Genomic DNA, 72,089 nt, shown 5'->3' with positions numbered 1-72,089 from the left:
ATTAATTAGGAATTAATTTGGTGACTAAAAGAGATTAATTAAATAAAGGGGTATAAACTGTCAAATGTGTGATAGTTGAGTTTTGGGCTAGGAAACCTAATGGACTAAGGGGGAACGAAATTATGATGAAGGATCATCATATTTTCGTTCAAAGGCCTCATTCCATAAGGCTCCTTGGGCTGCTTGGTGGCTAGGCTGTCCATTAGGGTTTTGACTGAAACCCTAGCACCCTATAGTATAAATACATGCCCTATGCTTCAATTTAAGGCCACTTGATTCCAAGGAAACCCTAGGGCCGAAATTAGCATCATTCCTTCTCTCTCTTAGTTGCCTTCTTGCTTCAAGGTGTTTGTGAGCCATTAGAGGCACTACAATTGTGGTGCTTGCTTTCAAGAGTTCAAGAGAGTTCAAGAGATCAAGGAAACTAGTTGTTATTGCTATATAACAACAAAGGTATGTTTACTACACTTCTATGTAATTTTCGAAAATTATAGAAGCATGCCAGGGTTTATTTTGTGTTCATAAAGTTGTATGTCTCATAGTGAAAACATAGATCCAACTAGGGTTGCATGCACACATAGGATTGTTTGTATAAAACCTAACAGTGGTATCAGAGCCATTGGTTTTTTGTTTTCAATTGGATTTGATGCATATTATGAATTTGACAAATTAGGGTTTATGGCAAGTAAACCCTAAGGCTTGGTGATTTTCGCAAATTAGGGTTGCAAAACCCTAGTTGGCGATTTTTTTTTGATAGGGTTCTTAAACTCTTTTTGCCTAGCCTCCAAATTTCGAAATTAGGGTTAAGAAACCCTAGGGATTTCGAAATTCCCTTGCCCCCCAAGATAAGATCCCAAGATTTTAGGGATTTGGATATTGCTATCTTTATGATTATCCATTTAATTGTTTAAACTAGATAATTGAAGATCTTGTATTATCCTTTCCATATATTTAAAAATCTAGGGGATAAAAGGATTAATTAAATTAATAATTTAATTTTATGATAAACCTTAAAGATTTAATAGTTCAAATTAATTGTTTAATTTTGATAATTATTAAATCAAAGTTTTCTTGGTGTTTAAAATTTTAAATTAAATAGCCTTAATATTCGAAAATTTTTAAATACACATTAAGATACTAGTATTTTGAAATGCTTTAAAATACACCCTTATACAATTATGATATTATAAGATTAATTATTATATATGTATAAGAATAAGCTAGTCTTATCGCTAGTAGGCCTCATTCACGAAGCCGGTCTATAAGGTGGGTATAAGGTTGCTGCCTATAAAATGGCGCTTAATGGATGTACACTCACATCTACCGCTTGCTTGACTGGTGGAGGGTCGTTAGCCGAACGGATAGGATAGGGCACTTAATTCCTCATTAAAAGTATAATGGAAATATTAAAGTAACTACATTGTTTTACAAATTCCCACTCTTAGTTACTTTAGGGTAAAATGTGAAAATGATGCTAATCCATGGAATTACACTTCGTACCCTTGTCAAACGTTGATGGAGCGCGTGTGGTTAACCGGCACATCAATTTGGGGATGACATAGGTAGCGAAGGGTGACTCGATGTTTGTCATAGATCAATGGAGCGTGTGTGGTTTACCGGCACATTGATTAGGTGATAGTGACTTTGAGTGCACCACGTTAATTCGCATGGTTATTCACAAATTTGTTTGCGATCCTCGGCATCCCAGTCGCAAATGTGAAATGCATATCGAGATTTAAACATGCCATTGAAAAGTTCAATGAATCTCAAAGATCTAGGAGTTTTCAATACATTTAAAACCTAAATTGCTTTTTCGTTTTTCATGGTGAGAATTAGTGAATCGTCATTCACTTACCTTCAAGTTATTTACTTTTGGAGTACGGCATCCCTTTCTAAGTTGTAAATAATGTTGTTGGATCCTAGCCCTAATTTCTCATTTGGGTGTTTAATTAGGGATTCATTTCTAATCAAGCTTTGTCCCTTTCTTTTTCAGATGTCTGCTAACAACAACAACAACAACGCTTCTGGGTCATTCTCGTTGATGAACTTGTGTCAGAAAGTGACATTTGATGGTTCAAACTTCAACGAGTGGATGAGATACATTCGCATGATCACACGCTACGAGGACAAAGAATATGTCCTCGATGAAAAGCTTGAGAAGATCATCCCAGATGTTGCTACTCCTGAGGAACTGGCCGCATTTGAGGCCCACGAGCGTGATGCCACGAAAGTTCACTGCATCATGCTGGCCACCATGAACCTCGAACTCCAAAAGTCCTATGAGGACATGTATCCATATGAAATGCATCAGGATTTGCTGGACAGGTATCACCAGAGCGCGAGGCAAGAGCGCTATGAGATCATTACTAGCATGATCACCGCTAAGATGGGGAGTGGAGAATCCCTAACCTCTCATTTGCAGAAAATGCAGAGGTATGTTGATCGTCTTCTCAAACTTAATGTTAAGTTTGATGAGGATTTGGCTATTGACATAATCCTCCACTCCTTGCCCTCCTGCTACAATCAGTTTAGGATGACCTACCATATGAACAAAGAGGAGGTCTCCTTGAGCAAGCTCCAAGGACTCTTGAGGACTGCTGAGAGCAACCTCAAAGACAAATCCGTTGCACCGTCACCTGCTGTGGCCGCTCCCGTGATGGCGATAGGTCAAGGAAAGGGTAAAAAGAGGAAGGCTCCATGTAAAAGCCACCATAAGGGGAAACCCCGTGATGGTTCGTCATCAAGTGGGACCAAAGCAGGCCCCATTAAACCCTCTTCCGATCCTAAAGAAGCAGAGTGCTTCTATTGCCACCAAAAGGGCCACTGGAAGCGAAGCTGCCCACAATATCTGCAAGACATAAGAGATGGGAAGATCAAGCCCACATTTGCAGGTATGTATTCTATTAAATCTAATAACTCATCATTTGCTACTTCATGGGTTCTTGATACAGGATGTGGTTACCACATTTGTTCTGATTTGTAGGGCCTAAAAAGAAGTAGGGAGATGGAGCATGGGAAGATGAACCTGATTATGGGAAACAGAAGATCGTCGCCTGTGACCAAAGTCGGTGTTTATTCTTTAGTGTTAAGTAATGGGTTAGGAATAGATTTAGAGAATTGCTGTTATTCGCCAGATATGGCAAGAAACATTATTTCTTTTCATGGGTTGTTTAGACAAGGTTTCAGATATTCTTTTGATAATAGTAATGGTTCTATTAATGTTTATTTGAATGGTGTCTTTTATTTCAATGCATTACCTTGTAATGGGATTTATGAATCAGTGATGATTGTTGATAATTTTGGAAATAATGTTTTGAATATTGATTCGTCTACTAGTCTAGGCAAAGCATGCTTGTGGCATTGTCGTCTTGGCCATGTCAATAAGAAACGCATAGCCCAACTCCAAAAGGATGGAGTGTTGGAGTCATTCGACCTTAGGGACGATGACACGTGTGAGTCTTGTTTACTTGGGAAGATGACCAAGTCACCCTTTACTGGCACTTGTGAAAGGGGTGAGGGTTTATTGGATCTCATACACACCGATGTGTGTGGGCCCTTTAGATCCACCACAAGGGATGCTTGCCGCTTCTACGTGACTTTTACAGATGATTATAGCAGATATGGATATATCTACTTGATCAAGCAAAAGTCGGAAACCTTTGAAAAGTTCAAAGAGTTTAAGAATGAAGTGGAGAATCAGCTGGGCAGGAAAATCAAGATGCTTCGGTCAGACCGAGGAGGAGAGTACCTAAGTCTTGAGTTTCACGACTATCTAAGAGAATGTGGAATCGTTTCGCAATTGACGCCTCCGAGAACGCCACAATTGAATGGTGTGGCTGAGAGACGTAATCGGACCTTGTTGGACATGGTTCGTTCTATGATGAGTCGGACTTCGCTACCAATAGCTTTCTGGGGGTATGCCTTAGAGACTGCCGCCCATATACTTAACTTAGTTCCCACTAAGAAGGTTTCCAAGACTCCTCACGAGATGTGGACAGGGAAGGCTCCCTCGTTGGCACATATCAAGGTTTGGGGTTGTGAGGCCTTCGTAAGACGAGAGACTCACGACAAACTAGAACCTCGCAGTGAGAAGTGTTATTTCATCGGCTATCCGCAGAAGTCTTTTGGCTACCTTTTCTATAGACCGAGTGACAATGTTGTCTTCGTTGCTAGAAGAGGGGTTTTCCGAGAAAGGGAATTAATAAGCCAAGAAGACAGTGGGAGGCAAATTGAACTTGAAGAGATTCAAGATCAAAGCGATGAAGGAACCTCGGACACTGGCACTCAACTTGAGGAGGAAACTCCTGTTGAACCTATTGACGAGTCCCTACCTCTTCGACGTTCCACTAGGGCTAGTGTTCCACCCCAGTTTTATGGTTTTCATATTACTACTGAAGGGGATACATTTATTAGTGATAGTACACTAGTAAATTTGGATGAACCTAGCAGCTATAAGGAAGCCATGGCAGGCCCAGAGTCTGCAAAATGGAAAGAGGCTATGGACAGCGAGATTCAGTCCATGTACGACAACCAAGTTTGGAATTTGGTTGATAATGTACCGGGTCGTAAGACAGTCGGGTGCAAGTGGATCTTCAAGAAGAAGACGGACATGGATGGGAAAGTGCATACTTATAAAGCGCGATTGGTTGCGAAGGGCTTTACTCAAACTCCCGGAGTTGACTATGATGAGACCTTCTCACCAGTTGCGAAGATAAAGTCTATTAGGGTGATGCTTGCCATAGCTGCGTTTCATGATTATGAAATATGGCAGATGGACGTAAAAACCGCTTTCCTCAATGGAAAGTTGGCTGAGGATGTCTACATGAATCAGCCAGAGGGTTTTGTCGATGTGAAGCATCTAAATAGAGTATGCAAGCTTGAAAAATCTATTTATGGATTGAAACAAGCATCTCGCAGATGGAATCTTTGTTTTGACGAGAAGGTTAAAGAGTTTGGCTTTCTGCGAAGCGAAGATGAATCTTGTGTGTATGTCAAAGCCAGTGGGAGTATAGTAAGCTTCCTCGTATTGTATGTCGACGACATACTACTCATAGGAAACGATGTCCCAACCTTGCAGGAAGTCAAGTCCTGGCTTGGGAAATGCTTCGCTATGAAGGACCTCGGAGAAGCCGCTTATATTCTGGGAATAAGAATAGTAAGAAACAGGGAAAAGAGACTGATAGGACTCAGTCAGGATACATACTTGGAAAAGGTACTAAAGCGTTTTAGTATGGAAAATTCCAAGAAAGGGGAGTTGCCAATCCAAAGCAATACCAAGCTGAGTAAGACTCAGAGCCCGAGTACAGAGACAGAGATAGCTGATATGAGCCGAGTACCTTACGCTTCCGCAGTAGGCTCTATCATGTACGCTATGACTTGTACTCGCCCTGATGTGGCCTTCGCTTTAAGCATGGTCAGCAGATATCAAGGGAATCCTGGTAGGGCACATTGGATTGCGGTTAAGAATATTCTTAAGTACCTTCGGAGGACCAAGGGATGGTTTCTAGTCCTCGGTGGGAGTGATGACTTAAGGGTACGAGGGTACAGTGATGCTAGTTTTCAGACGGATCGGGATAACTTCCGATCGCAGTCGGGCTGGGTCTTTACCCTAAATGGAGGAGCAGTGACTTGGAAAAGTTCCAAGCAAGAGACCGTAGCTGATTCAACGTGCGAATCAGAGTATATTGCGGCGAGCGAAGCGTCAAAGGAGGCTATATGGTTGAAGAACTTCATTGGAGACCTTGGAGTTGTGCCATCCATAAAGGAGCCCGTGGAAATTTTCTGTGATAATGAAGGAGCGGTTGCCTTAACCAAGGAACCAAGGGATCATGGCAGATCTCGACATATCGACAGGAAATACCACTTTATTAGACATCGGGTAGAAGAGGGACTCCTCGTTGTGAAGAGGGTATCGTCAGAAGATAACCCAGCAGATCCCCTTACAAAGGGACTGAGTAGGGTCAAGCATTTGCAGCACGCTAGGAGCGTAGGGCTGAAGGACGATATTAGTTTAGATTAGATAGGTAGAAAACTTGTAATAGATAATGTCATATTCAACAAATGATGATTAAATAAAGGTGTGTTATTTATAAGAAAGTTTCTATCTTGTGTTGATTATTTATCTATTGTGTCGATTTTGCATGTTTTGACTTCCTGAATAATAAGATTATTCGAACAGTTCACAATCGCTCATATGTTGGAAGTAGATATGAAGGAAGATTGTCATAAATTTGTTTGTAGATTGTCTGAAAAGTTTTAGACATAGCAAAGGTTTGCTGCAAAGTTTATGAGTACTTATGAAATTTGTATTGAGCATTGAAATAGACCCACACTTGCTGGTATTACTTCATGAATGTTATCACAAGTGATCGCAAGATGATAATATCATATAATCTTTAAACCTAGAGATATGGTTATTGGTTGCTAGTTGATTATACATTGATAATGCGAAAACGCATCAGTAACTTGATGTTATAAAACGTATTATTGTGTGTGGTTTAACTAGTAAATGATAAAGGCATATTAGTCAACGTTTTCTGTTCCTTTTATTCTATGAGGATAAAAGCGATATCTCGGCCACTTGATGATTTGGTTTGACTTATGTGCCGGGCCCGGTCAGGATAAAGTTGATGTGTTCAACTGAGTTCTATGTCGAACAAATCAGAAATCAAGAAATAGAATGCTAGACAATAAGTATTGTTAGCATGATATCTAGAACAGAGGATTATACGATCCCTTATCTGAAGGACAGATTATTGGTCAGAGTTGACAGCGGCTATTGAAAGCTACGATTGCTATCGGGTACGAAAGTTATACGTGAGATATAGTTACTAGACTTATCCAAGTGGGAGACTGTTGGATTAGTGTCTAAGTCAGTAACCATATTTGGTATATACTTGACCCGAGTGTGCATGGTCCTTTTGGGTTGCCTTCACCAAAGCAACTTGACAAGGTAATTTGATATGAGAGAGGAGATATTATGATTTATTAATATATTATAAGAATAATATATTAAAAGAGAAATCATATTTATTTAATTAGTATTAGTCATAAATTAATTAGGAATTAATTTGGTGACTAAAAGAGATTAATTAAATAAAGGGGTATAAACTGTCAAATGTGTGATAGTTGAGTTTTGGGCTAGGAAACCTAATGGACTAAGGGGGAACGAAATTATGATGAAGGATCATCATATTTTCGTTCAAAGGCCTCATTCCATAAGGCTCCTTGGGCTGCTTGGTGGCTAGGCTGTCCATTAGGGTTTTGACTGAAACCCTAGCACCCTATAGTATAAATACATGCCCTATGCTTCAATTTAAGGCCACTTGATTCCAAGGAAACCCTAGGGCCGAAATTAGCATCATTCCTTCTCTCTCTTAGTTGCCTTCTTGCTTCAAGGTGTTTGTGAGCCATTAGAGGCACTACAATTGTGGTGCTTGCTTTCAAGAGTTCAAGAGAGTTCAAGAGATCAAGGAAACTAGTTGTTATTGCTATATAACAACAAAGGTATGTTTACTACACTTCTATGTAATTTTCGAAAATTATAGAAGCATGCCAGGGTTTATTTTGTGTTCATAAAGTTGTATGTCTCATAGTGAAAACATAGATCCAACTAGGGTTGCATGCACACATAGGATTGTTTGTATAAAACCTAACAGGACATTGTCCTTGCATCACCCTCGAACCCTTCGGTTCGACACAAAGGAGTGTAACCCACTCACACCTCCTCATCATGATCTCTGGGTCCTCGACCTCCGACTGTAATATCCTTATACAATCCTCATCACCGGTCTAGACTGCTCCCGAGTCTGTTAACCTGCTATCTCACTTTCCTCTGTACAAATCTCCAATATGGAATCACTATCCCCTCCTCTTCCAAGGAGACTAAAAACATGCCTACGCATCATCCAACATTGCTATAGTGACATCACCTCACTATACATCACCTCTTAGAGGCGCACACCGCTAACTCAGAACATGCATACGTACTCAGAGACTGATCGCATGGCTAGCAATCCATACATAGCCTGCCGCATTTCCTCGACATCTCCACCATTCGGGGACAACCCCACTATCCGCTATCACATAACAACATCCTCACTACTGGTTCAAAGATCCACGATACATGCAAAGTCCTTACTATAACTGAATCGCCTCATTGTACCACTCCAATAACCAACATTCAAACCGCGTCAGGAAACATTCTACAACCAGCGGCTCATCCGAGAATTTCCAATTCTCCCCCACTTAGGGCACTAACCACCATCCACTGGCGGAAAAGCTAACACGCTGCTCAATCAAATCAAACCAGTCACCGGATTTCGAGGAACCTGAGTTCCTGCTAAAAGTTCACGAATTCCCGAATCATGACCTTCCTTTCTTACGAATTCCACACCGGATACTAACCCTCTAAAAACCCTCAATACTAACTCTTCTCTAACACATACAACACTTTATATCTCATGCAAGAAACAACATCTCATACACACCACATAAACAAGATAAGGCAGAAAACATATCGGCTGACACCTCTAGCAATGACCTGATCTCCTCGGTCATAAGCTGATAAGCACGCCCTAGAGCCTTCGGAGGCTCTGCTCGACCCTGACCTCCGTCAGTAAGTCTCAAAGTGGCTAGCGTTGGGGCATGCACTGACCTGGAAGCCATCAGAGGACACTGGGCCTTCATATGGCCCACCTGATCACAATGATAACAAAGTCGGACTCCTGCCGCTGGAGTCAACTGCTTGCAATCCCTGGCTATGTGGCCCTCCTTGCCACACTTGTGGCCCCCCAAAGAAGAACAACAACTTCCCTCATGCATCTTGTGTGACAACCCGGAATTTCCATTCTGTACAAACTATATCACTTCAATAGAAGTTATAGCAGTCACAGTTAATTTTCAGACTTTTTCGCGTAAGTTTGAGTAATTCATGGTTTACACTTCAGGAAATATCAGGAGAGTGGATGCACTAGGGTTTAGTGCAACACTATTATTCCAACACTCTATTATATGAGAAATCATTTAAGGAATAAAAATATTTTCTGCCAAAAATATCTCAGGACTATAAATAGAATTCTAAACCAAATTCATTCATTATTCGCATTTCCAACTAGAGAAAAGCCATTTTCTCTCTCACGGATCTTCGGGTTTTTATCCCAAATAGTGAGTACCTTTCTCTAGTAGTGTTATATAGCTTAAACTGTGTTCATAACATAGATTACATAGCTAAATCACTAGATTTAGGAGTGTACTCCCCAAGGTGTTCTTGGGCGGTAAACTCTCGAAACAATGCCTAGACCTTCCCTTGTGTTATGATACTACCTTAGACTCATATATATGTGTGTTAGGGACAAGAAAACAACCAAGAAACACAAACACATGGGTGTTCACGGCCCAAGATGATCTTTGACCCTGAACTCCAATAACTTGGATCAAAGGGTGCTTTTAAGGCACCTAAAGCCTTGGACTTTTACTAGGAATTGTTCCCACTTAAATCAAGGACCAAAACACATCAAAATCACCCCTCAAAGTGAGTTCACGGCCCAAATAAGGTTCTTGGGCCGTGAACATCAAAGAAGGGCACCAAAGTGTGCCTAATGCCTTCATATGCTTTAGGTAAAAGTCTAGAACCTATCCTACATATGCAAGAGACTTGAAAGCAACAAAAACACCATTCCAAGGGAGTTTACGGCCGTAAACTCCAAAGGAAATGGCCTTGGAGCCGTAAACTCCTCTAAGGAGTGTTTCCATGCCTTAAACCCTTCCAAGGATTTAACCACCAAGTTGGAATAATTCTAGGGATCATTTAGAACTTCAAAACACAAAATACCACCAAGTTGGGAGTTTACGGCCGTAAACTCAAGAGTTTACAACCGTAAACTCCATGTGTGATGCTATATGGAGAGTAAACTCATATATGGGGTCCTTTGGAACCCTAAACCCAAGTACCTTGTCCCACAATAGCTTAGATGCAATCCTTAGGGCTTAAAACACTTATATAAAGTGTTTATTATGTTCTAGGATGTCTTAACATTATCAATTAGTAATTTAAGACTAATTGAGTGCATATATGTGTGATTATATGTTCATTAGGATCGTAGTGTGTGTACAAGTCCTCACTTGACACCTAACAATCCTACACCGTCCAGTTCATCCAAATCACCATCTACAGGTGAGTTTATACCCCTAATCAATGTTTAAATGATTTTAAATGCTTTAATAGGGGGGGGGGGAATACAAGTAGAAAACATCATGTTATTAAATCATTTATATGTATTTTATAACTGTGTTTTCATTCAACATATTTCACATACTACAAAATGTGGTGCATGAAATGGTTTTCTAGCTTTAAAATACTTTGTTATCAAATGTATTACTTTTGAAATGTTTATCAAAATGACATCAAGTCACTTTTATATTTGTTCAAAACCCTTATATGTCTTACAAAACCATTTTACATTCTTGAACTAAACTATGCATATACACTTATATTCTTATATATGTATTGATGTTATAGTTTACAACTTTCATTTAGTTTTCTCACACCCTTGAGTAGTAAGAGTGTATAAACCTACTTGAACAACCAATTACCTTTCAGTAAATTATCATAGGGATAATTTGAAGATATCAAACATTATTCCTATTACAAGGAATCACACAAGAGTCAGTTCATTCATGAGTCTATACCAGTACATTACATGATACATGAGTACATTTATCTAGGATTACATGATACATGAGTACATTTATCTGAATACGCTTACATGAATACCATACATGAGTATTGTTACATAGATACATTATCCTGTATTCACTTACCTGGATACTTGTACCTAGATTTATGAGGAAGATTTATTCGTACCTTCTGTGTAAATTTTCCTGCCTATCCCTGGTCGACGGGATGTCTAGACGGGACAAACCATTACGGAACCTAACTGTTAGCAACACTGGGTGATGAACATCTAAGGATGTCTAAGGTTACCAATTTTCATAGATAGATTGATATCGGAAGTAACCATTACTCCATCCTGCTGTTGCAACAGAGGATGAGATGAAAATCTTCGGATGATCATTAGGTTACCACTTATATTAGGAGTCGACTACGGGACTAACTGCCCCTCCACCCTGCTGCCGCTACAAAGGATGAGTGGACAATCTTCGGATGTTCATTAGGGTATACCTTTTGCTTCGGCGATGGCGTGTTAGTCCTGGTATCCAGGGATAACACTTACATGGTTATATTTTTCCTATTTACTTTATTTTGTGATATATTCACATAAACGATGAGTTAGACTAATTACTGTTTGTAGTAGTAAAAAAGAAGGAAAAACTATCATTTTACTTACAAAACATTCGGGTCTTGGTAGAAGACTACATTGTCATAACAAAACATTCAGGTCTTGGTAGAAGACTAGATTGTCATAACAAAACATTCGGGTCTTGGTAGAAGACTACATCTGAAACTGATAGAAAATAAGGGATTTTCTAGGACTTTTCATACTTACATTAACATTTTCATTTAAAGGTTTACATGACTTTTAAAACAGCTTTTAGTAAGCAAGACAATGACACTTAAATACTTATGAATTCACCAGCTTTAAAGCTGATACTCTCTTTCAAAATAACTTGTATTCTCAGGTCATCAGTAGACAGGTACAGTGGCCAGGTTTTGAGAAGACGGAGCAGACAAGTCTCGTCTTTTATTTTGATTGTATATTTTTGGTGTCTTATTACAATGAAAGAACACATGTATTAAAACTTTACTTATAATGCAATGGATGATGTTGTTGCTTGTTTACTATTTTTACACTGTTGTGATACTGTACATGACGTCCTCCACCTCTGAACGTTTCCGCCGTTCGTGGTTTTGGGGTGTGACAGATTGGTATCAGAGCATTGTTTATAGTGAATATTGTGTATCAACCCATAAAAGATATACTAACTATAAATACATGGGGATTAAAACACTCTGACTAAGAGTTATACTTTTAAATAATAAAATATTTAAGTAAGTATACGTGCCTGCATTCATACTAAAATCAGTGTCGCAATGACAAGAACAAAAGTGTTACGATTGTTGAATATCACAAGTAAGCCTGGGGATATATGGTCAGTCTTGGGAATGGCATAGCCTGATCAACTATGCTGGTTCGAGGAGTGATTAGCATATACCCAAGAATGGTTGTGATATGGCAACAAGTCTAAAAACTTACCAACACAACCATAAAGAAATACCATAGGGGTATTTGGTCTTACTGTAATTATCTTAGTTAGTTCGTCTATTTAGCTATTTCTTATATCCCTTTTCTCGCGTAGATTAAAATGGCTGGATTTCACCATGGCGATCCGTACTTCCCGAACCAAGGCAATGCTGGTTGGCTAGAGGCAGAACCAGAAGATGATCACCCAATCCCTTTGGATGATCACCATGCTGAGGGTTTTTCCGATAGTTCTGACTCGGAGCCTGAAGTCAACAACCTACCCCTAGCTGCTTAAAACCCAAACCTGAACCCCCGTCACGCGTTTCACGGACCCACACCTCTGTGGGCCACTAACTTGACTAGATGGAGTCAGGAACAAGGTCAGCCCATTCCCTACAATGGAGACCGAAGTTTCTACAACCTCACTGAAGGAGGTTCTGCTGACAGGTTCCTACCCATCATGGTTCGTAGAATTTCCAGAAACACGATACTGGGTCAAGCAACTATTGACCGGGTCGTGGAGATTGAAGCCAACTCTGGCGTTAACACTGTCCACATTCGCCAACTGGAGTCTGCTCATGAAAGGACTCTGGTCTGCAATGCAAATCTGCAGAGGGAACTTGCTGAAACTCAAGCTGAAGTTAGGGAACTTCAAGCTCAGCAAGTGAGAGCTTACAGGTGTATGAGGGACATGGAACGTATACTATCGGGATCAAGAACTCATGCTAGCAGTTCTCGTCGCCGATAGAATCTCGTCAACTCATCTTTTGGATATAACCTAGTTTATGTAAAACTTTGGTCTAATTTCCTATCTTTATAAATCTTAGACCTGTTAGGTCTTGATCTAGTCTTAATTCTGTCAAAATTTTCCATCTTGGTTGATGTAAGGCCTACATCTAGGCCATTTTTACCGAACTTGTTACATCTGTAATTCCAGTATTATTGACAGATATCTAATCTTATGGAAATCATTATCCAAATGTCGTCATCTTCATTTAGTCATTCTATTCATTCTGTTGTTTGACTATGAGGATTTAGTCCATGGGACACATTCATTATTCATTTATTCTTATCCATGTCGTCATCTTTTAAATGTATAGTTAAAGATGTCGCCATGCAGAAATACCATGCGTAACCCTAACAACGAAGCACCGATACCACCACCTGAACCTCTTCAACCACCTAATCCTTTTGATGCCAATATGTTCCAGGCAGCTTTCACATCAGCAGTTGCAGCTGCTGTGTCAGCAATCAATGCTCCTGCCCCTAGTGGATCAGGAACACGTGCACCTCCCTCGAACCACGGCGAAAGCCATGGACACCCTCGGGGATGCACCTACAAGGACTTCATGAACTCCAAACCCCGCAACTTCAATGGAACTGCGGGTGTTATGGTGTTGAGACAATGGATTGAAAAGATGGAATCCGTCTTTGAAATCTGTGCTTGCCAGGAGGGCAACAAGGTCAAGTTCACAGCTTGTACCTTCTCTGACAGAGCACTAACATGGTGGAACGGTCATGTTAACTATCTGACTTTGGTGGTGGCGTATTCCATCAGCTGGGAAAAGTTGACGGACATGCTGATGAAAGAGTACTGTCCTCGAGGCGAAGTACAAAAGCTCGAGCAGGAATTCTGGGGTCTACAAATGGTTGGATCCGACATCACGACCTACACAAACAGGTTCTGTGATCTGGAAAATCTATGACCTGATATGGTTGCTCTTGAGAGCAAAAAGATAGAGAGATATATCTGGGGACTGTCGCCCCAGATCCAGTCAAGTGTGATAGCTTCTAGGCCTATTACCTTCGATAGCGCCAAGGAACTGGCACAATCTCTCATCGATCACCGGAAACCTCAGAACCCAACAATCCCTACACCCGTACCACAAAAGTCCAACCCCGACCACAACAGGAAGGGGTGGAATAAGAGGAAAAGAGGGGCTTCGCAAGGATCCTCCAAGAAACAACAACTTGTGGAGATCAATGCTGCCACAGTGACTCCCATTGTCCCTGCGAACCCCTTACCAGCAAAAACTTATGTTGGAACTCTTCCGAAGTGCAACAAATGCAGCTTCCACCACCACGGACTTTGCAGGGAGATGCAATGCTCTAACTGCAATAGAAAGGGGCACACAGTCCGTTTCTGCAAGACTCCAACAGCTCAGGCCGCCCAGGTTCCTAACGCCGGTATGGGCCAAGCTTGCTACGGTTGTGGCGAAGTGGGCCACTACAAGAGGAACTGCCCTAAGGCGGGGATGGCTGGAGGAGTAGGAAGAGTGAGGGCCCTAGGACACGAGGAAGTTGTAGCTGATCCTACGATAGTTACTGGTATGTTTCTCCTCGATAACTCATATGCTTGCATACTATTCGATAGTGGAGCAGAGAAAAGTTTCGTAAGTCACAAATTTGCACACCTGCTTAAACAAAAACCATGTGCGTTAGATAGTTCATTCATGGTAGAAATGGCTAACGGGAAAACAGAGAGTACTAACTGCATATACGTAGGTTGTACTTTAACTTTAGATGGCCATACTTTCAAGATAGATCTCATGCCAGTCCCAATTAAATGTTTCGACGTTATCATCGGCATGGATTGGTTGAGTCTTCTTCGCACCGACATCATGTGCTTCGAAAAAGCAGTTCGTCTTAACCTTCCTAACAACGAAACCTTAGTTATCTATGGCGACAAACCTAGTACAAGCCTTCGCATCATTTCGTGCATTCAAGCCCGGAAGTGCTTGCGAAAGGAATATCATGCATTTCTCGCACACGTCGTCGATACAAGTCAAGAAATGAAAGACATTCATAACATCCCAGAAGTACGCGACTTTCCCGACATCTTCCCAGAAGAACTTCCCGGTTTACCACCGCAACGCCAAGTCGAGTTCAGAATCGACTTAGTGCCAGGAGCTACCCCAGTAGCCAAATCTCCTTATCTTCTGGCACCGGCCGAGATGCAGGAACTTTCCAGTCAACTTAACGAACTCTCAAGAAGGGATTCATTCAACCAAGCTTCTCACCATGGGGAGCACCGGTCTTGTTCGTCAAGAAGAAAGATGGATCGTTTCGCATGTGCATCGACTATAGAGAAATCAACAAACTTACCATTAAAAATCGTTATCCTTTGCCCCACATTGACGATCTATTTGATCAACTTCAAGGAGCCAAATACTTCTCGAAGATTGATCTACGATCTGGATATCACCAACTACGAGTATTAGAGGAGGATGTTCCCAAGACAGCCCTCCGAACTCGTTACAGGCACTCCGAGTTTGTAGTAATGTCGTTCGGATTGACCAACGCGCTCGCAGTATTCATGGATCTGATGAATAGGGTGTGTCGTCCTTACTTGGATCAGTTCGTCATCGTCTTCATCGATGACATACTCATCTACTCTCGAAGTAAGGAGGAACATAGTCAACATCTCCGTAAAATCTTAGAAACATTATGGTCGGAGAAGCTCTACGCAAAGTTCTCCAAGTGCGAATTTTGGATTCGGCGAGTTGAATTTTTGGGCCATGTGGTTAGCGAAGAGGAAATACACGTGGACCCTTCCAAAATTAAGGCCATCGAGAACTGGTCAGCACCGAAGACACCTACAGAAATTCGCCAATTTCTAGGTCTAGCTGGCTACTATCGCAGGTTCATTCAGAACTTCTCCCGCATAATGAAACTTCTTACAACCCTGACCCAGAAGGGCGTAGCCTTTGATTGGGAAGAGAAACAAGAAAGAGCGTTCCAAACGCTCAAACGAGCCTTGTGCACCGCACCAATACTATCCCTCCCCGAAGGGATAGAAGACTTCGTGGTCTATTGCGACGTATCAAATCAAGGACTCGGATGTGTTCTGATGCAGCGAGGTAAAGTCATAGCCTATGCCTCGAGACAGCTGAAGACACATGAGGTTAACTACACCACCCACGATCTTGAGCTTGGAGCAGTTGTGTTTGCTCTGAAGATCTGGCGACATTACCTATATGGTACAAAAAGCACGATCTTTACAGACCATAAGAGTCTACAACACATTTTCGACCAGAAGGAGCTCAACATGAGACAACGACGGTGGGTCGAGCTACTCAGTGATTACGAGTGCGATATTCGTTATCATCCGGGTAAAGCCAATGTAGTAGACGACACCCTAAGTCGGAAAGAATATTCTGGTCGAAGGGTCAAATCTTTGACTCTAACTATCCATTCACACTTGTCCATGCAAATAAAGGAGGCTCAGCTCGACGCTTTGAAACCTGAAAACGTGACTGGTGAATCCCTTAGAGGAATGGATAAGAACTTGGAAGTCAAGGGTGGCGGAGCCTTGTACCTCATGGATCGGATCTAGACACCGAAAAATGGTGGCTTCAGAGACTTGGTCATAACGGAAGCTCACAACACTCGTTATTCCATCCACCCGGGTTCGGATAAGATGTATCTGGATCTTAAAAAAAGTTATACTGGTGGCCTAACATGAAAGCATATATTGATACCTTCGTGAGTAAATGCCTTACTTGCGCAAAGGTGAAGGTCGAATACCAAAAACCCTCCGGTCTCCTATAGCAACCGGAGATACCAGAATGGAAGTGGGAGCGGATCACTATGGACTTCATAACCAAGTTGCCCAAGACGACGGGTGGACTTGATTCCATATCGGTCATCGTCGATAGACTGACCAAGTCTGCACAATTCCTGCCGATCAAGGAAACAGACAAGATGGAGAAACTTACCAGAACTTACATTAGGGAGATTGTAAGGCTACATGGTGTTCCTTTATCTATCATCTCGGACAGAGATAGTAGATTCACTTCTAGGTTCTGGCAGTCATTACAAAGTTCCCTAGGCACTAGGCTAGACATGAGTACAGCCTACCACCCACAGACCGACAAGAAAAGTGAGAGAACTATCCACACCTTAGAAGATATGTTGCGTGCCTGTGTGATTGACTTTGGAAAAGCTTGGGATACCCATTTACTCCTCGTCGAATTTTCCTACAACAACAGTTATCACACGAGCATAAAGGCAGCTCCATTCGAGGCCCTCTATGGCTGAAAGTGCAGATCCCCTCTGTGCTGGGCTGAGGTGGGTGATACCCAGTTAGCTAAGGGACGAGTTCCCGAAAGCACTCTCACGGGTCCGAAGATCATTCGGGAAACGACAGATAAGATCGTTCAAATTTGTGAACGATTGAAAGCCTCTAGAGACCGACAGAAAAGTTACACTGACAAGCGAAGGAAACCGTTGGAATTCCAGGTGGGCGACTAAGTCCTACTGAAGGTCTCACCCTGGAAGGGCTTGATATGCTTTGGAAAGTGTGGGAAGCTCAATCCAAGGTACATAGGGCCTTTCGAGATTCTCACGAGAATCGGCCCTGTAGCTTAGAAAGTCAATCTACCACACGAACTCAGTAACGTACATCCTACCTTCCACATCTCGAACTTGAAAAAGTGTCTGTCCGACGAGACTCTTGTTATTCCACTCGACGAGATCGAGATCAACGAGAGCCTCAACTTCGTGGAGAAACCAGTAGAGATCATGGACTGAGAGGTCAAGCAAACAAAGCAGAGCCGTATCCCGATAATGAAGGTGCACTGGAACGCAAAGTGTGGACCTGAATTCACTTGGGAACGAGAGGATCAGATGAAACTGAAATACCCTCATCTTTTCGCTTAATTATATGTAATTTCTTATTTGCTTAAATTCTAATTTCGGGATGAAATTCCTTCTAACGGGGGGATGATGTGACAACCCGAAATTTCCATTCTGTACGAACTATATCACTTCAATAGAAGTTATAGCAGTCATAGTTAATTTTCAGACTTTTTCGCGTAAGTTTGAGTAATTCATGGTTTACACTTCAAGAGATATCAGGAGAGTGGATGCACTAGGGTTTAGTGCAACACTGTTATTCCAACACTCTATTATATGAGAAATCATTTAAGGAATAAAAATATTTTCTGCCAAAAATATCTCAGGACTATAAATAGAATTCTGAACCAAATTCATTCATTATTCGCATTTCCAACTAGAGAAAAGCCATTTTCTCTCTCACGGATCTTGGGGTTTTTATCCCAAATCATGAGTACCTTTCTCTAGTAGTGTTATATAGCTTAAAATGTGTTCATAACATAGATTACATAGCTAAATCACTAGATTTAGGAGTGTACTCCCCAAGGTATTCTTGGGCGGTAAACTCCCGAAACAATGCCTAGACCTTCCCTTGTGTTATGATACTACCTTAGACTCATATATATGTGTGTTAGGGACAAGAAAACAACCAAGAAACACAAACACATGGGTGTTCACGGCCCAAGATGATCTTTGACCCTGAACTCCAATAACTTGGATCAAAGGGTGCTTTTAAGGCACCTAAAGCCTTGGACTTTTACTAGGAATTGTTCCCACTTAAATCAAGGACCAAAACACATCAAAATCACCCCTCAAAGTGAGTTCACGGCCCAAATAAGGTTCTTGGGCCGTGAACATCAAAGAAGGGCACCAAAGTGTGCCTAATGCCTTCATATGCTTTAGGTAAAAGTCTAGAACCTATCCTACATATGCAAGAGACTTGAAAGCAACAAAAACACCATTCCAAGGGAGTTTACGGCCGTAAACTCCAAAGGAAATGGCCTTGGAGCCGTAAACTCCTCTAAGGAGTGTTTCCATGCCTTAAACCCTTCCAAGGATTTAACCACCAAGTTGGAATAATTCTAGGGATCATTTAGAACTTCAAAACACAAAATACCACCAAGTTGGGAGTTTACGGCCGTAAACTCAAGAGTTTACAACCGTAAACTCCATGTGTGATGCTATATGGAGAGTAAACTCATATATGGGGTCCTTTGGAACCCTAAACCCAAGTACCTTGTCCCACAATAGCTTAGATGCAATCCTTAGGGCTTAAAACACTTATATAAAGTGTTTATTATGTTCTAGGATGTCTTAACATTATCAATTAGTAATTTAAGACTAATTGAGTGCATATATGTGTGATTATATGTTCATTAGGATCGTAGTGTGTGTACAAGTCCTCACTTGACACCTAACAATCCTACACCGTCCAGTTCATCCAAATCACCATCTACAGGTGAGTTTATACCCCTAATCAATGTTTAAATGATTTTAAATGCTTTAATAGGGGGGGGGGGGAATACAAGTAGAAAACATCATGTTATTAAATCATCTATATGTATTTTATAACTGTGTTTTCATTCAACATATTTCACATACTACAAAATGTGATGCATGAAATGGTTTTCTAGCTTTAAAATACTTTGTTATCAAATGTATTACTTTTGAAATGTTTATCAAAATGACATCAAGTCACTTTTATATTTGTTCAAAACCCTTAGATGTCTTACAAAACCATTTTACATTCTTGAACTAAACTATGCATATACACTTATATTCTTATATATATATATATATATTGATGTTATAGTTTACAACTTTCATTTAGTTTTCTCACACCCTTGAGTAGTAAGAGTGTATAAACCTACTTGAACAACCAATTACCTTTCAGTAAATTATCATAGGGATAATTTGAAGATATCAAACATTATTCCTATTACAAGGAATCACACAAGAGTCAGCTCATTCATGAGTCTATACCAGTACATTACATGATACATGAATACATTTATCTAGGATTACATGATACATGAGTACATTTATCTGAATACGCTTACATGAATACCATACATGAGCATTGTTACATAGATACATTATCCTGTATTCACTTACCTGGATACTTGTACCTAGAGTTATGAGGAAGATTTATTCGTACCTTCTGTGTAAATTTTCCTGCCTATCCCTGTTCGACGGGATGTCTAGACGGGACTAACCATTCCGGAACCCATCTGTTAGCAACACTGGGTGATGAACATCTAAGGATGTCTAAGGTTACCACTTTTCATAGATAGATTGATATCGGAACTAACCACTCCTCCATCCTGCTGTTGCAACAGAGGATAAGATGAAAATCTTCGGATGATCATTAGGTTACCACTTATATTAGGAGTCGACTACGGGACTAACCCTCCCTCCACTCCGCTGCCGCTACAGAGGATGAGTGGACAATCTTCGGATGTTCATTAGGGTATATCTTTCGCTTCGGCGATGGCGTGTTAGTCCTGGTATCCAAGGATAACACTTACATCGTTATATTTTTCCTATTTACTTTATTTTGTGATATATTCACATAAACGATGAGTTAGACTAATTACTGTTTGTAGTAGTCAAAAAGAAGGAAAAACTATCATTTTACTTACAAAACATTCGGGTCTTGGTAGAAGACTACATTGTCATAACAAAACATTCGGATCTTGGTATAAGACTACATTTTCATAACAAAACATTCGGGTCTTGGTAGAAGACTACATTGTCATAACAAAACATTCGGGTCTTGGTAGAAGACTACATCTCAAACTGATAGAAAGTAAGGGATTTTCTATGACTTTTCATACTTACATTAACATTTTCATTTAAAGGTTTACATGAATTTTAAAACAGCTTTTAGTAAGCCAGACAATGACACTTAAATACTTATGAATTCACCAACTTTAAAGCTGATACTCTCTTTCAAAATAACTTGTATTCTCAGGTCATCAGTAGACAGGTACGGTGGCCAGGTTTTGAGAAGACGGAGCAGACAAGTATTGTCTTTTATTTTGATTGTATTTTTTTGGTGTCATGTTACAATGAAAGAACACATGTATTTAAACTTTACTTATAATGCAATGGATGATGTTGTTGCTTGTTTACTATTTTTACACTGTTGTGATACTGTACATGACGACCTCCACCCCTGAACGTTTCTGCCGTTCGTGGTTTTGGGGTGTGACATCTTGCCGCACTTCCTGCAAGTGCGACTCCTCTGGCTTCCCCATCTATAATCAACGGCTCTCATCCGCTTCGGTGCAGGATGCTACTACACCGGGGCCTGCCTCTGCTCTCTCAACTGAAGCTCAATATCTAACTGGCGACGCCTAGCATCCTCCTGCAACTCCAACATGGTACTACACCTCTGCGTGTATACGAACTGCATGATGTTCGTCTTGAGCATACTCAGATATCCGGTCATCTGTGACATCCCCATTTTCACGGCCAAAAAAGACCGATTTTTATTTATGGTTTATAAAAATCAGAGTCCTTATTTTCATAAAAATGTTGTGGAATTTGTTCCCAGAAAAATACGATAAATACGTTATCAAAACATTTTCGAAGAAACGTATTTTATTCATTTTAAAACGTCCGGGATGTCATCGTCGATACATGAACATAAGCATAAATGGAACTTACATTTATTTACACGAGTGATCTACATCTCTTTAATCTCTCAGTGTAATGTCACTTCATATCGACACCTGTGACATAAATAAACTGAGCGGGTTAGGTTGGGAAACCTGGTGAGTACATAGGGTTTTCAACCCACAATAATATAATCATTATGTTCAATCATCAAACAATTAACCTAATTACCCATCCCCATTATCTTCTTTATTCCTAAGTACCCTCCCTAAGGATTTATCCTAAGGGTCGTCTCCTACATCATATTTTACCTCTCATCTTCTTACATTGCATCTCCTTATATGATTGTTCCTAAGGACTTTCCCTAAGGATCATCGCCTACATCGCCTAGACAATATTGATTCAGGGATTAATCCCTCAATACGTGCCCACCAAGGGTTAGGGTATCATCGCAAGAATACATAGTTACAACATCACCTGAATCGTAATTCATAGTAAGGGGGTTAGAGTATCATCGCATGAATACGTAGTGACAACATCGCCTGAACTCGTAATTCATCACCTACAGGTTATGAGCCTGCTGGTGTTTCCACGGGGTTGTCTATAATAGTCCGTGGTCGCCGTCTATACTCTGGTAGATGACTACATCTCCAAATTGTCAGACAAGTTTGTAGTATCCTACATCACCGATTCATCATCACCTATCTATCCCCACTTAATTATCATCACCTTCCTATCATCACCTATCTCTCATTAATTTATTTCATCACACATCAACTATTTCATCTACCCATGTTTTATCCCAACATATTAGTAGATATAAATATACAGTTTAAATCATTTAAAACATGTATAAAATCATTCATCCAGCATAGACAACAAGTATTCAGATAATATGCACACATAGCACGTAATTTATGTAAAATACTTCATATCTATGTGTAAGATGAAAGTAACTATGCACTGACTTGATAAGGTGGTGAGTCGGCACTCGGACAACACTTCGTTACTCTTAAAACCGTTATCCCTTGACGAAACCTAGTATCATTACCACTAGAGTTTAGTCTAACGCTTGACGAGACTAATTTAATAGTCTAGCTATTATTAATATTTTATAAGCGTTAAAAAATACTTATATAACCCATAATAATAGCCCAAATACTCCTTATAAGGTCCTAATAACAATACTATATTGAAACATAAGCTATACTAAAGATAGGATAGGTACAACTCACTTACAGCGGGTTTTCTCGAAAACCAGGCTTCGCTGGAGCAGCGTTCCCGAGCTGAAAGGCTCTTTTCTTGGGACTCTGGGAGCCTCGGGGCTTCCTTCGGGTGCTAGGGGGTTTACCTATACTTTAGGGGGCTTAAGGGAGCTTAGAGAGAGAAACTAGAGAGAGAAAGTTGAAGGGTGAGGTGTGAGGAAGTTGGAATGCTCGACACCTCTATTTATAGGCTGAATTCCTAATGGAATCGTCGAGTAGGAGGACCTACTCGCCGAGTTGGTGCATGTGGCAGCCTTCTGGTGGTGCCACGTGTCCAATTATGGTGGTGCCACTTTACCCCCTATTACGTATTAGCCTTCAAACTTATAAAAATCATAACTCTCGCATACGAGCTCCGTTTTTGACTTTCTTTTTTTCAACGCATAGGTAAAGTCAAGATCTACAACTTTCATTTAGACTCTGTCCGCTAATTCTTGGCTGATCACAAATTTAACAGTAGGAGGCGTTTAGACTGTTAAATGACCGCGAAGAATTCGTAACTTATTCATACGGACTCCGTCTTCGTCTATCTTTTTACCGTTGAGTTCCTATTAATGAGATCTTCAACTCTCATTTAGGTCGCGTAAGCCAAAAACCGCTCGAACTAAAATTCGAGTTTCGGGCCATGCACTGCTAAGCTAAATCTAAGAAAATTCATAACTTCCTCATACGAAGTCAGATATGGGCGTTCTTTTTTTGTATGTTCTCGGTTTAACATATACTAAAACTTTCGTTTAGATTGCTAAAGCTAAAAGTCGCTCCATTGTAAATTTACTATTTACGCTTCCCGGTGTCGTGCCGGTTTTGCCGTAAAACTTCGACGGACCATAACTTCTTCGTTATAACTCGGATTTCGGCGTTCTTTATATGTACGGAAACCTTGAGACATATTCTAAAACTTGGTTAAGACTATTTATTATAAATAATATTTTTCCAAAAAGTAGTTTTCGACACTTATTGCCTCTAAATTGAGTAGCCCGGATTTACGGGCGTTACAATTATCTCCCCCTTAGGATGATTACGTCCCGGAATCATCAACGAAACAGGGTGGTATAATGACTCCATACGTTATCTCTTCATCCTAGGTAATAACTGTAACTTCTATGTTGCTTCGAACGAGTATCTAACTCTTGGACTCCTTGACTGCAGGCGGTGCTTGATCTTGCACACGTTCTCTATGTCTTGTTATACTTTCAATCATGACCTTCATGTCACAAACTTTCTCTTTATCAGAGACTCCTTCTTCTTCTTAACAAACTTAGGATAAGTTAATTTGATTACTACAATTGCCCGATGTGTCATATTCTAATGACAGATCATCGTATGTAGCAACGCTTAGACTCAAGTCTCTTAGAGTCAAATTCCGGAATGGAATATGCCTTCCTTCATGGTCTAATGTGATATAATCACATTTTAACATGTAGCATTTCTAGCTACCAACTTCTTTAACAATGAGCGCAATACTTCTATTGATCGCTTTGATTTCAATTGTTTGGTTTAAGTCGGACGCTACATAAAACTTGGTTCTCTGAACCACGTAACCTACTCATCGTAGTCGGACTCAATGTGATATGACCACTAGGGTCGGGATAACAACAATCTTCTTAGTCATTCCCGAAACAATGGCAACAACATACTTGAATAAAACGAAATCAATTACTAGCTTCTTGGTAACCTTGTGACTTTCCCTGATCCAAGTGTGAGTCCTGTGCTTCTGGTAGTATAGGCCTCTACTACCATTCACACCTACTCATACTCGTCCCAAGTATTGTCTCGCAGTTCTCCAAGTTATTATCACAAAAACAATTTTAACACATACAAATGTGTCCAAACAATCATATAATTTTCTCTAGACTCTACTAGGACTTCTTCCACGTGTATCTTCAATCATCAATTCTGCTTCAACTCGGTTTATGGTGGAAATGTCAGACGATGGGATAACTTCATGGATTCTAACAAAAATCTTTCTTTCTTCTAATCGAAAGTGAACTTCTTCTGTACTAGACGTATTATTTATTAGACGCATTCTAAAGTCAAGATATCACTCTTAAAATATCTTCCAATAGGTATCATTCACTATCGTAAGCCTTCTCGTTTCCTCCATTTGCTCAGTCTGCTATGAGTCCTTATCATGACATTCTATACAGCAAAGCAGGCGTTCGGTGTATCAAGACGAGAATATAGATAGAGGAAGATTTAGACGTGTATTCCTCCGTATTATTCCAAAAAGTTACATGTCAATTCTAATATCGTAATTAAACGTTTAGAAACCTGAGCACATAAAATTTCCAGATCCGGTCGGCAACAGACCATAGATCCGATTATACATTTAGCATCATAAATCATTTAGCACATAAAATCATGTTAAGCATTTTCCCTAAATAAGCTAGTGCTTGTGTCTTTTTAGGTGTATTACCTAAGACACACTCCTCACCATCATTGCTTAGCATTCTAAGTTTAAGTCTAGAAATAAGTCCATATTCCTAGTTCGCTTAAACTAATGCTCTGATACCAACTGTGACATCTCCATTTTCACGGCCAGAAAAGACCGATTTTTGTTTATGCTTTATAAAAATCAGAGTACTTCTTTTCATAAAAATGTTGCGGAATTTGTTCCCAGAAAAATACGATAAATACGTTATCAAAACATTTTCGAAGAAATGTATTTTATTCATTTTAAAACGTTTGGGATGTCATCGTCAATACAAGGAACATAAGCATAAACGAAACTTACATTTATTTACACTACTGATCTACATCTCTTTAATCTCTCAGTGTAATGTCACTTCATATCGACACCTATGATATAAATAAACTGAGTGCGTCAGGTTGGGAAACCTGGTGAGTACATTGGGTTTTCAACCCACAATAATATAATTATTATGTTCAATCATCAAACAATTAACCCAATTACCCATCCCCATTATCTTCTTTATTCTTAAGTACCCTCCCTAAGGATTTATCCTAAGGGTCATCTCCTACATCATATTTTACATCTCATCTTCTTACATCGCATCTCCTTATATGTTTGTTCCTAAGGACTTTCCCTAAGGATCATCACCTACATCGCCTAGACAGTATTGATTCAGGGATTACTCCCTCAATACGTGCCCACCAAGGGTTAGGGTATCATCGCAGGAATACGTAGTTACAACATCGCCTGAACTCGTAATTCATAGTAAGGGGGTTAGAGTATCATCACATGAATACATAGTTACAACATCGCCTGAACTCGTAATTCATCACCTACAAGTTATGAGCCTGCTGGTGTTTCCACGGGGTTGTCTATAATAGTCCGTGGTCGCCATCTATACTCTGGTAGATGACTACATCTCCAAATTGTCGGACAAGGTTGTAGTATCTTACATCACCGATTCATCATCACCTATCTATCCTCACCTAATTATCATCACCTATCTCACATTATTTTATTTCAACACACACTAACTATTTCATCTACCCATGTTTTATCCCAACATATTAGTAGATATAAATATACAGTTTAAATCATTTAAAACATGTATAAAATCATTCATCCAGCATAGACAACAAGTATTCAGATAATATGCACACATAGCACGTAATTTATGTAAAATACTTCATATCTATGTGTAAGATGAAAGTAATTATGCACTCACTTGATAAGGTGGTGAGTCGGCACTCGGACAACACTTCGTTACTCTTAAAACAATTATCCCTTGACGAAACCTAGTATCATTACCACTAGAGTTTAGTCTAACGCTTGACGAGACTAATTTAATAGTCTAGCTATTATTACTATTATATAAGCGTTAAACAATACTTATATAACCCATAATAATAGCCCAAATACTCCTTATAAGGTCCTAATAACAATACTATATTGAAACATAAGCTATGCTAAAGATAGGATAGGTACAACTCACTTACAGCGAGTTTTCTCGAAAACCGGGCTTTGCTGGAGCAGCGTTCCCAAGCCGAAAGGCTCTTTTCTTGGGACTCTGGGAGCCTCGGGGCTTCCTTTGGGTGCTAGGGGGTTTACCTAGACTTTAGGGGGCTTAAGGGAGGTTAGAGAGAGAAACTAGAGAGAGAAAGTTGAAGGGTGAGGTGTGAGGAAGTTGGAATGCCCGACACCTCTATTTATAGGCTGAATTCCTGATGGACTCGCCGAGTAGGAGGACCTACTCGCCGATTTGGTGCATGTGGCAGCCTTCTGGTGGTGCCTCATGTCCAATTCTGGTGGTGCCACTTTACCCCTATCGCGTATCAGCCTTCAAACTTAGAAAAATCATAACTCTCGCATACGAGCTCCGTTTTAGACTTTCGTTTTTTCAAAGCATAGGTAAAATCAAGATCTACAACTTTCATTTAGACTCCGTTGGCTAATTTTCGACCGATCACAAATTTAACAGTAGGAGACGTTTAGACTGTTAAATGACCGCGAAGAATTCGTAACTTCTTCATACGGACTCCGTTTTCGTCTATCTTTTTACCGATGAGTTCCTATTAATGAGATCTTCAACTCTCATTTAGGTTGTGTAAGCCAAAAACCGCTCGAACTAAAATTTGAGTTTCGGGTCGTGCACTGCTAAGCCAAATCTTAGAAAATTCATAACTTCCTCATACGAAGTCAGATTTGGGTGTTCTTTTTTTGTATGTTATCGGTTTAACATATATTACAACTTTTCTTTAGATTGATAAAGCTAAAAGTCGCTCCATCGTAAATTTACTATTTACGCTTCCCGGTGTCGTGCCGGTTTTGCCGTAAAACTTCGACAGGCCATAACTTCTTCGTTATAACTCGGATTTCAGCGTTCTTTATATGTACGGAAACCTTGAGACATATTATAAAACTTGGTAAAGAGTATTTATTATTAATAATCTTTTGCCAAAAAGTTGTTTTTGACACTTATTGCCTCTAAATTGACTAGCTCGGATCTACGGACGTTACATCATCTGAGCCTACTCCGAAGCAAACTCAGGGCAAAACATCGCCCTCTCCGTGAACATATTGGTGATATCTGTCACTGACTCAGAATCCTGCTTTATCTCCAAAAACTCCTGAGCCAATCTCTCCCGCTCCACCCGCGGAACATAACGAGTACTGAACATGTCTCAGAACTGATCCCAAGTAACCGCAACTCTCTGCGCATCAGAATATGATCCCGTGGTCAACCTCCTCCAATCCTTCGCCCGGAGCCTCAACAGGTTCAGAGCACACCTCATCCTCTGATCAGCAGGGCATGAACATGTGAAGAAACACCCCCTCCACATATGACAACCACCTCATAGCAACAATCAGATCCTGAACTCCATCAAAAGTAGGGGGCTTTGTATTGTCGAAATCTCGATACTGAAAGCCCCAACTGGCTCCTCCCCCTGCCGCTGCCACAACCGCTACGGTTTCTACGGCCGCTGTCTCTGCCAGAGCTGCATAGCACTCATCAAAATACTCAACCATGGCGGTCTTGATCGACCCAAACAGTTTCGGTTACTCGGCCCGGAACATAGAAACAACCTCCTCATGCAGGATCTCCCGATTCCTAGCATCCAACTCATCCGTCCTCATCTGACCAATAAGCTCGAGTGGTGCTGATCCATCTTGGCCACCCTCTCCCCGATCCTGAACAGGATCTTGACTCGAAACGTCTCGCATCTGCCATACTGAAATGAACCATAATAATCTCAGATACCTCGCATAACCGCCGAGAACTAACCTCTAACCAACAACCTAGGGGTCGTGACTTCCTTGACACACGTATGGGTCCTATGCTTTAAGTAGTACGGGCCCATACTACCTTCCACACCTACCCATATTTGTCTCAAGTATCACCACAACGCCCTAAGCACAAACATACATAACAAGCACTCCATCCTCACCCCTAGAGGAATACTGAATATCTCATATCAGAAAACCCTAAGCTAGCAGGCATCACAAATCAGGCAATTCTATCATGCCATTCCTGAAGATCCCTAGCCTAGTACTAGCATGTTGTTCTAATATATCACATAAACAAATAACTTGTATGGTATTTTTGGGTAACTTACTGGCTCTGTACCCTCTGCGTCCCCCTTTACTTATTTTGAAAACCATTTGAAAACTTATTTTTGAAAATCTCCCCTTGATTTGAGACTGGATTCACAAATGTTCCTCCAATTCACTCAAACCAAGGCTCTGATACCAACTTGTAACGACCAAAAATTTCAACCAATTTAAAACATTTTATTTCATTCAAAAACCATTAAGTTCATACATCTTGTTTTTAAAATAGTTTAAACATCAGAGTATCCCCCAGAACCATATCACATAGATCATAAAACATGAGGAGCGGTATGATCACGCCTTCGCCTTGCCACAATCTCTTGAAGCACCTAAAACAATAAACCACAACTGTAAGCCCGAAAGCTTAGTGAGTTCCCCCAAAGTGCCCATACACACATAAACATACGCATACATCAAAGAACAACATACTACAGGTCCAATCAACCTTCCGGTTGGAATATCCCTATCCCTCAACCATCGGGTTGGAATGCCTACGTACTATGAGTCCAATCATCCTACCGGGATGGAATACTCTCGGCCCACAACCATCGGGTTGGAATGCCCATACACCTATACATACAACAATAACTACTATGGGTCCAATCACCCCTCAGGATGGAATGCCCCAGGCCCCTCAACCATCGGGTTGGAATGCCAACATACTATGAGTCCAATCATCCTATCGAGATGGAATACTCCTGGCCCACAACCATCGGGTTGGAATGCCCCACTTCCTATACATACAGTAACTACTACTACTATGGGTCCAATCATCCCCCAGGATGGAATACCCGAGGCCCCTTAACCATCGGGTTGGAATGCCAACCTACTATGAGTCCAATCATCCTACCAGGATGGAATAATCCTGGACCACAACCATCGGGTTGGAATGCCAATCTACACTAGCAAACATGTATACATAACATGCAACCACATAACACTCTATAGAATCAACATACTAGGGCCCTATCATCCTACCGGGATGGAATACCCTCTGCTACTACTCAACATACATATACCACATGTAACCTTGTACCAGCGTACATAAGGCAAGACTAACTACAATTCTATACTCATAACCACTGCTCAACTACCAGGGTGCCGACCCAACAGAACTAGCCATCACTAAACTATCCATTCCTCTAGGACACTAAGCTAACAAAGCATATCATCATATCCTCATCCTATCTACCAGGATACTAGCAAGCATATCATCACATAAACATAACAAGCTCTAAACAACAATTCAAAGGGCCGGCCTTGGTTCCTTAGACCCTTGAGTATAGTGAGGACAACTCACCTAAAATGAAGAACCAAACCACGGAGGCACACACCCGAAGCACTACTCCAAACTCCAACACCTATTGCCATCAATGGACCATTGACATAAATAACCAAATACCATAACACCCTTGAAGATCAAAGTCAAAGTCCAGGCCAAAGTCAAACTTCCCGACTGACTCTACTCGCCGAGTCAACCCATTGACTCGTCGAGTCGTTATACTCTTAAAACTCTTAGAACACGACTCAACTCGCCGAGTCACCCCAAGACTCGTTGAGTCCAACGATCTCCGAGTTCCATCCCGCTCAACTCACAAAGTCACCCCTCGACTCACTGATTCGAGGCTTAACCCGAAGAGGTTAGGGTTCCGCAACCAGACTCACCGAGTTGTTCTTCCAACTCGCCGACTCCATGCTCATGTTCATATAACTCATCGAGTACACCCGTGTGACTTGCCGAGTTTCTACAGTTCTCAATCCATACAGAGGCTTTTAGATCCATGCAGGGGCTCCAATCCATAGATCCACTCTTCTACAGTCCAACCCTCACATAAATTGGCAAACTTTACGTGAAACGAAGGAGATATAGGCCCAAAACACTCTAGGTCTAGGGTTAAGGACTAGGGGGCTTCACCAACAATTCTTAGACAGAAGCTTTATGACATTTTGGACCATCACAAGCCTAGATCTGAGGTAGCAACCTCAGATCTAAGCCTCTAACTCGAAATAGCTCTCAACATACCAAAAATGCCCCAAATCTCAAATGATAATAGATCTAGATGTAAAAGAGCCCAAGCAACAGATTATTACCTCCAATATAAGCTCCAACTGAAGTAGATCCCGAATCTACACCACTCCTTTGCAGCAAGCCTCTTGATCTTCAAGCCCTTTTACAAGATTTTCTCCTCCAAATCTCTATTCTCTCTATTAATGGAGGCTCACTCGATTCTAGGGTTTATGGATCTCAAAAGGGTAGCAAAGAGGCTGTCGGTGGGTTATAATGTGCTTTATATAGGGCACAACCCCTTGGGATTAGGGTTTTCTCTCTTCAGCACCAACTCGTCGAGACCAAGCCGCCGACTCGGCGAGTTGGCCACTTAGTCTGCGACCCAATCCTGCTCCGACTCGGCGAGTAAGAAGACCTACTCGCCGAGTCCCTAATTTTATTTACACTTTTGGCCCTTCATTGAACTTCTGGAATTTCGGGATGTTACACATGTGGTTAACTAGGAGGGAATAATGGTTGACCCAGCAAAAATGAAAGCTGTAATGAAGTGGGAACGTCCAAAGAGTCCAACGGAGATTCGAAGCTTTCTTGGATTAGGTGTATATTATCGACGATTTATCCAAGGCTTTTCTTCGATAGCTGCTCCATTGACAGCGTTGACGCATAAAGGAGCTACATACACATGGAGCGAGAAGCACGAAGAAGCGTTCGAGAAGCTAAAGAAGAAATTATGTGAAGCACCGATTCTTTCTCTACCCGATGGAGTTGAAGATTTCGCCGTGTATAGCGATGCGTCGGGAGTCAGGTTAGGGTGTGTTATGACACAAACAGAAAAGGTGATAGCATACACGTCTCGACAATTGAAGGAGCATGAAAAGAACTACCCCACTCACGATTTGGAGTTGGCAGCAGTAGTTTTTGCTCTAAAGATATGGAGACATTACCTCTATGACACGAATTACAAGCTTTTCACTAATCATAAGAGTCTCCAGTATCTCTTTAATCTGAAAGAATTGAACATGAGACAACGACATTGGCTAGAGTTACTCAAGGACTACGACTGTGAGATACTTTACCACCCCGGTAAAGCAAATGTTGTTGCTGATGCTCTCAGTCGAAAAATCAACCTTGAGAGAAAAAAGCCAAGAGCCTTGAGAATAGAAGTTGTCTCGAAGATTGTGGAAATTATCAGGAAAGCTCAAGAAGAAGCTTCAGAAAAGGGTGACCGAAAAGAAGAACGTTTGGGAAAAATGTTGGTGTTTGGTACAAACCGTCAAGGACTGAAGGTGTTCCAAGATCGGATTTGGGTACCTAAGACGGGAGGAATAAGAGACCTCCTGATGGAAGAAGCGCACAAGACCATGTACTCAATTCATCCTGGTAGCACTAAAATGTATAGGGACCTAAAACCCTACTACTAGTGGCCGACGATGAAACTCGATGTTGCGAAGTATGTTGCCAAGTGTGTGACATGTGCAAGAGTTAAGGCACAACATCAGAAACCGTATGGGAGTTTAGAACCTTTACATGTACCCATGGATAAATGGGAAGACATTACCATGGATTTTGTGACTAAATTGCCCAGGACGAAGAACGGTCATGACATGATTTGGGTAGTCGTGGATCGTTTCACAAAGAGTGCCCACTTCATAGCTGCCAACGAAAGGTGGTCTATGGATAAGCTTGGAAATGCTTACGAAAAGGAAATTGTGAGACTTCACGGTGTTCCTCTAACGATTGTATCCGATTGTGATAGTTGTTTCACGTCAAGGTTCTGGAGAAGTCTACAGGAGGAATTAGGTACGCAGTTGTGTTTGAGTACAACTTACCATCCGTAGACCGATGTCCAGAGCGAAAGAACGATTCAAACACTAGAAGATATGCCGAGAGCATGTTCCCTATAATTTGCAAGGTAATTGGGACGAGCACTTATCTTTGGTAGAATTTTCCTACAATAATAGTTTCCACTCGAGCATCAAGATGGCGGCTTACCAAGCTTTGTACGGATAGAAGTGTCGTACGCTGTCTTGTTGGCTTGAGGCCGGAGAGAAGCAGTTTATGGGCCCTGAGATAGTCTATGAGATTGCTGAGAAACTGAAGGTAATTAGGGAAAGGATGTTAGCAGCTCAGGATCGTCAGAAGAGCTATGATGACAAGAAAAGACGACCGATGACCTTCGAAGTTGGAGATTCGGTTTTGTTGAAAGTCTCACCGTGGAAGGGACTTATAAGATTCGGGAAACGAGGAAAGTTGAGTCCTAGGTTTATTGGACCGTTCAAAGTTCTTCAGAAGATTGGGAACCAAGCTTACAAGCTCAAATTACCCGAAGAACTGGATGGAATTCATAACACCTTCCATGTGTGTTATTTGAGGAAATTCACGGGAGAAGTTCCCGACATAATTCCAATCTCAGAGTTAAGAATGGATGAGAATAAGAGGCTAATCGAAGAGCCCGAGGCAATTGTTGACCGTAAGACTAAGAAGTTACATTGCAAGATGGTCGACTTAGTACTAGTCGGGTGGAAACATTCGAATGGGCCGAATCTCACTTGGGAAACATAGAGTGACATGATGAGTCGCTACCCACATCTGTTTGTGGATGCATGATTCCGGGACGGAATCATCCTAAGGAGGAGAGAATTGTAACGCCCGCGTTTCAGGGCTAAGCATTTTTAGATGATGTAATAGTCTAGGTCAACTATTGCAACTCTTTTTGAAGTAATAAAGATGAATTATTTGAATATTTGTGAATTATGTGAATTTATATGCTTATTACTTATTTATAAATGTGTAATAAATAAAGAATAAAAAATAAGCGTCAACATTAAAGTGTGAGATAAGCCCAATATCTTTACATAAAGTTGTAGTGGTCGAAACAAGGATTCCGGGGATATAAAGAACGCCAAAATCCGAGTTATAACGAAGAAGTAATGACTCGTCAAAGTTTCACGATGGAACCGGCGCAACACTGGGAAGCGTAAATAATGAATTTACGATAGAGCAAATTTTAGCCTTAGCAATCTAAACGAAAGTCGTAGAATATGTTAAACCGAGAGTTTCCATAAAAAGAACGCCCAAATCTGACTTTGTATGAGGAAGTTATGATTTTTCGAAGTTTCGGCTTAGCAGTATATAGCCCGAAGTTCGAGTATTAGATCGAGCGTTTTTTAGCTGACACAACCTAAACTAGAATCTAATATATCGTTATTAGTAGCATAACGAGAAAAAGACAGACGAAAATGGACGTTGGATGAAGAAGTTATGAGATTTTAACGGACCAATCCTGTCCCGGCCTGTTAAAAATATAACTTTAAAAATAAAGTCAAAATTAGCCGATGGAGTCAAAACGAAAGTTGTAGAGTACGTCTCCACCTACGCGTGGATATAAATGACGTCAAAAACAGAGTTCGTATGAACGAGTTACAAATTATAATAGCATATTTACGTATTAAAATATAGTATAAATCATATATACGTACACATATATATACATACGTATATATCATTAGAAAGGTATCGACAATGCGGTCATTATATATGACTAATGTTGAGTTCATTCGTCATTATTTTAGTATAAATATCATTAAATCTATTTAAAATGGTATTATAAAGGGGTATTTAGTTGTTTATATAACTATAAGGTCATTAAGTAATTATGGATGATTGTTTTTGAAAATTCAATAGTGTAAATAAGAGCCTCTAGCTCTCATATTTCTTGCACCATTCTCTTGATTCAAGAGTATTTCTCTTCTTATCCCCCGAGCATTTCGGTCCCTCGTAATTCGACTTCTTTTTCTGTAGTTTTAGTATAGTAAGCTGCGCGCTGAAGCGCTGCACGAATCTTTCTTAGAAAGATTCATCAACGAAGTTCTGCCCCTGTAGAGTCCGACTCCTAGCTAAAATCCCTTTGTAAGTAAGTTATGCTTACCCTATTTTAAATATAGTTTATATTTAAAATTAGTATTGTTATTATGAACTTATAATAAATATTTGAGCTATTATTATGACTTATATAAATGTCATTATAATATCTTTTTAACTACTGGCGGTACGGAGAATATGATTTAAAGGGTCTCATAGGGTTGTTGGATTTCAGAAGTGCTATATGCCAAAATGGTCCTGCCATCCGGTGTGTTATGTCTGGTCCGTGTCTGTACATAGTGGTTGGAAAGTATTGTCTAAACGCTTATAATATAATAATAATAATAATAATAATAATAATAATAATAATAATAGTAATAATAATAATAATAATAATAATAATAATAATAATAATAATAATAAGACTAATAGTTAGTCACGGTAAATATTAGACTAAAATCTAGTGCTGATAATACTAGGTTTCGTCGAAAGAAATTATTTTAAAGTAAACAAAGCGTTGTCCGAGTACCGAGTCACCACCTTATCAAGTGAGTGCATAGTTACTTTCAGCTTACACATAGATATGAAGTATTTTATATAAATTACGTGTTGTGTGTGCATATTATCTGTATACTTGCTATCTATGTTGGATGAACAGTTTTATACATGTTTTAAATGATTTAAATTGTATATGTATTTTTATCTACAAAATGTGTTGGGTAAAACTGTTGGATTAGTGTCTAAGTCCATAACTATTTTGGTATGTACTTGACCCGATGGTGCATGGTCCTTTTGGGTTGCCTTCACCGAAGCAACTTGATAGGATGAATTATGGAGAGAAAGGATTAATTATGATTTATTAATATATTATGAGAATAATATATTAAGGGAGAAATAATATTGTTTAATTAATATTAGTCAAGAATTAATAAGAATTAAGTTTGTGGCTAAAAGATATTAATTAAACTTAAGGGACTAGAACTGTCAATTGTGTGATAGTTGAATATTGAGCTAATGGACTCCTTGTTAAGGGGGTGGACGAATTCTATGGGGAAACCCATTAGAAATCGTCCAAAGGCCTTAAGGAAAGAGTCCATGGGTTGCTTAGGGCTTAAGCATCCAAATTAGGGTTTCCTTGTTAGATAACCCTAATAGCCTCACCATTTAAGGAACCCTTAAGCCCCAAAAACGTGTGAACTAATTGGTTAGGGTTTCCACACGTTTTGGGCAGCCTCCTTCTCTTCTCCTCTTCATCCTTTTGCTCTTGGTGTTAGTGAGCCATTAGAGGAGTGACATTTGTGACTCTAAGCTTTCTAAGGTCAATACAAGGAGGATTTGAGATTGTTATTGCTACATAACAATCAAGGTATGATATAAACCCTAATTTATATGTTATATTGATAGATATAGGGTTTATAGTCTTGGATGAATTGCATGTACAATAGAGAAACCTAGATCCATGCATTAGGGTTTGTATGAGCACATAGGATGTTCTTATTGCCAAAACCCATCAGTGGTATCAGAGCCTTGATTGGTTTCTATTGTATTGATGCATATTTGATTGAAATAAGCACTAAAATCGAAAAATTTTGATTCTGAGTGTTTGACTCGCCGAGTCACTTGGTGCACTCGCCGAGTCAGGTGTACTCGACGAGTCCAGGTCCAGACTCGATGAGTCGAAACGTCTGACAGCTCGTTTTCGCGATTTTCTTCCTGTTTTGGCTTTGTATAATTACCTTAAATATGTTTTTGTTATAAATTCCGAATTTTATCAATATTTGGTGATTATCCTTACCTAAATAGAAGATAATTGTCAAAATTTAGATAATCACTTGTTTTATTAGATAAAATTTGATTATTTGTAATTTAGATTTGAATTATCTTGTGAAAAGTTTTAATTTTTCCCTTTAGGTTTTATAGTTTAAATTTGAACTTAATAGTTTTGTTTTGAAATTTAAATAGTTAAAACCCTAATGTTTTCAAAAGTTTCAAAACTTGCCCTCAAGTTTTGGAATTTAAATTTTTGATTAAAAAGTTTGATTTTGAAATATTTAAATTCTAAACCCAAATGTTTTGAAATGTTTCAAAACTTGCCCTCAATTTTTGGAATTTAAAAGTTGATTAAAAGTTTAATTTAGGAATGTTAAATTCTAAAACCCTAGTGATGTTTTGAAAAGTTCATATCACACCCTTATGGTTTTATTAATTAATTAAGGTGTATAATTAAAAGAAGTATAATAAATCCATAAAAGTTTTGGTTTACAATTTAATTGAATTAAAAATATAATTGTTAAACTTGACCACCTAGTATTTTAAAAGTGTAAAATACACCCTATACTATATATATCATTAAAAGTCTAACATTATATATATGTATAAGTAAAAGTCAGTCTTACCGTTAGTAGGCCTCATTCACGAAGCTGGTCTATAAGGGGTGTTTAAGGAAATTGCCTATAAAATGACGATTGAATGTGTATCCACTCTTACCCACCGCACTCTTGACTAGTGGAGGGTCGTTAGCCGAACGAGTAGGATAAGACAAAAACCTTCCATTATAAGTATAATGAAGTATAAAAGTAACTAAGTGTTTTCATAAAATTCCCAATCTTAGTTACTTTAGGCAAAAGTGAATTGATGCAATTCCATGAAATTACACTTTGTGCCCTTGCGGAGACGTTAGTGGAGCGTGTGTGGTAAACCGGCACACTAAATGGTTCTAAGTAAAGGTAGCAAAGGGTGACTCAATGTTTGTCATAGTTCGGTGGAGCGTGTGTGGTTAACCGGCACATCGAATAGATGACTGTAACATGTGGGGGCACCATGTAATTTTGCATGGTTATTCACACCCGCTTTGGGATCCTCGGTATCCCAATCACAAACTAGAGGGGCATATCGAGATTTAAACATGCCATTGAAAAGTTCAATGAATCTCAAAGTATCTAGGAGTTTTCATAGATCTAAAACTTAAATTTCTTTTTCATTTTTCATGGTGGAAATTAGTGAATCGTCATTCACTTACCTTCAAATATTCTGCAACTAGATTACGACATCCCTTTTCTAGGTTGTAGCATATTGTGTTGGGTCCTAGCCTTAATATCTCATTTGGGTGATTTATTAAGGACTCAATCAATCAGCTAACTTGAATTTATTTTTCTCGCGTTTTGTAGATGTCAAAGTTCGACAACTATGGTCTTCCTAAATCCCGTGGAACAAACATTCCACACGAAGATGATATTCCACGATTCGATCGAGGAACAAGAGATCATGCTTCACTTCCTCCTCCTCCTCCAATTATCCTCCCTAACCCACAAGATCGAAGAATTGAAAGGTTCAATGTCACTAAAGCCCTATTGGAAATGAAACATGAAGATGGTAAACTCGTGTGTGCCCACGTTCTAGGAATGAAATCACACATCGATAGGTTGATTATGTTGGGTGCGTCATTCCCTGATGAGTTGGCTATAGGCTGGGTTCTACAGTCACTCCCTGAATCATATAATGAGTTGAAAAGAAAGTATTATATGATGGATCATGATGAAAACCTCATTGACCTAACTTACATGCTCATTGCTGCTGAATCAGAAATGATTTGGCAAAGCAATGGAGCATACTTGTTGGGAAAGTCAACCAACCATGCTTCTGAGGACGTTCTAGGAGAACCGACCTGCGTTTGCTGCCAAGAGAAAGGGAGTTGGATACAAGTCTGCCCTAAGAGCCTGAAGAGTCCAGAATATGGGAGAGTCAAAGAGTATGGCTGTGCTTCAGGTAAAATCCACTATCTAACTCCATTAAGTTCCTATTCGTTGATTCTTAATACATGATGTGATAAGATTGCATTTGAATGTTTTGCAGGATCAGTGAAAAGAGAGGAAGCTTGATGGAAAAAGCAAGATGAATCTAATCACAAAGAAATGGATCTCGATCGCATGGATTTGAAGATTAGATTTTGAGCTTAGAAAGTTATGATAGAGTTGTTAGGAATTTTTCTACATAGTTTTTCAGTTGATTTTGCATTGTAAGGACAAATGTTTTCCGCTGCTTTTATGAATAAAATAAATTTTGGGTTGACTCATTTATTTATTCATTTATTTCCTTGCAATGAAATCATTATGAAAATTGATGTTTGCATATTTCTACAACGAATGGATAAGATTTTTAATTATGTTAATAGTGGAAATGTCAAGAATTTACCAAATAGGGAGAGTTTCTCATCACCCAAGTTTCAACTGGACAGAAACTTGGAATCATGCAACTTGGTTGCACGATGAATGAGAAATTTCATATTTGGAAATTAGACTAATTCATTAACAAAGTGTCAAGTGAAAGACTATTAGATCGAGTACACAAAAGTTGTGTGTTGATCAAGTCCACCACAAGGGTAACAAAGATATTCGTCATGATTTACTAAAGGATTAGTAAATATGATTATGCTTATAAGATTAAGTGTAATTCTGAATTGATTGAAAAGGGTTTAAATCAATAGTAGAACGAATAAGAAGAATCAAGTAGGCAGAAAGATAACATTTTCTCTATTCTAAGAAGAAGGGAGAGTACCTTTTATGCTTTATGATATGACTTAATGATTAAGAACCATATCTCAATTGATCCTCTAAATAAATCTTAGTACAAGTGTATGTGTAAGAAGAGGAATCAAGAATTGAAGAAATGGTTAAATCAAGAAGTCAATCATACTTCATTCCAAAATAAGTCTTAGAGTTAAGATTGTGACATTAAGTGACAAGTCTTAGGAAGGTTTATAACATTCATCAAATGTAGAATTTGGAAAAAGGATTTCCTATTCTCACACATTTGAAATTGGAAAGTTATGATGTCTTGGATAAGACAAAGACCAACTAGGACCAATTTTATGAAATGTTTTGTCTTGATAAAGGCTACACTAACTCTTGAATATTTGTTTGTCAAGAAATGTTTATTGACAAGAGAATCTTATATGTCAAGGAGTCAGTGGGAGTCTTAATGGTCTTGAAAGGTTTCAAGAACAAATCAAGAATAAACCTTATCGATCATCACTAACACACGAGTATAGGTTTACAACCTATCGTGTTGACATTACCTTGTTTCTGTGCCATTCCAATTGAGTTAATTATGCATGTGAGCCCTATGAGTTCTCATTTGAATGCATAAAAGGCAAGGACCTTGATCAATGAAAAGTACATTGATTGGAAAGGGTGAGCTGCTTAACTACTTGGAAGACATGGTGGGCAGCCGTGTTACCATAAGGCAAGAAATCAAGATTAAGAAGGTTCGGTCCATATGAGTTTGGATTTGTCGCAAACTTTGGTTTCGACAAATTCACATGGATAGGAACACATACACCATTAAAATCTAAGTGTCATAAGATTCCCTCCTTCATGAAAATGACTGTGAGGAAATGTTTTCACTAAGAAAGATTTTAAGAAGATAGTAATTATGAAAATTGTATTCTCGAATTCGATTATGGTTACGGTATCCCTTTCCATGATTGGAATTATGAGATTTGGCAATTAGTCTAAATTGTTTAAGACACACATATGAGCTATCTAAGGCAAAGGTGTATAAGTTTAAAAAGCCTTGATAAAAGATTATCAAAGCATTGGGTATTAGAAATATGAACTTAAAGAAATTCAATAGGCATTGTTTTTCTGAAAGTTAAGTTGTTTCTGAATACATGTCAAAGCTAGTGGGAGCATAAGTGTTATGTTTATAATAATCATCGTGATAATGGGAGCATAAATTTTATGATTGCATGATTATTAAGGCAAGTATTTCAAGTTAGCAATATTAATTATAGAAAACAAGTGTTATACTTTGCAAAGTCGCAATGGTTGTAAAGTTGTTTTGCTATAATTAAGGGAGAGAATATTATGCTTCATTTCAAATCTAAAGGATTAGGTTATGGAATGTTAATAAATTTAGTCAATGAAACATAGTGCGTTATTAAAATTCGATTATGATTACGACATTCCTCTTCATATTTCGAATTGAGAGAACGTAGCACATAAAATATTATGGCAAAAGATTGATAAAGTATCAAATCTTTATGTAAGACATTATACATCGTGTCATATACGCTTCGGGTATAGGATCGATGGCAAATGCTATAATATTTGACCATTCTAAAATTTTCCAAATGTCTAGTGCATTTAGAGGGAAAAGGACAAGAATCGGTTTTGACTAAGATAATTAGACAACTATCAAAGGACAATCCAAAGTTCACCGAGCATTGGTCGCTTGTGAGTAGTTGGAAGTATAGTATTGGATGGACCTTATCGACATTATTATGAATAGAAAAGATTTTATTAAGAATGATCTGTCATATGGAAAAATATGGAAGCGTTTCCATATTGGGAGTTGGATATTAAGAATCAATGTCTAGATTAGAAAATTTTATGCAAAAGGATGCTTAAAGGAATGTACTTTGAGTGAGAGACATCATATATAAGCAATTGTCTTGTAACAATCTCCAATAGAAGAATTTGTAATTTCATTGGCAATAGTCATTGTGACTTTAGTGCAGTGACATTACGAAAGGATCATTGCATAAAATGTTAGAATCTAACATATTCCATAAGTGGCAAGAATTTGTTATTCTTTCACTTATGAAAATGGATTAGGAGTTGTGAAATGAGTATGATTGGAAATGTGTTCATTTGATCTATTTCACAAAGTAAGAACCGTAGGTAAACATTGTGTGCATGCTAAGAGCATGGGACAAGTGTTGTAATTCAAGTAAGAAGTTGATTACCCGAAACAACAAATAATGAGTAATCGATATGGTGATAAATAAAAGATGTTTTATTTATACTCAAAGGTTTGAGGCCATATGGGATTAGTATTATTCTTGTGTTTCACTTTGCATGTTTTGACTTCCTGAATAATTTAATTGGTTGAGAACAGTCAAATTATTCAAACGGGCCACAGTCGTTCATATGTTGGAAGTAGATATGAATGAAGACTGTCGTGAATTGGTGTGTGGATTGTCTAAAGAGAATTAGACATAAGCAAATGTTTGCTGCAACGTTCATGAGTGCTTATGAATATGATTTGAGCATTGGATTAAACCCACGCTCACTTGGATCACTTCATGGATTTGTATCACGAGTGATTGGTGAGATGATAACATCTTATATTCTTAAAACCGAGATGTGTGAGTTGTATCTTGCGAGTCGGTTACACATTGATAATATGTAAACGCACCAATAACTTGGTGTTATAAAACATATTGTTGTGTGTAATTCTGTAAGTGAGTACAAGCAAGCATTGAGTCAAAGTTTATCCATTCCTTTTATCCAAAGTAGGATAAAAGCGATATATGTGGGCCCCTCGATGATTTAGTGATGGCACCTAAGTGCTTGGCCAAGCCGGGACTAATTTGATGTGTTCAAATTGTAGTATGTTGTCAATCGTCATAAATCTGAATTCGGGAAACAGCACATAGACAGAGAGAATGATTTAGATCCATGTCTCAGTCTATACGATATCTAGAATGGAGGAATATATGATCCCTTATCTTAAGGACATGCGTATCTGATATGATCAGAGTTGATAGCGGCTTTGGAAAGCTACGATTGCAGATCAGGATCTGAAGTCATACGCATAATAGTTATTAGACTTATCCAAGTGGGAGACTGTTGGATTAGTGTCTAAGTCCATAACTATTTTGGTATGTACTTGACCCGATGGTGCATGGTCCTTTTGGGTTGCCTTCACCAAAGCAACTTGATAGGATGAATTATGGAGAGAAAGGATTAATTATGATTTACTAATATATTATGAGAATAATATATTAAGGGAGAAATCATATTGTTTAATTAATATTAGTCAAGAATTAAGTTTGTGGCTAAAAGACATTAATTAAACTTAAGGGACTAGAACTGTCAATTGTGTGATAGTTGAATATTGAGCTAATGGACTCCTTATTAAGGGGGTGGACGAATTCTATGGGGAAACCCATTAGAAATCGTCCAAAGGCCTTAAGGAAAGAGTCCATGGGTTGCTTAGGGATTAAGCATCCAAATTAGGGTTTCCTTGTTAGATAACCCTAATAGCCTCACTATTTAAGGAACCCTTAAGCCCCAAAAACGTGTGAACTAATTGGTTAGGGTTTCCACACGTTTTGGGCAACCTCCTTCTCTTCTCCTCTTCATCCTTTTGCTCTTGGTGTTTGTGAGCCATTAGAGGAGTGACATTTGTGACTCTAAGCTTTCTAAGGTCAATACAAGGAGGATTTGAGATTGTTATTGCTACATAACAATCAAGGTATGAGCTAAACCCTAATTTATATGTTATATTGATAGATATAGGGTTTATAGTCTTGGATGAATTGCATGTACAATAGAGAAACCTAGATCCAAGCATTAGGGTTTGTATGAGCACATAGGTGTTTATTTGAACTGCGTGTTTATTTGAACTGTGTGCTCACCAGGTGTACTCCATCCCCCACATGGTTACCTTAAGGACATTTATTGCTGAGGAATCCCCTTAGCAGTAGTGTCCATACTGATGATGATCCATAGGCTAGGTCCCTTATGATAGGTGTTTAGGGACGTAAAGAGAAGACAACAGGAATGGGTAATCGGTTTATTGTTGATTGATGAAATTAATAAAATTATTTATTGTGGGTTGAAAAGCCTATGTGCTCACCAGGCTCCCAAACCTGACCCACTCAATTTCTTGTATTACAAGTAGTGGCACATGAGCATAGATGTGATGTCTTGGGATGAAAGATTAAGAGATTTTAGGTATGTAAATACGGAATAATGTAGTAAGGCTTATGTTGTATTGTTTATGCTTATGATCTGTATCGAACATGACATCCCGATTCTTTTTAATGAAATACATTTCTATGGAAATGCTTTTGATAAATCTTTATCATATTTTGTTTTGGGACAAATTCCGCAACACTTTTATTTAAAATGTTACTCTGATTTTCAAACAAAGCATAAACAAAATCATCTTTTCTGGCCGTGAAAATGGGGATGTCACACTATCATTCCCTGATCACGTTTTCACTCTTCAGAAGTCTTTATGCGGCCTCAAGTAGGCCTCTCAGGCTTGATATCATCGATTTGCTTAGTTCATCACTCATTTTGGATTCACTAACACCAAATTAGATTCTTCATTGTTTATCTATCAACTGGGTGATCATATTGCATACTTGCTACTCTATGTTGACAATATTGTTTTGACAATGTCTTCTATATATCTTTTACAACAGGTCATCACCAAATTAAGGTCCGAGTTTTCAATGACAGATTTGGGCTCCCTTAATTATTTTCTGGGTATTTTTGTCACTAGAGATCATCACAACATGTTCCTTTCTCAGCAGAAATATGCCTCAGAGATCCCTGATCAAGCTAAAATGACCAACTACAAAGCAGCCCGTACTCCTATAGACATGTAGCCAAATTTGATGGTACTGGTCCCCTTGTCTCGGATCTTATCCTCTACGGTAGTCTTCCAAGTACACTGTAATACTTGACTTTTACTAGACCCGACATCACTTATGTAGTTCAACAAGTTTGTCTTTATATGCATGATCGTCGCGAGCCTCATTTTACAGCTCTTAAACGAATACTTCGATACATTTGTGGGACTCTCGATCATGGCCTGCAACTATGTACTTCACCTTCTCGAGGTTTGATAGCCCACTCGTATGCTAATTGGGCCGATTGTCCACCCATGAGGTGTTCCACTTCGGGATACTGCGTTTTTGTTAGGCATAATCTTCTCTCTTGGTCCTCCAAGAGGCAAGGTATGATATTCAGGTCCAATTCAAAACCATAGAGTATCACGGAGTTGCGAATATAGTAGCCAAGACAAGTTGGCTTCGCAATCTCTTACTGGAACTTTTATGTCTGTCGCTTTTCACGACTTTGGTATATTGTGACAATGTCAGTGCTATTTATTTGTCTACTAATCTGGTTCCACACTAACGCATAAAACATATAGAGATCGATCTCTATTTTGTGCGAAGACCAAGTTGCATATTTTCACCAAAGAGCTACCGTCTTCTATTTTCCTTGACTTTAGATCCAGTCTGAATGTCCGTTCGAGACCTCCCGTTCAAACTGTGGGGGGATGTTAGCATACATATTTACTATAGTGTTGCCTATTATGTATTATTTGATATGTATCTCATCTTATTGTAATTAGCCCTTAAATGTATTTGGGTTAATGTCATAAAAATCCTAAAGTTTGCAGTTTTTTGTCGGTTTTACACAAAGTTGTTTTTAGGTTCATTTTTACCGCAAATTTGCATTGATTTTGTCATTTTATCTGTTTTATCAAATTTTCTGGTTGCTAGTCGGTTGCCTGTACATGTGTCGCACCAAGTAAGTGTTGACTAGACCAAGGAAGTGCCACATTGGCAATGAGTTGGTTGCTTTTGAAAAAACAGGGAAATGAAGGAAATGAGGATGCTTGGTTTCAAATCTCTGACCTCCTAAAGATCAATCTAAGCCCCTTACCACTAAGCTGAAACAATTTTCATGTCAACTATCCATATTTCTTAAATATAATGTATACGACTAATAATATTACTATTACTTTTATTCTTATTTTGTTTTTGTTTTTGTTTTTGATTATTATTATTATTATTAACATTAATGAAAAAAAACACCAGTTCCACCGACCACCTGCAACACCATCAACACCGTCGGTCTTCTCCCCCACAACCCACTCACCCGAAAATCACCAATCCACTCATAATTTAATGTCCAAAAATAAGGTCCAAAAATTTCATTTTCAATTTAAATAAAACAGTGTTCCAAAAACATTATCTATACAACCAAATGAAAGTAAGTGTATCAAACATCATATCAATCATAGTAATATCTCAAAAGCGAAATCCATATGGTGTGTGCGATGCATTCATCTCAAGCTCTTCCCCTTGGGACCAGAAGTACCTGAAACATAAACTGAAAACTATAAGCACAAAGCTTAGTGAGTTCCCCAAACTACCCTATACCATACATAATAGATCACATATTGGACCCCCACCCTACATTGGGCCCCGCCCGACATCGAGCCCCGCTTGGTATACAAATATTTATTCTTAGGCCCCGCCTGACATAGGGCCTCACCCACTATACACATACACATACACATACACACACACACACACACACACACATATATATATATATATATATATATATATATATATATATATATATATATGTATATATCACATACAATGATCATAAAGCAATAACACATGTTTCAGTTATCGGGCCTCGCCCGACATCGAGCCCCGCCCGGTATACATAGCAACACATAACACATGCAAGGGTCACGCAGACTCCTAGAACCCTAAAATAAACAATAAGGGCTGAAATTGGTGCCTTGGACCCACTAAACCCAATGAGGAAACTCACCTCGACTACTGAATCTCATTGAAAAATCCATGGTTGCCAGTCCAACAAACCCCCAAGCTAATCAATACCAAAACAACACCTAATTAACATTTGGTTTTCCAATCCATAACCATAAGTCCAACAATCCATACTTGGGGTAAAAAGACCATTTTACCCCTCACCTAATTTGGCCAAGGCTAAGGCTAAGGCCCAAACTCAAAATCTAAAAGGCCTAGAACAATTAATCAACCAAGGCCCACTTCTTGCTTAATTTTCCAAATTAGGCCCAAACCCCATCATGGGCCTTACCCTAAAGCCCAATAACTTTTCTTAGTCCAAAATACTTGTACTCAGATGGCCCAACAAGAACCCAAGCATCCAAGCCCAATAAAATGGCCAAACTTGAAGCCCAAAATGCTAAGCCCAACAGACTGAGTATGTGGGGTACTCACCTATACGCTAAGCGTACTTGCTAAATGACTTGTATGTCATATGTACAGACTTGTACGCCCAACGTACTCACCCAATAAGCCATATTCCACGTTAAGAACTTAATGCTTAAGAACAAAATCCCCAACCCTAGATCCAAGTCCTAATAAGTGTCTATAACCATAAAGTCATTAACTTAGTGACTTTGCATGCCCCATAAAGACCCAACTTCAAAATATAACACATTACTTTCATTAAATGGAAATAAATTCATGCATGGATGGATGTAAACCCTAAAGGTGCCAACTTTATGAATCTAGAACCTCAGAAACACCAAGAGTGGCAACTCATAGCTCCTGGAGTGGTATTAAACCACTAGATCACATCCTTGGGGCCAAAAAGGGACCAAAAGTAATATTTAATAGATCTAAGCCATAAATGAATAAGTTCATAGATTTATACCTCAAACAAGCTGGAAATGAAGCAACTAGTCAAGATCTACAGGCTTTTCCTTGATCCACCACCTTGCACCAAGCTTCTACTTCTTGAATATGGATTAAAGCACACCAAAATGGACACAATGAGCTCAAAACACAAGGAGAGGCTTAGGGTTTCGAATATGAGGCTTAAGGGTCAGAGGAGGCTGAGAAAGAAGGGTTTCATAAGCCATGAGGATGAATATATAGTTTCTAGTCTTGAAAATTAGGGTTTTCATTAAGCACACGTACACCCCGTGTACATGGTTGTACGCCCCACCTATGTGTCTGGAACCCCATCTAACCCTCGCATGAGTACGCTAAGTGTACCATGTGGTACGCCCCGCGTACTCGCTTTGCAGCCTGTACGCCAAGCGTACCATGTGGTACGCCACGCGTACAACGTAAGGAGCAAAATGCAAATATCAAATATAGAAGGGGCCATATTGGACATACCAATATTGCAAGTGTTACACACAACTCCATCATTGCTTGAGTCGTCGGAGACCTCTGCCACCACTCACCTATGTTAACACCATCCTCACAATTGATCTGGAAATAAAAATAATGAACATTGACGACTGTAACGCCCGTGTTTCTAGGCTAGACATTAATGATGATGTAATAGTCTAGGTCAACCTTTGTAATTTATTTTGAAATAATAAGATGTATTATTTGAGTATTATGTGCTTATTTACTTAATTGTTATGATTTATTAAGTTAAGAATAAAAATAAGAGTTGAAAACAAACGTTAGATAGACCCGATATCTAAGAATGAAGTTGTAGTGGTTGAAACAAGGATTCCATAGGTATAAAGAGTACCGAAATCGGAGTTATAACGAAGAAGTTATGACCTATTGAAGTTTCGCAACAGAACCGGCACAACGTTGTGTGACGTAAAAAGTGAATTTACGATAAAGTGCTTTTTAGCCTTAGCGACCTAAATGAAAGTCGTAGTGTTCGTTAAACCAAGAACGTTCATAAAAAGAATGTCCAAATCTAACTTCGTATGAGGAAATTATGAATTTTCTAAGATTTGGCATAATAGTATGCAGCCCGAAACTCGAATTTTGAATCGAGTGATTTTTAACCGAAACAACCTAAACGAGAATCGAAGGTCTCGTCAATAGTAGTACAACGGTACAAAGACAGATGAAAATGAACGTCAGATGAAGTTATAAATTTTTAACGGATTTCCTGTCCCGGTTTGTTAAAAATAATAATATTAAAAATAAAGTCAAAATTCGCCGATGGAGTCTAAATGAAAGTTGTAGAATATAATCTCACCTACGCTTGGATATAAAGAATATCAAAAACAGAGCTCGTATGCAAAAGATATGAATTTTTGAAGTTTATGGTACAAACTTCGAAGCTTATCCGAAGGGAACGTGCAACATTCAAGGGAACGCCTCGCATTCGCATGCAGTGACACGTATCTCGCATCTTGACACGTCCGAAGCCACGCACCAACCGGAACACGTTGCGTTTCTCCGCGGAACGCGCTGTGTTCGGGAGCCACCCCCCAATTATAAATAGAAACCTAGGGCTTACAGATTTTGTTTAGAAAATCTATTCTCTTTCACCCTCTATACCACTTTTAGCCTATCCCATAACTCCGAAGTCTTGGTATCATCCCCGACACTCGAAGCAAGTCCCGAAGCCCCAAAGATCCCGAGAAAAAGAATTATCAAGCCGAAACTTTGCCCGTGTGGAGTCCGATTTTTGGGAAAACATCCCGGTTTTATCGGAAACGATCATTTTAAGACACGAGGTGCTGCCAAATTATCGTCTTAACAATTGAGTGTATAGTCACTTTCATCTTACACATAGATATGAAGTATTTTCTATAAAATACGTGCTATGTGTAATTATATTATTTGTTTATTTGAGATGGGTGTTGAATAGATATTTTATACAAGTTTTAAATTGTATATGTATTTTTATCTACAAATATGTTGGGTAAAACATGGGTAGATGAAATAGTTAATGTGTGTTAAAATGATGAGAGGCCTCGATATTGTTATTTTTTCAGTCATCTAATGGAGTCTAGATGACGACCACGGACCTTTCTAGACAGTCCAGTGGAACGCTAGCAGACTCGCAACATGTAGGTGTTTGTGAACTTAGTGTTCAATGGTATACTCCATCCCCCACATAGTTGCCTTATTTGATATAAATTGCTGAGGAATCCCCTAAAGCAGTGTTGTCACCCCGATGAAAATCTTTAGGCTAGGTCCCTTATGAAAGGTGTTTAGGGACGTAAAGTGAGGATAACGAGAACGAGTAATCAGGGCTATTGTTGTTTGATGAAATTAATAAATTTATTATTAGTTGATGAAATTAATAAATTTATTATTATTTGTGGGTTGAAAACCCTATATGCTCATCAGGCTCCTAAGCCTGACCCACTCAGATTTTTATATTATAGGTAGTGGACCCAGAGCATAGTTTGGAGGTTGAAGAGAGATTTTTTTATTATAGGTCAGTAGTTGTAAATAACTATTGTAAGACTTATAATGTACTGTTTATGCTTTTGGTTTGTATCGGAACATGACATCCCGATGTTTTGTTATATAATGAAAATATATTTCTTTAAGAAATGTTTTGATAAATTTTTATTATATTTTGTTTTGGGAATAAATTCCTCAACATCTTTTGGAAAATTACTTTGATTTTATTTTAAAAACATAAACTAAATCGGTCTTTTCTGACCGAGAAAATTAGGGATATCACAACGACGATGGTGGTGGATAGGGTTTATGAAGAACACATCAGACGATGAAGAAGATGAACATCGAAGAAGAAGAGCCATAATGGTGGCGTTAGATCTTGTAAGGGTTGAAGACGCTGAGAAGGGATTACATTGACTGTTGGAGATGGGAAGGGAAGACGATGAACAATGAAGATGGTGTCGCATATGGCTTCGAAGATGGTGATGGAGTCGGAGATGGTGATGAACATGGAATCAAAGATAGTGACGGAGGTGGCGACAGGAGGATGGGTGGTGGTTCGAATGTGTTAAAGAAGGTAATTGGTTTTTAGGGTTGTGGTTGTATATTAAAGAGGGAAGATGGTAATGACTATTAAACGTTATATAATAAAGTTCAACAAGTTATTCACCAAAAATTTTCTAGCTTACCGATAAGAGGCTTTGTTGTTATGCTGGAGCTGGAGGTCATAAATTCGAAACTTGCTAGCCTCATTTCCTTCTTTAAAGCCTTTTGTTTTTTTAATTAAAGTAAAACCTAGTGACGTGGCATGCCACGTCAGCGGTTACCGCCGAGTAAGCATCTAGGATGGAGTTATGACTGGAAAACTTGATAAAAGGGCCAAAATGACAAAATCAATGTAAATTTGCGGTATAAACGAACCTAAAAAACAACTTTTAGCAAAATCGACAAAAAAGATGCAAACTTGAGGACTTTTATGACATTAACCCAATGTATTTTGTACATATATTTGAATGAAAAGGCAATACGCCAGTTTATGGGAAAATACCAATCAACAAATTGGTGTTTATCTTTGATAATTAGAAGAATTTGAATTCTATAAAACCCTAGATGTTGGTCTCATACGAGTGTATTGATTTGAGGTTGTTCTTTGAATGATTATCCTCATCATTTGAATTTCATGTACCAAGACATAAGGTTGAACTATCAAATTCGGAAAATGATCACTCAATCTTCAAACATAATTAGTCTCTTCATCAATTTCAGAAACCTCCTTCCCCAAACCATAACAGTTCTTACCTTTTGATGCCTTAACCACTAAAACATCTTTCAACCTGACATTAATATTTTTCTTGACGATCTTAAACATCTCATGCAACTTACACTACAAGAAAATTGATCTTTAGAGACAACAAATGTTGTCTCTAAAAGTATTAATGTTGTCGCTAAAAACCAACAGCGAGGATCGTTGTCGCTAATGGTTTCCTTGCAATAGCTTCGTTGCTAAAAGTATCTTCTGCGACAACATCAGCGTCGTCGCTGATAGTAATTACTATTAGCGACAAACATTTGTCTCTAAAAGAAAATAATACTTTTTTTATTTAATTAGTTTTAGAGATTAAAAGTTGTCTCTACAAGATTAATAATTTAAAAAATATATATATTTACTTTCATAGACAATTAGTTTTTTCTATAATACATAAACTGTAATGAAATTCTATTAATTTATAAAAAATTCATTAATATTGATAAACATCAAATTAAGAGAGAATCCATAGTTCCAAACTACATAACACACTAAATCAACATCTTCATCCAATTTAACAATAAATCCGATAATACAATAAGAACATCATGAAGTTTAATAGACAAACTAACTATACTTTATTCATGTCTTCATTATCATAAACCCCATAACATCATCGACATATTGTTGTTCTTTTTTGATGTTTTCATTCGAATTGAGACACTAGCATGATATTTTTTTCCCTGTTTTGTGTATCGGGTCGTCTATCTAAAGCTTCATTTTGTGGCCCGTATAACCTCTTCATAGCTGCAAAAAGCAAAAAAACTATCATGCTTTAACATGTAGATAGGATGGCTTTAGTCAACTAGAATGTCTTAGAGCTGATTTGTAAATAACCAATGGAACAGTCAAAGAGTATGATAAAAGTAGGTGAAATTGTTTTAATCAAGGTATCTCCTTACACACTTGAAGATGGTAAAACGCATGCCTGATTGATTGCCTGTAATGGTGATATTTCACAAAGTTAATGGTTAATATAACAAACTACCAACTTAAAGATCTAGGTTCTAAATAAGGCATAAGTACATGAATTGAGATTGAAGCCCTGTCCTACATAAGATAAGAAACACACTTAAGATGTGGTTTATATACAACTTTCACATAATAAATATAATCAACATGATATTAATTAAATTATGACTTGTTTATAATCTTAAAGAGTATAACAACTTTCAAAAGGGAATAACATATACAATTTTCTACCTTTTTTAGTCTATCACAGCAAGCATTATTATACACAACTCAGATGCAAATTGTTCTCCAACCCTCTCAAATGATGCCCAAATAGCATGTCCCTCCAAAAATTGAAATAATATGGGTTCAATTTCATAAATATAGACCAAATATTCAATGAAACATATATCAAAATCAACTTTGCTAGCCAGGAAACAATATTTGCTAAGTAATCCATTTAATTGAAGACATCGGAGGTGGTGGCTGGTGGGGCACCGAATGTGAGAGACGTCCATAAATATGCCCCCTATTTAGAAAAAAAGGGGGTAGCGACTGTGAGTGTCGCCGACGAGAAACAGAGAGACACCGACAAGCAATAGAATGAAAGCAGGGAGGAGATCGGCGAGAAAGAAAGGGACAACCTTACGATCGTGAGGAGTGAAGTAGACGGCTGAAGAACGAGGGGATGAAAAAAGTAATCTAGGGTTTGTCGATAATTTATGTTGCTGAGGAAAAAAATTGATTTACTAAAATCTTGAAAAAAAAAACGCGGTCAATGAAAAATATTTCCCGCTTATCCGACACAGATAAATTTTCATCGCAAAAAAATAAATTTAAAAATTTTATTTTTATTTTGTTTTTCAGTGACAACAAATGGTCGCTGAATGTTCAAGGAAAAAAGAGCGGTTCCCAAAAACTTTCGCGCTTATCTATTTGCGAGGGCTTATCGTCGCAGAAAAAAAAAACAATTTTCAAAAATTTCAAAATAGTTATTAGCGATGACTTTTCGTCCCTAAAGGTATACTTTTTGAGACGACTTATGTGGTCTCTAAAAGCTTCGTCTCTAAAAGACTGTTTTGTGGTAGTGTTAGCTACTCAATTTACGAAGAACTTAATGAAAACTATACGTAAGAGAATTACTTTTAAAGTCAGTAGCCAATTCTTGGTTAATAGGGAAGCGGGACCACATTAAAACCATACTCACGTCTACTCCAAAGCAATTGTAGTTAAATCGATCTGTATTAAATATATAATTTAAATTATTATTGATAATGTAACTGCGTGGACCATCTTTTATTCTTTTCTACTCGGAAACACTTTCAAATCCACTATCATTCACCATGTGTTGCTGGTGAAACACTCTTTGGTTGAGGTTGTGGCGTCCAATTTAAGTGTTTCATTTTTCATTTTTGGTTATTATCTTTTAATAGAAATGGAAGTGCCTCAAAAGGAAAGATTCATTAAATCATAGCTTTTATTCAAAGTTTTTATATATATATATATATATATATATATATATATATATATATATATATATATATATATATATATATATATATATATATATATATATATATATATATATATATATATATATATATATATATAGTTTACATACTTGATAAATGTCAATAAGAATATAAAAGTCATCGAATTAAGAAGATGTTAATCTCATTCTAAAATACACATGATATTTTGCTTAAAACATAATATGGTACAATCTAATTGATTATTAATTAAATATGATCTCGCTACAAAATACAAATGTTCATTTTACCATCAAAAGTCTAAAGAGGTGTGGGAGTTTGTTGGGGGGTTGTAAAGTAGTTACATTTAACTTAAAAAATCAACATTAACTTTTGGTTGCATGCACTACTTCAGTTGGCAAGACCCTTTAATCTCTCTACCAAACTCAGTCCTTTAATTTCAAAGTTGGACTCAAAAGGGATATTGACTTTGCATATGATAACACTAATAATAACTAAATCTAACATCTCGTATCTTATTTGATACAATATCTAGAGATTAACCATTGTATCTTAAATACCAAGCATGCACATTGCTTTCACTATATAAGCCGCCCCACACTTCTTTATCAACTTCTCATTCCTCTTTAAGATGAAAAATCGGATGGAACGACTTGTGGTTCTTCCTTTCACCGCCGGGTGTGTCTCTTCCTCCAGTGTATCTGTTAGCGTACAACATGGAAGACGACCAAAGGAAGACATCAACTCAGCTCACATGGGTATGCACATACATATTCTCTATTAATCAAAAACATAATCTTTCGTATTAAATCTTTAAATTTTTCACATAACCAATTAAAAATTATTCATTTCTTTAAACATCATCTTGAAAATTTTACCAAAACCCAGGTGAAAATACTGTTTTTCTTTTAATGGGATTGATTGAATTTTGGTGTATGTTAGTGTGTAGGTCAAGGGAAGTGCCCAAAAATTCAAAAGACACATCAAGTGACCACATGATGAAGGGCTCATCTAGTTCTAGGTTCTCAACACCATCGATACCAAATATATACATTGGGTTTCACAGGCTTACCAGAACCATCAAAAATCTGTCTCAGTCCCTTGGTAAGTCATGACTTGTTAAAATGCTTAAAACCTTGAATGCCTAAAATATTGTTAATTACTCTCCACGATTTATCCCAACATGATGGGCTCTTGAGGCTGGTTTGACTTGGGCCTTCCGTAATTGCGACTGTTCCTTTTCAAATCTTGCCTAATTCATATAAAAAGAGTACCCTTTTTTTTGTGTGAATCGTTACACTAGTTAAGTTTGAAATATTACCCATCATAATAAAGAAAACGTACAGTTGCATTGTGAGGAATCGGAAATGAAGATAATAGTATAAAATGTACATGTTATTGTATTTACTCAAGTAAATTATGATAGTGTTCAAGGAGGAGATGGAGGAACAGGAAATGGAGATGGAGATTGGCCTTCCAACGGATGTAAAACATGTGACACACATAGGGTTTGATGGGTCGATGAACCCCGGTGCCAATGGTTGCAACCACTTGGACATCTCAGATTTTCTTTCGCTATGCCCTAACTCCATGGCTCAGTACGAGCAACGTGCTATGTTTGTACCAGTAGATGCAACTCATGATTCCCAAAATACATCATGTAAGTTACCCGACATTAGAGAAGAATGAAATGGATGTAGAAGGAATGAAGGGTGTTGTGCTATTTGTGAAGATTGTGTGAATGATATATAATTGTCGTGTGGATAAAGTTTTTTATGTGATAATGTGTTGTTAGAGAACTTATTGGTATAATGAGAGGTTTGACATATCGTCTTTATCAAAGTTTTACCCTCGCTCTCTCAACTCAAATTCACACATATAGCTCCTTTTTTGTATAATACTTATCGACCCTACTTTCTTTTATGAAAATGCTAGAAATTAGTAACCGATTCGGAGCCATATTTACTTTGTCATATAGGAATATTACATGCAAATTCAAAAAAAAAATATTTTCGTAATGTAAAAAGGTTTGCTACCATAGTCCATATCCGAAATTATAGGTGACAGTTTCGATATATTAACTTACAAATGGGTAATTTGGGTAGCAGTTTATATCAAAAGGTAAAACATGTATATTCTGAGAACATAGCTGGAAGAGAAGAAAAAAAAGTGGAATTAGTAAGTGTTGTGGAAGTCGTCCAAAATGTATTAAATGGTTACAATCTCCTAAATCACTTTATTTGCAAAAGTTCATTCATGATCTTAATAGCAAGGGAGAATTTTGGATGTGGAGCATATTGCTTACTTATCAAAGTGTTGATAGATAAATGGTAGAAAAACAAACTAGGCGGAAAGAAGCCTAACTTAAAATGGTCATGAATTTTGAACTTTCAGGAGTTTGGAGGCCCATTTATGTGGACGAAACGCTATCAACGGGACGATGGAAAACCCGGGAGCGGAACACAAGCACTACAACTAGGGGGCGGAATCAAAACTTCATAATTGAAATATATAAAGAAGTTTTGTTTATTTCAAAATTATGACATATCAAAAGTGTAAACAAGAAAACTAATAGATCGTTATATCTTTATCAAAGTGGAACGCAACGATCTTTTGCTTTTTTAAAGTCTTCTATAACCGTCTCTAAACTAATCTTTTCAGCAAGTTCCCGCTCGAAGTGCAAAACCAATGAGTCATTCAAAAACTCGTCTTCCATTTTGTTACGTAACCTTGTTTTAATGAGGTTCATTGCTGAAAATGATCTCTCCGTTGTAGCCGTAGAAACTGGAAGAGTAAGTATAAGACTAGCTACTCGATAAATAAGATGAAAGTTCACTACTCTTCTAGTCTTTATCAACCATTGGCACAATTCTGACATAGATGTCAGTAGTTTATAAGCCGCATGCTGAACAACATCAATCTCATAATGTTGAAGTTGCATTTTCAAAACTACTTTCTCTTGTTCATTGAAATCTTCAGGATAAAACTTCTCTACTAACTTAATTACATCACCACATCGAAAAGGCTCATCAATACTTTTAGGATCTAATGTTGTTGAAAGTCGGAGCAACTTTGTTGATCTATCACTGAATCGGTGATTTAGTTCCATTAACTGACAATTAATTGCTTCGTAAAATATATCACTCGGTAATGATGTTCTAGTGTATGATCACTAAGCTCATTACACACTCCGGGCCCTCTAGTAAAGTATGGATAAGTCATATCAGGGATATCAATGTTGCATTCTTGACAAAACGACATAACAAGAGACAATAAACAATCCCATCTTTCATCTTTCATTTTTTGCAATAACAATTTGGTGGACGCAACTAGCCTCAATGCATTACAAATATCTTGAGATTGTCTTTGTAAAGCTTGACAAAGTAAATCAATGATCTCCATTATTTCTTGCTCGAGATGAAGAACAAAAATGAACTCAAATGTAGTAATAGACTCATATGCTAAATCTGCGTCGCCTTTGATTGGACCAGTGCCATCCTTAATAATTGTAAGTAAAACCTCAAAAGTTGGACTAAACATTTTGATTAAGCTCGAAACTGATTTGAGGTGAGAACTCCATCGAGTATCACCAACTCGTTGTAATGTACCAATTTGATTAAGACCTCTACCTGTCTCTAATTCATCAACAGAAATCTTATATGCAATTTCCTCAGCTTGTGCGTCTCTAAGTTGGTCGGTCCGTTTGGAGGAAGCACCAACAACATTGATAACAAAAGACAATCGAGTAAAAAAGTTTTGTAATGCAACAACTCCTTGTGAAGCAGCCATTAATTCTAATTGTAATCGATGGGCAAAACAATGAACATAATACGCATATGGACAGTCATTTGAAATCAATGCTTGCAAACCCTTGAAATGACCTCACATATTGCTTGCACCATCATACCCTTCACCAGAGATTGACTTAAGATCAAGATTATTACGTGATAATACATAATAAAATGCATTTTTAAGAGTTTGTGATGTAGTGTCGGGTACATGAACAAGCCCAAAGAAACGCTCCATAATAAAGCCATCTTTATTTTAAAAATCTCAAAACAATTGACATTTGTTCTTTATTAGACTGGTCATGTGCTTCATCAACAACTAAACAAAATTCTCCACCATTAATCTCCTCACAAATCATCCTCCTCACCCTAGTTGATATAAAGTTTAGAATCTCTTTTTGAATTGACGGTGATGTATATAATGCATGTTTAGGAGCGATATAGAACAATTCTTTCATCTCTGTGTTAAAATAGCCAATTCCCTTCAGGATTTCATGAAAATTTTCTTTGTTTATGGAATCTGATCCTTCATCGTGACCTCTATATGCAATTCCTTGAAAGGCACACAAACGGACTGTATAAATAGTAGCCTTCAATCCCAATCTATTATTTTTACGCTATTCTTCTGTAAATGTCTCAAAGACATTTTGTATATCATGCGCCTCATTTAACAAATCGTCACATGATTTTTGTGCAACATTGTGAAAAGATGTGCACTCAGTCCCTATGTGATGCAAAAAGGCACAACTTTTTCCACCAACTTTCTTCCAGTTCTGAAATCCATCTATAGTAAATGCTCGTTGGTCGTAGTGTCCCATTCCAGAAGGCTTATTGAATAGAAAACATGGAAAAAAACGCAGCATCTAAGCTCTCTGAATATTCAATCCAAGGATATAACTTAAACCAAGAATCTTGAAAACTACGTTTATGAGTTTCTGGACAAGATTTTGGATATACAGAAAGTATTTTGTCAAGATGTTAGTTAGTTGTTAGTCAAGTATGTGTTAGTTACAGATTCTGTTAGAGAGTTAATATGTTGACTTTATTGTTGACTATCTTTCTGTGTATAAATATTGGTCAGGGTCTGTAATCATTAGTTCATAATAATGAAAACACATTTTGACATTTGTCTCTCTTTTACTTCCTCAATCGTTTCATGGTATCAGAGCTCAGATCTCTATTTCTCCTTTCTTTCTTCCCTAAATTGATTGAAAGCTCAATCGATTTCTTTCTTCGGTTAGGTCAAACAAAATCCCCAAATTCTAGGTTTGAATCGTTGTGATTTTTTTTGAAATGGCGACAAATATCACACAATTTCCTGTCTCAAACATAACGAATTTCGTTTCTACTCAATTGGATGGAGAGAATTATCTAGTGTGGTGACATCAATTCAAAACTATACTTCAAACCATGGATCTAGAGAAATACATCGATTTAGATACTTCTCCACCTGCATCTACTTCACCATATTTCATCACATGGAAAAAGATGGATGGATACGTTCAAGCATGTATTAACACCACTCTTCATGTCTCTGTTGCTCCCATGGTGATTGGAATTAAAACCGCAACAGAAATTTGGAAATTACTTGAAACTTCATACTTACAACAAGCTTTGGCAAAGAAATCTCAATTGAGAAGTGAGTTACAGAGTATATCTCAAGGTGAACTTTCTATCAGCTCATATTGTGATAAAATAAAAATTCTTCATGAGCAACTCAAATTAGTAGGCGATTTAGTATCTGAATCAGATCTTGTTCTTCATTGTCTCCATGGTCTTAATGTTGCATTTGATAATTTTGTTATGATGATTGAAAACAATGATACACCACCTTGTTTTGCCACATTACGATCAAAACTACTCATACATGAACAAAGAATAGCTAGACAATCCAAAAGAACTTCTAATTCTCCTAATGCCATGAATGCACTAGTTTCAAGTCAACTTCAGTGACCTAGTGCTATGAATGTCACGGTTTCAAATCAACCTCCTCATGTTGAAAAATCAACTGTGATATATCAAATTTGTCATAAAATTGGACATGATGCAAGTGTATGCTTTCTTATAGTGGGTTTCCACAAAATCGAGGAGGAAGAAGAGGTGAAAGAAATAATTTTCGTGGAAGAGGAAGGTCTAACAAAGGAAATTATGGAAACTTTAATGGAGGAAGTAGAGGTGGTTTTAATGGTAATTTTTTTGGAAATATGGTTGGATTCACCAATTATGGAGATTCTCCACTGAATCACGGTAGTGCTGAAAGGTGGAATTGGGGAGAGAATGCTAATGTTGGTATATCATCATCACAACAACATCCACCTTATGATCCAAATCAACCTAGTTTTAATCCACATCCATATAATCAGCACACAAACAACTCTGTTCAGCATGGTAATGTTACTAGCTACTCAGCATTTGGACCTGAGCATTTTTCAACATGGGCTTCAACAAATCAATATTGGCCTAGTTATGTTCAACAATCGGGAAATTTTGAAAATAAAATTCTTGCTGTAAATATGGGTTTATCAACTGATTGTTCCTTTTCAGATACTTGTCAAATGGTTGAGTCATGGATACCAGATTCAGGAGCGACTACTCATATGACTCCCAATGCCAATCTTGTTCATGGAGATGTTCCTTACAAGGGTTCTGGAAAAGTAATCCTTGGAAATGGTAAATCTCTAACTATTTCTCATGTTGGTCATGCTTTTTTAAACTTACCTAAATGCACATTAAAACTATCTCGAGTTTTTCTTGTGCCATTGTTGACCAAAAATCTTCCGTCAATTGCTGATCTTGTAAACGACAATCCTTGTCTTGTTGAATTCTCATATATTGGTTTTTCTATCAAGAATTAGGCAGGTCGGATACTCCACCACATTCCGCATAGCAACAGTAATCTTTACTCCTTTGTTGCTGACAGTGCTTTGGATGGTTCTTCAGATAGACTCTGGCACTTTAGACTTGGACATCCATCTTCATATGTTTTTTCAAAACTTTCTTTTTTAAATAAGTCCAGTGATAATAAACCATGTAATGATTGTAGTATTGCCAAGCAAACTCGGTTGTCTTTTTCTTCAAGATTATCATATAGCAAAGTACCTTTAGAGGTTATACATTCAGATATTTGGGGTCCAACAGTCATTGTACGGTTTGAAACAAGCTCCAAGAGCGTGGTTTGCAAAGTTATCCACAGTCTTGATTTCTCTTGGTTTTGTTCAATGTCTATATGATATATCTATTTTTGTGAGTCATACTTCCACTCATCTTACATATGTGCTTATATATGTTGATGACATAATTGTCACTGGAAGCTCATCTGATCATGTTAGTACATTGATACAACTACTGAATTCTCAGTTTGCCTTAAAAGACATGGTTCAACTCAGTTATTTTCTTGGAATTCAAGCGACTTTTAGTGAAGATGGTCTTATTCTTTCACAACAACGTTATATTCTTGACTTGTTACAAAGAACTGGCATGAGTCACTATAAACCTCTTGATTCTCCTGTTTGTTCTGGACAACAAGTGTCTCGATTTTATGGAACACCTTTGGATGATGTCTTTACTTATAGAAGTACTGTTGGTGCTTTACAATATGTTGTGATCACTCGTCCAGAAATTGCATATGCTGTGAGCAAGGTATCTCAGTTTCTTCAACAACCCATAGATAAACATTGGATTGCGGTCAAACGAATATCAAGATATCTTCAAGGCACTATTAATCATGGTCTTGTGATACGAAAAACATTATCCATGTCATTACATGCTTACTCTGATGCAAATTGGGCTGGGTGCTCAGATGATAGGAGGTCCACGAGTGGTTTTTGTGTTTTTCTTGGTTCCAATCTTATTAGTTGGAGCTCAAAGAAACAACATACAATGGCTAGATCCAGTATAGAGGTCGAGTATCGAGCTCTTGCTCATACAGCTGCAGAAATCCGATGGCTTATGTCTTTAATTCAAGAATTAAAATTGTATGTTTCTTCTCTGCCTATACTTTGGTGTGATAATCTTGGAGCCACATATCTTGCTGCTAATCCCGTTTTTCATCAAAGATCAAAACATATCGAGATAGATATCCATTTTGTTCGGGATATGGTGTTGTCTCAGAGTTTACGAATATGTTATGTTCCTACTGTTTCACAAATTGCAAACATTCTAACAAAGGGACTATCTGCTTCAAGATTCAAACATCTTCGATCCAAGCTTCACATCCTACCTGTTGTTTCGCTTGAGGGGGGATGTCAAGATGTTAGTTAGCTGTTAGTCAAGTATGTGTTAGTTACAGATTCTGTTAGAGAGTTAATCTGTTGAATTTATTGTTGACTATCTTTTTATGTATATATATAGGCCATGGTCTGTAACCATTAGTTCATAATAATGAAAACACATTTTGACATTTCTCTCTCTTTTACTTCCTCGATCGTTTCATATTTGTTGAAAGGGACCATGATTAATATATGCTCGTATAATAGTATCTTGTTGATTTACTGGATAATCATAAATTTGTTTACGCAAACCAGGATCTCGTTCTAGTGTACTAAGATCAATTTCATTATTTTCAGCATCATTTTTAAGCGATTCTCAGTAATTGGAACATTGGGCGTAGGGGAATCTTCATCCAAAACAATCTCCGGTGGGTTTTCGGAATCTTGAGTAGAACTTGAGTGTTTTCTTTTGAAAAATCCATCAATAGTAGATTGTTTTTTCATATTCATATAAACTACACAATCAAATTTACTAACAATTAATAAATAGCAATATAAAATAGCAAGTAAACAAATAAAGTTTTTTATTTTCAAAAAATAATATAAAATGCATATAAATTTAATTAGTTTCATATGAATATATGATCATAGCATAACAAGAAATATAAATACACAAATATATGTCATCGTTAACAACAAATATAGATAAATAAATATATCAATGTATGATACATATTATATATGTATATCTTCCTTTAATAAATACAGATAATTACATATACAAATATAACATATATGATAAATATTATGTATGTATATCTTCTTCCAATGCAGCAAATAAAGTAATCAATATAAATGAATAGAAATATTATTGTAAGACGTTAGTGTGTATATGTTGTAATCACAGTAGCACTCATATTTTATTCAATTTATTCATACTTTATTTAATTTCCACTTTTTGACCAAGTAAAAGCAATAAATAAATATATAGAGAAACGCAAAGACAGATAAACATAAAACTATTTAAGCAAATGGGGAGCAACGAAGTCACGAAGAAGAAGAAAAACCTTATGGAAGCAGCAGTCGGCTGAACACTCAAGCGAACGGCGGTCGACAGAGGTTAAATTTCAACAGTCTTGGATCCGAAGACTAGCAAGGAGGTGAGAGAGCGTACGGTACAAATGTGGCGGCGACCGGAAAAGAGTACAAGACAGCAACGATCTTAAGTCTTAACAGGCGGCATTCTCCGGTGAGTTTTGAGAAGTAGCTTTTCGATGGCCGGAATAAATTTTGGATTCTTTGTTCACTTTGTCAGTTTAATTTCTTAAGCTTAAACCTAGGTTAAATTGTTGTAAATTTGATTAGTTTTTGGGGTTTTTATAGATTTTAATAGATATTAAGTTTCCTTATTTTATAAATTCCTAAAAAACAAGGATTCTTTTGATTTTCTTATTATCTTCTGAAAATTTAGTTAACATTTTCCTAATGAACTGGAAACCATGGGGAAAGAGGCAATTCTAGTTATTTTTTTCAACTTGATTGTGTATATACATAAATTAGGACAACCAAAAGGGGGGGGGGGGGCATGGCCTCCCCTGGCCCCTATGAGGGTCCACCACTGGGAAAACCACCAGAGTTATTACGTCTCGGAGTAATCGTCTCCCAACCCTTAGACATCTAATCACTAACACTAAGATGTTTAAAGGTATCCAAAGCATGAATTCTATGAGAAGTAGACGTAACACTATAAGGAAAAAGATAATTAGCGGCGACAAAACTCACTGATGTAGAACACTTGTTTGGCATATGAAGCATATATGAGTTGATCATCTTTGTATGCTTCGCGTTGTGTGTCAATACTGGTGAAATTATCACTAGAAATAACTCTTGTTCGAGTATGAAACCACTTGCAATGAAATAGTACACTTGAATAATCATGTGTATACCTCAACTCTATAATCTCTTCTAACTGGCAATAATATTTCTCGCATTTCTCACCCACCGCTAAAACCCCAGAGTTTTGTGTTGTGCATTGTGCGTCACGACTAAGTACCATAAACCTAACATTGTTGACTATGCATGCGGTGTAAGAATAAGCATTCATTTGCGGACCCATTGCAAGAGCCGACAACTCTTTGGGGAATTCTGGAGAGTTTCCTATGCTCATTTGATGAACCTAGCAATTATAAAGTAATATGTATTATGTATTCATTAGAACAATGAACCAAATTTGTTTATTAATTTATATTACCTTTTCACGAAACCAATTACGAAATTCTCTTTTTTCATCACTTTGGAGATGTTCAGATTTGAATTTCCTATGTTGATGACGAAAAGATATAGATTTAAAAAGATAAAAAAAAAAATTAAGGATGAAAGTTAGAGATAATATTAGTTACTTGATATACTGTGTGACTTCTTCACAACTATTCAGTACAAACCATTCCATGTTACTCATTTTCGTTAAATTAAGAGTTTTGATTTGAGTTGTGCTGGTCGGTCGACATTTAGACTCAAACATCCAAAACTTTGTCTTTTTCAATGAAAGCATCTTCATTTCTTTTCGGACGATTGAATTGATTCTTTACATCTCGAAGATACATCGAACAAAATGATAAAGCTTCTTTCGCAACATAACCCTCAGCTATAGAACCTTCCGGCCTTGCCATGTTTCTGACATAGTTTTTTATGGCACTAAATGGTACCATTTTATGGAGTTTACGGCCTTGGAACCTTTTGGTCCGTAAACTCCCTCACACATGAGGTTCTAAATGTTTTAGCTAGTCCATAACTCATCTAGGTACATGCCCAAATTGTCTCATGGCCTAAGGAAGTGTCTAGGGTGTCCTTTGACCCCTTTATGGGAGTTTACGGCCCAAGAACCACTCTTGGCCGTAAACTCTTCAATACTTGTGCTTTTCTTATGTTTCTTAGGTCCTAAACACATTAAGGTGTTTGCCTAAAATAGAGTCCAATCCTTAGGAAGTGTTTGAAAGGATTTTGGCACTTAAACTTGGAGTTTACGGCCTAAGGAGCTTCTTGGCCGTAAACTCCCTTCTAGAAATGATTTCTAATGGCTTTGTTAGTAATAAGCATGAGTTTAAGGCTTCTAGGTTTTTGTTTTAAGGCTAAGGGAGCATTAGGCGCTCATTTGTGCCTACACTTGGAGTTTACGGCCCAAGAGATGTTCCCTGGCCGTAAACTCCTAAAACTACATGTTCTTGAATGATTTCTAGCCCCTAATGTTCATACATAAGGTCCTTAACTAGTTGCCTAACAAGGAAATGGGACTAGATGGCCTTTAGGCTTGATTTTGGAGTTTACTCCCCAAGAACGTTCTTGGGCGGTAAACTCCCGGATCTTGCATTTTAGACATGTAAACAATGTTATTTAGCATATAACAAGTATTAAAACACATCTAGGAAAGTAGACTCACAATCTGGGATGAAAACCCGAAGATCCGTGAGAGAGAAATTGGCTTTTCTCTAATTGAAATTCAACTAATGAACCAATTTGGTTCAGAATTCTATTTACAGTCCTGAGATTTTTGGCAGAAAATATTTCTATTCTCGGAATGGATTCTAATGACCTAGAGTAATGGAATTACAGTGTTGCACAAAATCCTAGTGCATCCACTCTCCTAATAACTCCTTAGGTGTAAAACCCTGAAAACTGCCAACTTATTCCATAGTCTGAATTTTCACTTTAACTACTCTACTTCTATTGGATTGAAATGGTTTGATTAGAATGGAAATTTCGGGTTGTCACATCATCCCCCTGTTAAAGGGAATTTCGTCCCAAAATTAAAATTTAGGCAAGGAAGTATGCACGAATGATCGAGACGTGAGGAGGCAACTTCCTAATCGATTGGTTCTAGCGCACTTAAGTGAAATCGGGCTCTCGGTTGGTATTCCAACGAACCTTCACTAGCTGGCGACGGCGTTGCTTCGTCTGCTTGACCTCTCGGTCGAGGGTCATTACGGTTCTAATACGAAGGCGAGGATCTCGACGAGTGGATTTGCAAGAGTCCTAACGGAAAGGTATGGTTTCACGATCGAGATGCGAAGAGTAGAAAGTACGTTACTGAGTTCGTGGAGTAGGTCTAGTTTGTGCGAGGCACAGGACCGATTCTGATAAGAATCTCGGAGGTCCTGTCTAACTTGGATTTAGCTTTCCACGCTTTACGAAGCGTATTAAGCCATTCCCAGAGTGAGTTATCTTAAAGAACTTGGTCACTCACTTGGAATCTCAAAGGTTCCTTTCCCTGCGTAACTTCCCAGTCAAAGGCCATCCCTTGCTGGGTCAAAGTCGTACGAGTTTCTGTAGCTTGCGAGGAGTTCTGAATGAACTAAGGCGGTAGGTCGGTAAGACCTAGAATTTGGCGAAAGACTGTCGGCGTCTCTGGTGTCGATAAATGCTCAATGGTTTTTGACAATTTGAAAGAGTACTCAAAATTTCCCATATTACTAACAGTGTCCTAGAAATTTGACTCTTCAATTTCAAAACTCGTGCCTAGAGAACTTTGCTATAAGTTCCTCTAGGTAAGAATTGTTTTCATGGGTTTTCTTCTTACTACGAGTGTAGATAAGTAAGTCATTACATGGAGAAATGACAAATCGATCCAAGTAAGAAAGACGTAACCCTATTCATTTAGCTCATGAAAACCATGGGTGTCTTGGTCCTATCCGAAGGGTACCACTACGGACTTGAAGTGTCTGTATCGAGTTCAGGAGATAGTCTTCCGGACATCTTTCCCTAACACTCGAACTGGTGATATTCGGAATTCAGATCCATTCCTGGAAGCAGTTTCTTCCCTTGCGTTTGCTCAACCATTTTGTCTATGCGAGGCAGAGATAACGATTTCTATGAAAATCTTGACGGAGTCCTCGATAACCGAGGCACATACGATGCAATCCGTCGATCTCTGGAAGAATATGACCGGGGTTCTCTAAGGTGAGAAACCTAGTCTTCTAATTCTATTTCTGTGTAGTTTGCTAAGTTGTCCGGACTGTTCTTGTATCTCCGTGGGTGTTTAAACTATAGGGCGATCTGTCTTCGGGAGTCGTACTGAGTTCTAAGTTTGTTCACATGACGATATGATTACTCGTATACTTATGCAGATCTCCGTCCTGAAGTCCATTTTAGAATTCATATAGGGTTTCACAATCACAACTTCGGGTATACAAGTCGTATATAATTAAGATTGAAAAGGTAGTCGAATAACTGATTCTTCTTTAAGCTCACATCCCATCGGGGAAAAAGAAGTTAAAGCGGAATCATCAATTCTAAACCTGTAGAAGCTTGATTATATATAACTCTTACGTATACCTTCCTTAGTGATAAATCATCCGTATGAATTCCTGGATTGAACTTGACGTACCGCACGAGTGGTACTTCGGGGATTTCTTCAGGGAGAAAATAACTAAGAGGTACTCCTGGAATGAGTACTTCGGCGATTTCTTCGGAAAGAAAATAACTAAGAGGTACTCCTGGAATGAGTACTTCGGCGATTTCTTATATGACGGCTCCGCTGGAAAAGTGATCTAGAAGAAAGGGATGTACGTATGAAGCTGTTTTCGTGAGGATCAAATTTAATCGAGTCGTATGATAATGTCGGAATCATACTGAAATTTAAAGACATTAGATTTGAACATAAGACATTTACAGACAAGAGACAACCGTGCAACCATGAACAGAGTTATAGTACTTTAGATTTACCACAAGACTATTGCTGCGAATAAGATACACTACAAAAGACAAGTATACGCAGCACGAGAATTCCTATACAGACAGGATCTCGTAAAAGGTAAGATTCTAGTGCACCAGTTCTAGATAGTTTATAAGTCTGTTACAACGAACGCCTTAAGTACATTAACGTGGTTCCGGAGCAGGCTCTCCTGCAGCTATGACCCTGAGTATCTTCCCGTCTGCGCCAGAGTTCTGCGTTATCGGGCAATCTTTCTTGAAGTGCCCTACCTCACCGCATCGGTGGCATGATTGGCTAGTACCAGCTTTGGTGACGAGATTTCGGTATTTAGCCAAGGTTATGTGGACACGAGTGCCTTCCTCGTTACTCCACTTTGAAAATTTCTTCTTAAATCTTTCGGTGCTATAACTAATCTTGTGTGCAGGGTTCGTCCCGATGAAAGGGACTTGAGTGATGGGTCGCGCCGGTGCTCCACAGTTACGAGCATGGTGCCCTATGTTAAGGCAATTGCAACATTGCATCTCATAGCAAGCTCCATGATGATGGAAACTACACCTATCACACTTCGGGAGTTTTCCCTCGTATGGCCTGCTCGGTATGGGAACGGCAAGGGTTTCCACTTGTTGCTGTTGTATAACCAGCTTTTGGGATCTCTTGCGTTCCTTTCGGGCTTGACGCTTTCGTTTCTTGTTCTCTGCTTTTTGGCTTTGCGAGCCTGTGACTGTTACTGTTTGGCAACTTCCTGGATGGATATCACGATTGGGAACTTCATTCCCATCAACAGTATTGACTGTGCTGATAGCGCTACGGTGCGCAAGGACCGCGGTTACGGCAGCCACTACGTCAGCTGTAACTGCTGTTTGGAAGGTAGCTGTGTCGATATGGAGGATGGGGGTTTTGTTGCTCGGCTGATCGTTTCCTGATGACGACATGATTCTGTAACACGAAAGATAAGGGTTTTGTGGGCGGTTCTGGTTGACCCTAATGTACTTAGATTGTTCACGCAAAGATTAAGAGTATGTTCGTAGAATGGTCTCAAGACGTTTGTTGTTCGAGCTGAGGTATCGTGGGTTGGTGAATAACAAGATCCAACCACTGAAAGAGACTTGGAAATGTCTCCGGAGATAAATTACTATAGTCCAAATGACTTGACTAAAGCATGTTTCAGATAGACTCCAATGAAAGTAAGATAAAAGTACTTGAATGAAGAATGACACAGAAGTTAGCCGGCTGTCAATATCTTTGATATTCACGATGTAAAGATTCTGGAAAATGACCTTGTAAAGGTCTTACATCATATCCACAGAAGATAGTTCCTGACAGCATAAAGACCTAGCTAAAGTACTTACGGTACAAGATAATTTCATAGAAAATGCCACATCGGGCATAGACAGACTAATACGATTCCTCTTCATAAGGAAATAAAGTAAAGCGTCTACTACTGGCGACGGTCATCCCTCTGGTGAACTCTTAGTTCAGCCAATTGACGTTCCATGTCAAGTAGGTGTCTTTTGCACACCATCCGGCGTACTTGGAGTTCTATGACTTCGGCTCGTGATTTAGCCAGTGCTTGCAGCAGGGTTTCATGGTTTCTCTCTGATCTCTCGTGAGCATATTCTAGATGAATGGTGTGGAGGGTATGCATTCTAGCATAGGCGACTATTTCTGAAATCTGATGTAGGGCTGTCCTGCCTTGAATCTCATTATGGGCCCTTCTGCGGACTAAGATTGGCAAGACTCTATCTGTTGAGCCCCTATTGTTCAAGTTGTAAAAACTTCGGTCGCCATCAAATGGCATAGACTGATCTTGTCCTTGGATCCATGTTTCCAAGCATTCCACTCACTCAGGGTCGGGCCATGAAAAGCCGAACGAGGGTTAGGAATTGGAAAGGAGCTGCTTGGGGTAGGTTCTCAACCTCTGGTTCGGAGTTAGCATCATACGAAAGTCTTCATCATGGTGATCATCCAAGGGGATAGGATGATCATTCTCTGGTTCTTCTCCAAACCAACCAGCTATGACTTCGTTCGGAAGATACTGGTTGTCAAGGGGATGGAGTCCAGCTATGATTTCTATGCGAGAATTTAGGGTAAGATGATAATTATTAGACGAACTATCTAGATAATTATTTAGAAAAACCTTCATTAGTTACATCCCTATTTGTGAAGTGCATACCAGCTAAGTGTAATCTAAACAGGATAGACCTTCGAATAAGTGACCTTAATTTCCAAATTCACACAGAATAGGGGTAAGGCAAAATTATCACAGATTCTAAGTCTATAACATCCTAATTACATATAGCCTCAGTGTATCCACTTAGCAACTATCAACTTAATAATGAAGATCCTGTTTTTAATTCTCAAGTATAAAGTACTTATAGTAACACCAAAATACACCTATAGTATTTTAATTTTTAAATGTTATGTTCTATTGTTCTCATTGTGGTAGGGTTGGTAAGATTTTAGCATTGTTGCAACCACACACTTAAACTTAGGCACATGCTAGTCAACCCTCGGATAATATAGGCGATCAGGCTATATCTTCCCAGTGTTGACCATATGTCTCTAAGCCCACTTGTGTTGTCCAACAATCGTAATTCTTTTGTACTGTCCTAGTGACACTGATTTTAGTATGAATGCAGCACGTATACTTTATTAAATATTTTATTATTTAAAGTATAAACTCTTGGTCAGAGTATTTTTAATCCCTTATGTATTTATAGTTAGTATATCTTTTATGGGTTGATATACTTAATTCACTATAAACAATGCTCTGATACCAATCTATCACACCCCAAAACCAAGAACGGCGGAAACGTTCTGGGGCGGAGGATGTCATGTATAATATCAACAACAATGTAAAGTAGTAAACAAGCAACAACATCATCCATTGCATTAATAAAATAATTATTATACAATTGTATTCTGTCAAATTTTGATAGACACTAAAGCATAAATCAAAATGAAAGATAAGTCTTGAACAAGCTCCATCTTCCTTTCTCCTTGCATCGGTACCTGTCTATGATGACCTGAGGATACAAGTAATTTTGAAAGCGAGTATCAGCTTTGAAGCTGGTGAGATCATAAGTATTTAGTGTCTTAATTTGTATGTAAGAATTTGTAAGTCTATGTATTGTAAGAATTTGTAAGTGTAAGTATTGTAAGAATTTGTAAGTGTAAGTATTGTAAGAATTTGTAAGTGTAAGTATTGTAAGTATTTGTAAGTCTATGTATTGTAAGAATTTGTAAATGTATATGAATTGTAAGTGTTTGAAAAACCCTAGAATCCCTATGATTCCTTCTAGTATGTGAAGGTGTCTTCTACCAAGACCTAATTGTTCTGTGTGTGTGTCTCTTGTAAGAGTATGTATTTTCCAAAGTATAACTATCATTATCCAAAAATATAGTTTGTACATTTATGTTTAAGTGAGGTTATCACTAAAAATATGTAATGGAAAAATTAACGTAGTACTAAAACGTAGCTCTAAAAGGACTACTACCATACTAACTACCTTAAACCGGATTTTAGTCTAAGGCACTATGTGATAAATTGCACCATACTATCGACTAGTAACAACGACATAATGAATGGTCGTAATAAAGAAATGATGTTTGGCACCCGCAGACCTGCAGGTCCGGCTGTAGCGAGCAGCAGGGTGTAGGATTGTCAATCCAGCATAGATCTATACGCAAACTCAATGCTCCCCCTCCAAGAGACTCTGGCCGCAACTCAAGTCATGAGGTTTTAAGTCATGCTCCGATTTAAATCACAGTAATTAACGTATTCTCGTATATGTAACGAAATGAACTATTCTAGCTGTAATGTACGTGCTCTCTACCTAGCAAGTATAGTAATGTAAGCGTTCTAGTATTGTTGTATATGTTCTCGTCCTAGTATAGTTGTATATGTTCTCGTCCTAGTATAGTTGTATATGTTCTCGTCCTAGTATAGTTGTATATGTTCTGTACAGTAATGTTCTAGAATGTACTGACTCATGAATGAACTGACTCGTTGTATGATATCGCGTTCTAGTAATGGTTCTAGTATCTTCCTGAACTACCCATATGGTAGCTTACTAGTAATCTAACTGGTACGTATGGACATGGATGTATACCCTTGCTACCCAAGGGCATAGGATGAACTGGAAGGACCCTTTTATGACTTTATATGTACACATGATATATAACTGATATTTAAACGACCTTCGGACGAGTATCCGATATCCCACCAGACCACATCTCAAGGCGCGAAAAGGAAATAGGGTGGATAGCCTTCCTAAGTCTTTTAAACATTTCTTATATAACTATACATATAGAGGCATGCAATTTATAATATAAAAGCATAAATAAGTTTTGTAAGACATTTGAAATATAAATATTATTTTAAGAAAAGATCGACTTGATGTCAATCTATAAAACAATTTGAAGGCATAAGTATGATAAAACAGTTTTGAGTATAAGGAAACATTTGTTTGAAACACAGTTGTAAATAAGTTTGAAAGGTAATGTACAGAGTAGGATGTACAATGTAATAAGTAGTTTAAAACATATAAAATGTTTATAAAAATCATTTGAAGGAAACTGTTTGGTAAAACGGCTAATGAGTAGCCAAATCTTTTGAATGTTGTATATTAATCACATGTGATTGATGAGATAAGTAATATAATCCTACTTACTAATCACATGTGATTGACATAATAAGTAGCATGATTCTACTTGTATCTTCCCCCCCATAAAACATTTAAAATAGTTTAAAACATTAGTTAAGGGGTATGAACTCACCTGCAGTAACTGACTGGAATTGAATGGGCTGTTATCGTACGGAAGGATCGGACAAGTGCTTGGTGTCAAGTGAAGACTTAGACACACACAATGATCCTAATTACATATGAAGACATATGTATATAAATAATTAGAGATTTAATCACTAATTATACAAGTATAAACATTTAACGCGAGGACAACACTTTTGGTCAAGTGCTAGGAGGCTAATGGGTTGCAACAAAGGAGTGCAATGCCCCTAATGGAAGTTTAAGGTAAAAAGACCATATTCATTGGAGTTTGCGGCCCAGGGGAGTAAGCTCCTGGCTGTAAACTCTCAACCAAGTCATGAAATGGTGCTTAGAATTTCTACAACTCTAGTGGGGAATTGTTTCTAGGCTTAACAAGTGTTTAAGGTACCATATTGACTCCTATGGGGAGTTTACGGCCCATAGACCATATTCCCTTGGAGTTTACGGCCGTAAACTCCCTTGGGAGGGTTCTTATGGTGCTTTCAAGTCTCTATAATAACTAGGAACAATTCTAGGCTTTAATACTTGGCTTTAGGAGGG

General features: G+C 38.1%; 2 protein-coding genes and 1 long non-coding RNA gene across 6 annotated transcripts; 1 reads left to right on the top strand and 2 right to left on the bottom strand.

Moving 5' to 3' along the window:
• Positions 1-51,016: 51,016 nt before the first annotated feature.
• On the bottom strand, positions 51,017-52,531 carry LOC122196190 (uncharacterized). Of its 4 annotated transcripts, XR_006187468.2 has the most exons (3): positions 51,819-52,531; positions 51,518-51,555; positions 51,017-51,362 (listed from the first exon to the last, which is right to left on the bottom strand). It is a non-coding gene; the product is annotated as an uncharacterized LOC122196190 (long non-coding RNA). The 4 variants fall into 4 exon arrangements; XR_008226335.1 differs by having other exon boundaries at positions 51,518-52,531; XR_008226336.1 differs by having other exon boundaries at positions 51,017-51,555.
• Positions 52,532-53,656: 1,125 nt separating this feature from the next.
• Positions 53,657-54,855, top strand: LOC111880406 (CRIB domain-containing protein RIC4). The gene is made up of 3 exons (XM_023876866.3): positions 53,657-53,814; positions 53,999-54,160; positions 54,483-54,855. Exons 1-3 carry the CDS (start codon positions 53,688-53,690, stop codon positions 54,743-54,745), a joined length of 552 nt encoding a protein of 183 aa, XP_023732634.1. The 5' UTR covers positions 53,657-53,687; the 3' UTR covers positions 54,746-54,855.
• Positions 54,856-56,164: 1,309 nt separating this feature from the next.
• Positions 56,165-56,845, bottom strand: LOC111879068 (uncharacterized). Its single transcript, XM_023875573.1, has one exon. It carries the CDS (start codon positions 56,843-56,845, stop codon positions 56,165-56,167), a length of 681 nt encoding a protein of 226 aa, XP_023731341.1.
• Positions 56,846-72,089: the final 15,244 nt, after the last annotated feature.

This window comes from Lactuca sativa, chromosome 9 (assembly GCF_002870075.4).
Source record: "Lactuca sativa cultivar Salinas chromosome 9, Lsat_Salinas_v11, whole genome shotgun sequence".
NCBI lineage: Eukaryota > Viridiplantae > Streptophyta > Magnoliopsida > Asterales > Asteraceae > Lactuca > Lactuca sativa.
The sequence above is the reverse complement of the archived record's forward strand: the minus strand, read 5'-3'. Positions and strand labels throughout refer to the sequence as shown.

Excerpts from the sequence above, each read along its gene's own strand:
- LOC111879068 (XM_023875573.1), bottom strand. The coding sequence starts at position 56,845 with ATGGCTGCTTCACAAGGAGTTGTTGCATTACAAAACTTTTTTACTCGA.
- LOC111880406 (XM_023876866.3), top strand. The coding sequence starts at position 53,688 with ATGAAAAATCGGATGGAACGACTTGTGGTTCTTCCTTTCACCGCCGGG. Across the intron at positions 53,815-53,998 it reads CATCAACTCAGCTCACATGG|TGTGTAGGTCAAGGGAAGTG; the intron begins GTATGCACATAC and ends GGTGTATGTTAG. Across the intron at positions 54,161-54,482 it reads AAATCTGTCTCAGTCCCTTG|TGTTCAAGGAGGAGATGGAG; the intron begins GTAAGTCATGAC and ends AAATTATGATAG.